At 36.6% G+C, this 72,089-nt stretch overlaps 1 protein-coding gene across 1 annotated transcript; it reads right to left on the bottom strand.

Annotated features, from left to right (window-relative positions):
* Nucleotides 1–40,593: 40,593 nt before the first annotated feature.
* Nucleotides 40,594–65,668, bottom strand: LOC132303301 (dihydroorotate dehydrogenase (quinone), mitochondrial). The gene is made up of 11 exons (XM_059800518.1): nucleotides 65,196–65,668; nucleotides 64,540–64,622; nucleotides 59,135–59,458; nucleotides 58,704–58,959; nucleotides 58,097–58,177; nucleotides 57,896–58,003; nucleotides 57,780–57,809; nucleotides 53,887–54,024; nucleotides 46,393–46,430; nucleotides 46,184–46,283; nucleotides 40,594–40,999 (listed from the first exon to the last, which is right to left on the bottom strand). Exons 1-11 carry the CDS (start codon nucleotides 65,343–65,345, stop codon nucleotides 40,925–40,927), a joined length of 1,383 nt encoding a protein of 460 aa, XP_059656501.1. The 5' UTR covers nucleotides 65,346–65,668; the 3' UTR covers nucleotides 40,594–40,924.
* Between the last annotated feature and the right edge of the window lie 6,421 nt (nucleotides 65,669–72,089).

The raw sequence follows: 72,089 nt of genomic DNA, 5'->3' as shown, positions 1-72,089 counted from the left end.
ATGGCCTTTGAAGGGGCATTTGTAATTACTCGGGCTGTTACCCCAAAGAAAGTACCTCAAAAGACCCTCCCAAAGGCAAGAAACAAACAACCAAAAAACTTCATTTCTTTCAGCCAACAGATGCTCCAACAAGGTAAATAAAGAGAGAAAAGCTAAGGCAAAGGCCACAGCCAGCCTTCTCAAAGGTATATTCCTCCTTTATTTTCATACATATATATTTAAAAGTTTTAAGCTAAATTCTCTTACCCTTTTGCAAACTCAGATGTTGAAACTTTGTCAGCCTCCCTTAATCTAGAGAACATTGAGCCTCAAGATGATAAAATTTCCTCCAGTCAACCTCCTCAGCCTGTAGCAACTGAATCAGCCATCATCCCTGGTGTGTCGCCGCACCACAAGCTTAGGAGTGTGTGCATTAAAGCGAGGGTAAAGTTTTACATTTATAGAAGCCACTACTACCTTCACTAAAAATATAATTAGGGTGAGTAGGGATCATCCTAAAGGATTGGAGTCGTACTATCTTATGGAATCACAATTAGGGTTAGTAGGTCGAGTGATTAAACAAATGGTTGGTTGGTTGATTAAACTAGAGAGCAAATTAAACTAATAATTGAATGCAATAAGGAGTAAGTAAGAGAGAGAGAGTTCTTGGGGTTTAGAGGTCACCACTAAACAATGTTTTTCTACACCCTTAACTAGTGACTAATGAGGGAAATGTGTGTTGCAATATTAATGTGTGTGTGTGTTTGGTTGATTCAATTAGCAAGGGTGACCAATTAAGCATACATTGTCTAATCAACGTGTGAAAAGCACAATATATCTAGCAATTAAGTATATATTGTCTAAATAGCATGTGAAAAGCACAATATATCTAGCAAGTCATTAATCCTTTCATTAAGCTCACAAGCCAAATACACCACGAGGTTAGAGGCATATGCTACTTGCATTCAAAAGTATGGAACATCAAATAACAAGCATGGATTGTCCTCCCATCTAACAACTATGCTACAACTACACTACAATTAAGCAAATGACATGAAATTAAACTAATTAAGCTAAGGAAGAGGCACAATCCATCAAGAAATGAGCATGAACCATCTAGAAAATTACAAGAGCATTCTTTTAAGCACTATGTTTTGACAATCTCTAGATCTATAACATTAATACACATAAACATGCATCAATAACACAAGAAATAGAGACAAACACATGAACATCTATTCTAGCATACATAGACATATGGATAGAATGAAATGATCAATTGGAAGCATTAAACCATATAAATCATTGAATAAACAAGATCTATATATATATATAAGTGTCAAAACATGTATTACAACACTAATCCCTCAATAATACACAAAATTAAGATGTAGAAAGCATGCTTGGGGCCAACTCTAGCCCCAAGAGGATATCTAGCCACTCGTGGTAGTGCTTCTCCAACCCTCAAGGGCTAACTCCATGGTAGAAATTTGCTATTTGGTTGATGAAGAGTCTCCAATGGTGTCTCTAGCCTCCTCCTCCTCTAAGCTTGCTCTCTAAGAGTTCTTACAAGGTATGAGATGATATGATATGATATGAGGTACTCTTATGTTAAAAGCAATCCTTATCCTTATATAGGTAGGTCAAAATGACACACAAAATGAGCTGGGGTCGTGCACAAAATATTCCCCAATGATTGGATAAAGGACAACTTTCAATGAGCTAGAAATTTAACTTTTTCGCACTGGAGGAAGTTCGATCGATCGAACCTTGGACTTGGATCGATCGAACATGGCTGAGATCTATGGAACTAAAGTTGGATCGATCCTCAATGGTGGCACTTTTTGGATAAAGACAAATCTGAGATATTTTGAAGATATTTTTTAGAAAAGGACAAAAGTGGTTGGTAGGGTGGTACAACTAGATAAGATCAATCATTTGGATACGGACAAAGCAGTTTGATCGATCGAAGAATGATGTTAGATCGATCGAACTTTGAGATCTCTGAAAATGTCATCATGGCTCTGATCCATCTTGAAGTGCTGAGATCGATCATGTTGGATCGATCGAACCTTGATCTAAGATCGATCGAAGATGTTGATTTCCACATTTTTCTTCCTTTTGCTTCCACTTGGCTCCTTTCTTTGATTTATCCCAGAATTGCTTCATTTCTGCTCTTATTTGGTTGCGTTAGCTTATTTTCGGGATAAGTGCCTGAAAATATAAATAATACGAAATCAATCTAAAACGGTAAAGTAAGATAGATAAAGATACTAGAATGCCTAAGTTTAAGGGGTTTAAATACGCACTTTTCAGTGCTCATCAATCCCTGATGTTCCTCCAGCTCCTCCAGTTGTAGGCAAGGTAAAATTTTATACTTATTAGAATACGAAGATAACCATATTGACCGTATTAGTAAAATACTTGGCCAATATTGATACCTAATTCTCGGCCACAACTATTATCGATAATTTTTAATAAAATTTCCTTCTTCAGGGAAAAAGAAAGAAATCAACTACTCATGGGACTCTAAAGAGGACAAAACTCAGTAAAAGTAAAAAACATGAGGTAGAGAAGGATCCAGAAAGCCCTCAGCCTACAGAAGACGTGTCTGATGATCCTGTGATTAAACTGGCTGATGACCCCATAATTAATGTGGTTGATGATCCTTCTGATCATTCCTCAGATGAAAAAGAGGTAATGATAACTTTTACCTAAGCTTTTAACCTCATTTTTTTTGGTAACATCATTGATTTCTCTTTTGCAGCAATCTCCACTTCTTGACTTGGTCTATAGCCCAGTTAAGAATTTCAGTCCTTTGAAGAATTTTCATGAACCTATTGAGGTACCCTTAAATGTTCAAGTCACTCCAGCCAAAGCTTCATCTCAAGGAGACAGCACAGCTCTTCAGCCAGAGTTTCTTCCACCAATAGTCAACCATCAGTCACATTTGGATGCAACTATGGCCGAATCATCCAAAGTATTGACTATCTCATACCTGTAATTTTATTCATACTTTAAAAAATTAAACTTCTAACCTTTTTCCATATTGACAGGTTATACCTGAAGAAACTCAAGCCATTGCATCTTTTCCTCCACCAAAAGCTCCTGCATTTTCCCTCCTAGCTTTGAGTAATTTCTTCAAAGATGTGGTGGCTTCAGTGACTGAGGAAAGAGAGAGTGAATCTTCAAGAGCGACTCTAGTTACCTCAACCAGTGTTCCAATACAAACCATGGAAGAAACCAAAAGGACTTTGGTTGAAATCTTGCAAAGAGATACTGCTGATCTTCCTAAGTTTGAAAGTGAGCTCACGACTGTCCTTACCACACTCAGCCAGTATCCAAACTTCCCAATCAACCTACAAGCCACCATTGCTACTTTTAAAGGTCAACTGCTGATAAGCGCCGAATATTGTATATTCAAGCGCCCTAAATTACATTAACAAAGTCCAGTTATTAATTATATTATGTAGATTAACTCCATTTGCATGTTTTTATGCATTTTCAGGTTGAAGTGCAAAAAGGAAGCAAAAATGAGGCCTTGTGGAATTTTGAACAAAAAGGATGCCATTTCTGATTTTCTGGCAGCGGTGATCCTAACTTTTGTCGCCATTTTCGACCTAGCAAACTCAAGAACTAGACTTCCATCATAACATGAAAGATTTAGATCTCTGAATCAGCTTTCCAAATCTTCAAGTGGTTCATCATTCGGAGTTCGGAGCAGAGAGTTATGATCTTCATAACAGAGATCATCATTCGGAGTTCGGGGCACAAAGTTATAGCAGTTTTCCCAAAATAGGTCAGCGCTGAGCAAGAGGAGCATGTTGCACATTGCACTAAGTTAGAGTGCTCGAGATCACCAAGCGTGTGCTCGAAAATCAGGCAGAATGCCCTTCGGAAATGGCTCATTTCAGCCCACTTGCACACTGGTTTCCTCAATGCCATCTTCCTTCTTTATGAAGTGGTTGGAGGTGTTCCTTGGAGGAGAGAGGGTGTTGTTGGAGCATAAAAAGCTACCCAAGGGCCACACATTATGGGGCTTGATCTTTAGCAAAATAGAGGAGAGAGAAGAGAGCAAGGAGAAGGGTGTTCTTGAGTGCTACAGTAGGAGCTCGAAAATGGAGATGAGGATGATGCTTCTTCCTTCTTCTAGCTCACCAATGGGCAACTAAACCTCATCTAGGGAGGTGATGAAACCCCTCCCTTGTAAGCATGTGTTAGTATAGTTTATTTTTGGGGATTACAATGTATTTTTGATAGTCTTTCCATGATCAAGAGCCTCATTTTTGTTGTAATGAATGTTGAATGTTTATAAATGATTATTGTGAGTTATTCATCTTGTCTTGGATGGTTGCTTTTCTTAATCATATTGCTTGCACTTCCATGGTGACAATGGAAGTTAGATCATGTAATGGTTTTAATGGCATGGAGTTGGAGAACCTAGATAGTTCATGGCTTAGGGTTTCCCTTTGATGGGCTATACTTGATTCTTAGCTTTATGTGCATTCACCATTTAAATTAGGGCTTGATAATCCTTGACTTAGTAAGCATGTTCTAAGCTACATTTTAGTTTAGGTAGTTGATCATGTGAACCTTTGATGGTTTATTCTTGCCTTTCTATTTAAATGAACTTCTTAAGGATATTATAGCAACCTAGTATTGTTATGTATCATGACTATCATATATGTTGTTTTTCCCTTAAATTAATCTTAACCTAGCATGTGTATAGGGATGGAGGTGGATTCATTTCCCTAGCCTTCTTTACTTGTACTTCACTCCCTTAAATTCTTGCAAGTTCTATTTTATGCATCTTAATTTCATAGCATTAGTAACAAACCAAGCAAACACCCTATTCCCCCTTATCATTCTAAAACGATTCTAGACGCTTAGGTTGCCTTAAACTAGCGCAGTCCCAGTGGTTCGACTTACCCGACCAATAGCCCTATTTTACAATGATTCGTGCTATTACGAAGGTTGATGTATGATTGACCAACCGATCAATTTTTGGCGCCGTTGCCGGGGACTGCAAACGGTTTAGCAACCAAAGTTTAGGGTTAATTTTAGTTTGATTGTGAATATTGTGTCTTGTGAATATTCCTTGTGTGTTTTGATCATCTTTGTGTTGTAAGATTCTAGGGACTCGGAGCTCGCCGTGGGATTGCTAGCAAATTGTAAGTCTAGAGGACCCCAGGTAAGTCTCTTGACTTCTAGTTTCGCATTGTGAATATTGTGTATGTGTTTAATTTAGTTGTGAAGCCCTTGTCGAGGCTCTTAACTTGTTTATATTTTATGTTCAAGCATCGGTCTTTGTCGTGGCCATTTACATTTTCTGTCTTGATAATTGAGGAGAAAGGGAACATCGTATGTGGAGTTGTGGTTGATGAATTGCTTTGTTGAGTATATGTTTTGTTGTTGATGTTCAGTCGTAGGTCACTTTCCTTACCCACAATCGATTCTCCCATTGATATTAACTCTCTTGAAAGAACTCTTAGACGGAACCTTAGGGAACCCACTCTTATAAGGGACCTTGGAACTGAATTCAATATAATGGGGGATAACGTAGGAAATCCGGGGAATGAAAGGGCTGAAATTCCTAATATCGAGCCAATGACTCTTAGAGATCATTTCATCCCTACCACCTATGCTTCTCCATCTTGCATAGTGATGCCAAACATCGATGCAGCTCAATATGAGATCAAGTCTAGTACCATTCAAATGCTTCCATCATTTCATGGCTTTGATAATGAAGATCCATATAAGCATCTTGATGAGTTCCTTGAAATCTGTTCGACCATCCGGTTGAGAGGTTTTCCGGACAATGCACTTCATCTCCATCTTTTCCCATTCTCCCTAAAGGATAGGGTAAAATATTGGTTGAACTCCCTCGCTCCCAACTCTATTACTTCTTGGGCTCAATTGCAACAAGAATTTCTTAAGAAGTATTATCCGGTGAGTAAAACCAACCAAATGAGGCGTTCCATTCTAAGCTTTTCTCAAGTTGATGGAGAACAACTCCACGAGACTTGGGAAAGGTTACAAGATCTTCTTCGGAAGTGTCCTCATCATTTAATCCCAAAATGGCAATTAGTGCAAGCTTTCTATGCTGGCTTGACCGAAACCCATAGATTCATGGTTGATTCTTCTTGTGGTGGGATGTTCATGTCCAAGAATGCGGATGAGGCTTGGACCTTACTTGAGAATTTGAGTGAAAATTCACTTCAACATAATTCTCGTAGGGCTCCGACCGCAACCACTCCAAACAACACCAACCCTTGTCAACCAAAGTCAATAAGGGAGGAATCATCTCAAGTGGATGCCATCGCTCATAAATTCTACCAATTGATGGCACCACATCTTCCTCCTTCATTGTCTCAAAATTCGGCAAGTTCAGTTTGTGCTTCATGTACTAGTTCATTCCATCTCTCGGAAGATTGCCCCACACCGGAGCAATTTCCTAGTCCCAACCAAGAGCAAGCTAATGCCATGTTCTCGCAGCCCGGGAACAATCCATATTCCAACACCTACAATCCGGGTTGGCGAGATCATCCGAATTTCTCGTGGCGGCAACAAGCCCCACAGAATTCCCAATTCCAAAACCAAGGGCGGCAAAATCAGCCCTCTTCTCAATATCAAGGTAGACCTTTCTAAGCCTCTTCAAGCTACCGTCCTCCTTACAATCCAAATGTCTCCAATCAACCTCCTATGTGTCCAACTGACGAGATAGTAGCTGCAAACAAGCAAATGATGGAATCATTAAATAAGCAAATAATGGATGCCAACAAGCAACTCTTGACATCCTTGCAGCCTACTCTCCAAATGGTTCACTCTCATACTCAATCCATAGCTAATCTCGAAAATCAAGTGGGCCAAATAGCTAACTCGGTGAATCAATTGCTTCAAAAGGACAAGGGCAAGCTTCCCTCTCAACCTTTTGAAAATCCTAGAGGAATGCATGTGATTGACGAAACCCCTCCTCCGAGTGGGCCGACTCATGAACAAGTTCAAGCTATCACCACCCTTCGGAGTGGTAGAGTGGTGGACAACAAGGTCGATGGAGACAAAAGTGAGGAAGTTTCTCCGTTGAAAAATCCAAATTCAAGCTCTTCTAATCCAAATTCTTGTCCCAATACCATTCACGGATATCCCACACATGTCTCCCCAAATGTGGAAACTACTTATGAGCCAAAAGCTCCGTTTCCTCAACGTCTTCAAGAGTCGACACATTTTGGGAACAAGAATTGTAAAATTCAAGACATGTGGGAAGTTTTCAAGCAAGTGAAGATTAACTTGCCCCTGTTGGATGCTATCAAGCAAATCCCTCCCTATGCAAAATTTCTCAAAGATTTGTGCACTCAAAAGCGCACTTCTAAAAATCATTTGCCAAAAAAAGTGAGGTTGACTGAAAATGTTAGTACTATCATTCAGCACAGCACTCCCCCGAAGTATAAGGATCCGGGTGCCCCCACAATCTCGTGCGTCATTGGTGACAGCAAAATCGAGAGGGCCCTCCTTGACTTAGGAGCTAGTGTGAATTTAATTCCATACTCGGTCTACCTACAACTTGGTTTGGGAGATCTTAAGCCGACTTCCGTGGTTTTGCAACTTACCGATAGATCGGTCAAGCATCCACGAGGTATTCTTGAGGACGTTATCATCAAAGTGGACAAATTCTACTTCCCGGTAGATTTTGTGGTTCTTGATACGGAACCAGTCCATGACCCAAAAAAGCACATTCCCGTGATCCTTGGTAGGCCATTTTTAGCTACGGCTAATGCATCAATTAATTGCTGAACCGGGGTGATGGACATTGCTTTTGGAAACATGCAAGTCAAACTCCACATCTTTCATGCAACTCAACATCCCTCCAATGAGGATGATTGTTTTCTTGTGGATGTCATTGATGAAGTGGTCGAAGAATCTCTCCCCTTCATCCTAAGCAAAGATCCCCTTGAAACTTGCATGTCTCATTTTGACTTCTCAAACTTTGATGTTGATCAAGCCATTCAAGAAGTCAATTCCTTGCTTGATATTAATGCTATCATGGATGTACCTCCTTGGAAAATTCCAAAAGAACCACTTCCCCAACTTTCCACCACTCCTCCGGTCCCATCATTGTTATCTCCGCCACAACTTGAGCTTAAGCCGCTCCCGGCCCATCTCAAGTATGTGTTCCTTGGTCCAAAGCAAACCCTTCCGGTCATTATTGCCTCGGACCTTCAAAAAGACCAAAAGACCAACCTTTTAGCGGTGCTCCAAGAGCATAAAGAAGCTATTGGTTGGACAGTGGCGGATTTGAAGGGAATTGACCCCTCCATTTGTATGCACCGTATTCATATGAAGGATGACGCAAAGCCTACTAGAGAGGTCCAGCGCCGGTTAAATCCAAACATGAAGGAAGTGGTCATGAAAGAGGTGATCAAATTGCTAGATGCGGGAATCATCTATCCTATCTCTGATAGCAAGTGGGTGAGCCCCACACAAGTTGTCCCTAAGAAATCCGGGCTCACCGTTGTTGAAAATTCAGCGGGCGAGCTCGTGCCACAAAGAACCACCAACGGGTGGCGTGTGTGCATTGACTATCGTAAACTCAACTCATCAACTAGGAAGGATCATTTCCCACTCCCATTTATTGATCAAATCCTAGAAAGGTTAGCCGGCCAAAGCTTCTATTATTTTCTTGATGGTTATTCCGGCTATAACCAAGTGGCCATCGCCCCCCAAGATCAAGAGAAAACAACATTCACATGTCCCTTTGGTACTTTTGCCTATCGACGCATGCCTTTTGGTCTATGCAATGCACCGGCAACGTTCCAAAGGTGCATGATGTCCATATTCTCCGATATGGTTGAAAGGTTCTTGGAAGTTTTCATGCATGACTTTTCCGTATTTGGCTCCTCCTTTGACTCGTGTCTCAAAAATTTATCTCTTGTGCTCCAAAGATGCAAAGAGACGAATCTCATTCTAAGTTGGGAGAAAAGCCACTTTATGGTCCAAGAAGGCATTGTTTTAGGACATGTCATTTCTAAGCGGGGAATCGAGGTAGACAAGGCAAAAGTTGAGTTAATCTATAATCTTCCTCCTCCGAATTCCGTCCGTCAAATCCGTTCTTTTCTTGGCCATGCCGGATTCTATCGTCGCTTCATCAAAGATTTTAGCCAAATCTCACGGCCCTTGTGTAATCTCTTAGCCAAGGATGTTCCGTTCAATTTTGATGACGCTTGCATGGAAGCTTTCATCTAACTTCGCATTCTCCTCTCCTCTGCCCCGATCATGAAACCCCCTAATTGGTCTCTTCCCTTTGAGATCATGTGTGATGCATCCGACTATGCATTAGGGGCGGTTTTGGGCCAACGTGTGGATAAACTTCCGCATGTCATTTATTATGCTAGCAAAACTCTCTGCGATGCCCAATTGAACTACACCACCACTGAAAAAGAATTGCTAGCTGTGGTGTACGCCTTGGATAAATTTCGCTCCTATCTTCTTGGCTCCAAGGTCATCGTCTTTTCAGATCATGCCGCTCTTAGGCATTTGTTAGCGAAAAAAGAGACAAAACCCCGCTTAATTCGATGGATCCTCTTACTTCAAGAGTTTGACATTGACATCCGGGACAAAAAAGGGACCGACAATGTTGTCGCCGATCATCTCTCTCGCTTACTTATTGAGAAATCTTCAGAATTTGCAGCCATCCGTGATTCCTTTCCGGATGAGCAACTTCTTCAAGTTTCACATTCTACTCTTCCATGGTTTGCGGATATTGTCAATTATCTTGCGGTTGGCAAAATTCCAGCTCATTGGTCCAAACAAGAGAGGGACCGGTTTTTCTCCCAAGTCAAGCATTTCTTTTGGGAAGATCCGGAATTATTCAAGTATTGCCGGGACCAAATCATCCGGCGATGTATTCCTGAAACCGAGGCCACAAGCATTTTAAATTTTTGCCATACTCTTGCTTTTGGAGGCCATTTCAGTGCCAAAAAGACCGCTAACAAAATCCTTCAAAGCGGATTCTTTTGGCCTACCTTGTTCCGGGATGCATACAATTTTTGCAAATCGTGTGAACGATGTCAAAAACTTGGATCCATGTCCCGAAGAGACATGATGCCCCTCACCAACATTTTAATTGTTGAAATTTTTGATGTGTGGGGGATTGACTTCATGGGACCATTTCCATCTTCTTATGGCTATGAGTACATCCTTGTAGCGGTGGATTATGTGTCTAAATGGGTTGAAGCCGCGGCTACCAAAACCGATGATCATAAAGTCGTGATCCATTTCATTCAATCTCACATCTTTAGTCGTTTTGGTACGCCCCGAGCAATCATTAGTGATGGCGGATCTCATTTCCGAAATCGTTATCTCAAATCCGTCCTTGCTAAGTATTCAGTCATTCATAAGGTTGCTACACCTTACCACCTTCAAACGAGTGGTCAAGTAGAGATTTCTAACCGGGAGATTAAGCACATTTTAGAAAAAAACGGTTAGACCGGACCGCAAAGATTGGTCATTAAAGCTAAACGATGCACTTTGGGCTTACCGGACAGCTTATAAGACACCCATTGGCATGTCACCATATCGACTTGTCTTTGGCAAAGCATGTCATCTCCCGGTAGAATTAGAGCACCGTGCTTATTGGGCCGTAAAAAGGTTCAATTTTGATCTCAAACAAGCCGGCTCTAATCGTGCGTTGCAATTAAATGAACTTGAGGAATTGCGTAATGACGCGTATGAAAACGCAAAAATTTACAAGGCAAAGACTAAAGCTTTTCATGACAAACACATCGTCAAAAAGTCTTTTGCCCCGGGACAAAAGGTCTGGCTTTTCAATTCCCGCTTGAAACTCTTTCCCGGTAAACTCCGGTCAAGATGGGATGGTCCATACATTGTCACTACCGTCTTTCCTCATGGAGCAATCGAACTTCATGATCCTGCAAGTGGATCACTCTTCAAGGTAAATGGCCAAAGGCTTAAGCCTTGCATTGATGGCACAATTCTAACCCGAAAAGTTGAGGAAGTCCCCTTGACGGATCCCATTTATGAGGATTAGTGCCTACTCTAGCTTGGTCTAGCTATCGACATTAAATTTAGCAAAGCAAGGGAATAAATTCTTTCGATGTTCCAAGCTTCCTTCTCTTTGAAATTGCTCGTGCCTTACAAAAAAAAATTTTCTGGGAAACGGTTTAGAAAAGCCCAAAATTTGATTTTTCTTAGACCTTCTCAACTCTAATTTTCATTCCCGGAATTCTCCATCGCTTTCTAGCAATTTCATTAGATTTTTCAAATGCGACTCATGTGCATATTTTCTCATTTTTACTAAAAAGTTTGAAATTTTTCTCAAAATTCTTCATGCATTTGAGATGTTTAAACAGTTGAAAAATTGCAAGGTTTCAAAACAAAACCTTCAAAATTTCCCATGCATTGGAATGGAATGAATTTGCAAGTTTAAAAAAATTTTTTTTTCTCCAGAAATTTCATTCATGCATTGTGTGATGTTGCCAAGGTTTGAAAATTTTCTTACATCCACCCATGCTTTGTGTGATGTTCTGAAAGTTGGCATTTTTTTTCCATGCATTAGATATTGCAAAGTTTGAAAAAAAAAAATATATATATATATATATATATATATATATATATATATAATAATAATAATAATAATAATATTACTAATAATAATAATATTACTTATTCTTTTCCGCCAACTTACTATGATTATTATTGTTGTTAATAATAATAATACTAACGCCATTTTTTTTTCTTGCATGCATTGCATTCATGCATCCTGTTGCCTGCATTTAGCTCTCAGTGCATGCATTGCCTTCATGCATGCATGCAAATTCCATGTAGAAATTCTTGCATGCCTTAACCCCTTGCATGCATCGGACTCAATGTTGCATGGCATGCCACTGTAGTCATTTGCTCACTGGCATGCTCACTATCCCTCTATGGTTCAATGGTTTCAAGAACCAGCTTCACCATCCCACCCCCAAGCTCTCAACCTCTTTTAAACCACACCATTCTGAGCCTACTGACCCACTTTCGAGCACTCCAACTCCAATTTGGAGTGCTCGAGCTTCCTTGCCTTTTTCCTCGACCTCTCTGGCTTCATTTCGAGCACTCTAAGAGCCCATTTAGAGTGCTCGACATTGCTTACACCAAACAACAACCTCACTGCTCTCAGTTCGAGCACTCGCCAAGCCTCTCTAGAGTGCTCGAACCCCAACTTTCTTCCTCTCTCACCTCATCACCCCTCAACCTCACAACCAACCTCAGCACTCAGCCACTCCCTAACCAACCTAAACCCTCCTGCATGCATGCATGCACGCCCATGCATGCATGCCAAACCGAACTCCCTCACCATCCCACCCCCAAGCTCACCACCCTCTCAGCCATTACAACCCACCACAACCATCCCAGCCACCCCCATGCACCACAACCTCCACCAACTAACCCACCCCTCCCCACCCAAGCATGCAAACCATGCATGTTCCCCACCACCTATCCTTCACCTCCCACGACATCCATGCATGCATGCAAGCTCCACCCATGCATGCAAAACCAAGCTCCCTCACCAACTCACCCTCACCCCATCCCCTCTCCAACTCACCTTCCTCCTTGCTCAAGTCAACCTCCAACCCAACAACCGACATGCACCCACAACCCACCAACACCATCACCACCCTGCATGCCTACCCACAACTTCATCCCCAAGCAACCTTCCCACTCTCAGTCACATTCAACCAACCCAAACTCACCTCAAACTCCTCACAGCAACCAACTCCACAACCTGCATCACTTTCTCTCTCAACCTCACTTCACCACCATACCTCACAAACCTCTCAACCCATGCACATCCATGCCACCCCAACCCTTCCTTCTCTCTCTCTCATCCCACACTCATGCCCACCTCTCTGTTTGTTTTTCGAGCACTCGAAGGCTTCGAGTGCTCGCCACTGCATTCCACCTTCAGCCCAAACTCCCCGAGCCTACTGCCTCCACTTCGAGTTCTTGAAGTGAAGCTTCGAGCACTCGACCAAACACCCTCTCCTCTCTCTTTTAAAACCCTCTCTCTCACTCGAAGCTCCCTCCCTCTCTTTCTTTTAAACCCACCAACCCATCTCCCACCTCACAACCAACTCCCTCTCTCTCGGCTCATCACCTTCCCCAAACCAACCAACCAACCTCCCCACTCCATCTCCCTCTCAACCCACAAATTCACCACACCCTTACACCATCACACCACCTTTCTCTCGGCACCCTCCAACCAACCCATCCATGAACCACATGCATGCAACCCACTTTCTCTCTCTACCCAAAACAACCAATCCAACTCTCATCCACCACCAGCCCACCCACATTGCCACCACCCCTGCATATCTGCAGTTCCCATTTCATATTCTGTCCCAAGGTATGTGAGCTTCCTATTATTCTCATTTCCTTGTCTTTATTTCATCATAAGGAGGATGGGATTGCATGTCGGTGATTTTGTTGATGCTTGTGTTGTTTGTTGTTGATGTTGCTCTATGCTAGAGCTTGTTTTCTTGCCAAAATTTTTGGGTTTGCTCTTCCATCCCACTCACTTTCATCTTCTCCTTTTTGTGGTGCACGCCAGGTGTTCGCTGAAATTCCTCAACCAAGTCCACCTCTCTAAATGTCTCGTGCCGGTCCTTCTCGCCCTCCTCGACCCTCTTCAGGTGCCCGTGCTGTCACTCGTGAGCGACCACGTGATCCTTGGGATCGCAAACAACTCAACTACGAACTCTCATTTCCGCTCACGGATGCCTTTGACATTCTACCCACAACTTCGTGGGCTGTAGCCGAATTGACTAACCGGTGTCTGCAACACATTTGCGCACCCCTTGCCAGGGTTGCCTACCCCCGTGTAGTGCGCCTCTTCTACCAGAATCTCCAATGCCCTGAAGAGCCACCCATTTCTCTCACTACATCCATTGATGGCACCGCCTATGCTTTCACTATGACCGATATCATTCAGGTTTCTGGTTGCCCCATTGAGTGCCCCGATGACATTGTCAATCGTGAGAATCTCCCTTTATATGAGGAGACGGATACATTAACTGTGGCGCAGATTGCCGCTGCCATTTGCACTATTGACGATCCTACTCGGCCCCGGTCTTTTATCCGCAAAACCAATCTTCCGGAACGCCTATGGTTCATTGACACTGTCTTCAAGCACAATGTCTGCCCTTTGGTGCATAGCACCGAGCGTCGGGGCCTCTTTCTGCAAGCCTTATATGCCATGGACCAAGGCTAATGGTTCTCCATCCCAGAGCTCATTTGGTCCACATTTATGAAGTTTTGGCATGATGCTCATAATACACGGGCTCCGCGAGTTGAAAATCGGAAATTGCCTTTGCCGTTTTTCATCACTCGGCTCCTTCAGCACAAGGGTTTCGTTGTTCCTCCCCATGAACCAAAAGGCGACAAAATTAAAATTTTTACCCAGCGCCGGTGGACCAATGTTCTGAGCCATTCTAGTACCCCTCCGCCTCCTGCCCCTCTGTTCATCCACGCTCCACCTCCTCCTCCTTCTGAGGCAGTTTCCACCGCCGCAGCCACTGCGAGGGTAGAGCCTTCGGTCGACTCTCACCAGGACCAGGCTTTCATCCGGGCTTCCATTGCCGGTATTCATGAGCGACTAGATCGTTTTGAGCATTCTTTGTCCGCGTGCACTCAGGCTCTATGTGAGTCTTCTTCACGTGCTGAAGAAGATCGTCGTCTTGCTGCTGAAGACCGCCGTGTCGCTGCTGAGGACCGTCGTTTGGCTTCCGCTGAACGGCGTAAGACTCAATCTCTCCTCCATTCCATCCTCGCCCGTTTACCTTCTGGACAGTAGCTTGTTGCGAGTGTGGACCTTCTCTTTTTTGTTTCATCTGTACCTATTTCTCTTGTATATTTTGTTTTCCTTTTAAACTGTAAGAATTTGCTATGTATAGGTTGCTCTGGTCGACATGATCCCTGTACAGCTCTTTTTGTCATCATGTAAACTCTTTTTGCAATGCAAATTCTTTATGTTCTGTTAACTTTCGCTACATTCTTTTTCTGTCTTTATGCTTGTGCTATTAATGCTGTTTGTGGTTATTTCTTTTGGTTCTTCATGTTGCTCTCCAGGTTGCGCAGTCCAGTTCAAGTTTGGGGGTTTTTGTCTCAAAATGCCGTTCCCTCCCCCTGGGTATTGTTGTTCCTTTTATACTCTTTGTCCTTTTTGTCTCTAACTTGCATCCATGTCCCACATTGAGGACACTGTGTCGTTTAAGTTTGGGGGTGCATCAAAGCATTCTTGGCATATTTTTGGTTCCATAATTTTTGCTAAGCAATGATAGTATAACTTGACACTTGTCGGAGATGAAACATATGTTTAATACCTTGTGTATAGAAGCAATTGAAATTTTTGAAAATAAAGAAAAATTTGAGTTGAAATGATCATGTAGATTCAAACTAGTCTGTATAAATGTTTCAATTAGATTCTTGCTGGATTTACACTCTTATAAGCTTCACAATGCACAGATGCACATTGGAAACTTAACTGTGAGGCATACAGCTGATTAACCTTGACCTTGGCCTAGTTAATCTGATTTGATGGACCTGATAGATGAATATCTTTGGCATGATTTATGTCATTAAAAAAAAAAAAAAAAAAAAAAAAAAAAAAAAAATTGAAAAATGACCAGTTGATGTTCGTAGCCTTTCCAACTCGAGCTATTAAGCCCTTTGGAGTGTCTCTACACTTAACACCCTAAAGCCGTCTGGTTTGGGAGTTGTTGGCCTAACGCTTGCTACAAGGGTTGGTTAGAAAGCTTAAAGGACTTAAACATTACACGGTCATTCAATAAAAAATTGTAATAAACATGGTTAGCTGAAGTTCGTAGCCTTTCCAACTTGAGCTATTAAGTCCTTTGGAGTGTTTCTACACTTAACACCCTAAAGCCGTCTGGTTTGGGAGTTGTTGGCCTAACGCTTGCTACATAGGTTGGTTAGAAAGCTTAAGGGACTTTAGCATTGCACAACCATTCTATGTTTCGCTTATGTGTTGAAATAAATTGTTAACAAGCAATAAAAGTTGTCTTGAAAATAAAATCATGCCTTAGGGACTTCATGTAAAAGGGAATTCATTGATTTGAAAACTTGTGCCTTGGAATTGGACAAGAAAGTAAAAGCCGCATGTGAGAATCCAATTCACTTTCACTGGAGTTTGAGTTATTTCCATTTAAGCGATGACAATTGAATTCTTTATATGGACTATGATGTTGATGCATGCATGTTGAAATGGTTTTTCCCATTTTTTGTATCAATGCTTCATATATGCAAGGTAGTTTTCCCAATGACCCCATCTCCAGTTTTTGTCTGTTTCAAGTTGTATTTGAGCTATGTATCTATCTCATTTTACCATGGATGATATTTTTGTAGTAGCATGCCCATGGTTGTCTTTTCATTATGTTTTTCATTGTAGTTTTGCTAAGGGACTAGCAAAATGTAAGTTTGGGGGTGTAATAAGCGCCGAATATTGTATATTCAAGCGCCCTAAATTATATTAACAAAGTCCAGTTATTAATTATATTATGTAGATTAACTCCATTTGCATGTTTTTATGCATTTTCAGGTTGAAGTGCAAAAAGGAAGCAAAAATGAGGCCTTGTGGAATTTTGAACAAAAAGGATGCCATTTCTGATTTTCTGGCAGCGGTGATCCTGACTTTTGTCGCCATTTTCGACCTAGCAAACTCAAGAACTAGACTTCCATCATAACATAAAAGAATTAGATCTCTGAATCAGCTTTCCAAATCTTCAAGTGGTTCATCATTCGGAGTTCAGAGCAGAGAGTTATGATCTTCATAACAGAGATCATCATTCGGAGTTCGGGGCACAAAGTTATAGCAGTTTTCCCAAAATAGGTCAGCGCTGAGCAAGAGGAGCATGTTGCACATTGCACTAAGTTAGAGTGCTCGAGATCACCAAGCGTGTGCTCGAAAATCAGGCAGAATGCCCTTCGGAAATGGCTCATTTCAGCCCACTTGCACATTGGTTTCCTCAATGCCATCTTCCTTCTTTATGAAGTGGTTAGAGGTGTTCCTTGGAGGAGAGAGGGTGTTGTTGGAGCATAAAAAGCTACCCAAGGGCCACACATTATGGGGCTTGATCTTTAGCAAAATAGAGGAGAGAGAAGAGAGCAAGGAGAAGGGTGTTCTTGAGTGCTACAGTAGGAGCTCGAAAATGGAGATGAGGATGATGCTTCTTCCTTCTTCTAGCTCACCAATGGGCAACTAAACCTCATCTAGGGAGGTGATGAAACCCCTCCCTTGTAAGCATGTGTTAGTATAGTTTATTTTTGGGGATTACAATGTATTTTTGATAGTCTTTCCATGATCAAGAGCCTCATTTTTGTTGTAATGAATGTTGAATGTTTATAAATGATTATTGTGAGTTATTCATCTTGTCTTGGATGGTTGCTTTTCTTAATCATATTGCTTGCACTTCCATGGTGATAATGGAAGTTAGATCATGGAATGGTTTTAATGGCATGGAGTTGGAGAACCTAGATAGTTCATGGCTTAGGGTTTCCCTTTGATGGGCTATACTTGATTCTTAGCTTTATGTGCATTCACCATTTAAATTAGGGCTTGATAATCCTTGACTTAGTAAGCATGTTCTAAGCTACATTTTAGTTTAGGTAGTTGATCATGTGAACCTTTGATGGTTTATTCTTGCCTTTCTATTTAAATGAACTTCTTAAGGATATTATAGCAACCTAGTATTGTTATGTATCATGACTATCATATATGTTGTTTTTCCCTTAAATTAATCTTAACCTAGCATGTGTATAGGGATGGAGGTGGATTCATTTCCCTAGCCTTCTTTACTTGTACTTCACTCCCTTAAATTCTTGCAAGTTCTATTTTATGCATCTTAATTTCATAGCTTTAGTGACAAACCAAGCAAACACCCTATTCCCCCTTATCATTCTAAAACGATTCTAGACGCTTAGGTTGCCTTAAACTAGCGCAGTCCCAGTGGTTCGACTTACCCGACCAATAGCCCTATTTTACAATGATTCGTGCTATTGCGAAGGTTGATGTATGATTGACCAACCGATCAACTGCCAGCTCTGGTTGATGAGATTTTTCAGGCCAATGAATCGATCAATCAATTCAACAAAAGCAAGAGCAGGAAGGAAACTCTTGGTAACCAGTTGTTAACTCAAGCTTCCACCTTTAACCGTGTGAACACAGAATTCATCAACCTTGAAGAAAGAGAGAAAGTCCTTCAAAAAGAGATCGACCAGATTCATGCTCGTAAGGCCATCTTGTTTGCCGAGGCTGCCACATTATAGTTTGAAGCTCAAGACCTTGCTCACGAGCATGCAAGTCTTCGTGAAGAATTACCTAGATTAGAAGAATCAAAGAGGCAGGCCATGGTTGCTTTTAATCGGTCCTTAGTGATTTGGGCCGATTTCAAGGAAAAATTGGCAAACATTTGATCTTTTTTCAATAGGGCCCCTCTGTTTTGATAGCCATTACAGTGTATGAACTTTAAATGATGTAATCTTTACACTTTAATCAATAAATGGGTTATTTTTACTTCAAATACCAAGACTTCAATAAGAATTTTTATTATTGAAATAAAACAACTAAATCAGCCTATAAATAGGCCAAATTTATTGCATAAAAGTACTCATGGTCAGCCAAAGGTACTGGCTGACTCTAATTTTCCCTTTCAAAGATTGTTGGCAGATACCTCTTAAGGCATTTACCATTTTTGGGGTAATCATACAATCGGCTACTAAGATACTTCAGCCTGTATGCTCCTCCACTTAAGACTTGATAGACTAAGTATGGCCCTTCCCATTTATGAGACCACTTCCCATATTTTCTATCAACCTTACCTCATGGCAGAATGACTTTTCAAACTAAATCTTCCTCAGTAAAAGACTTAGGTTTTACCCTTTTATTATAGATCCTCATTACCTTCTTTTATGAGCTATGATGTGATCCAAAGAATCCAACCTGACTTCATCCAAGTCTTCCAACTCTGTTAACATTGCTTGAGTGTAATCAGCCAGAGTTAGATTATTTTGGACTGCAACTCTGGCCGATTTAACCTTCATTTCCATAGGTAAAACAGCATCATGTCCATAAGTTAACATATATGGTGTGATTCCTGTGCCTATTATTTTTGAATTTCAATAAGCCCATAGAGCCTCAGATAAAGTCTCATGCCATCTTCTTGGTTTATCTTTGATCATTTTCTCAATGATCTCTATTAAAATTTTGTTTGAGGACTCAGCCTGACCATTTGCTTGGGTATAGTATGGTGTAGAGGCTGACATATGGATGTTCATATTGTGGCCGAATTGTAACACATCAGCTGCCCTAAATACTGTTGCATTGTCTGAAAGAAATGTTTCTGGGATTCCAAATCTGTGGACAATATGTTGTTCCATGAAGTTAATCATTGTTTGTTGATCAACCATTTTACAAGCTTTGGCCTCAACCGATTTAGTAAAATAATCCGTGGCAACAATTACCTAGTGATGGCTTTCGCTTGATGGTGGATTCACTTTACCAATGTGGTCAAGGCCCCAACCTTCTGAACTGCCATAATTTGATTATTGGCTGTAATTCTTTTGCTGGTACATTTTGAATCGGCCCATGTTTTTGACAGGCTTGACATCCTTTTGCATAATCTATGCAATCTTTTCTCATTCTTAGCCAATAGTATCCATACCTTCAAATCAGCCATCTCATTTTAATTCCTACTTGGTGGGCTCCACAACTACCTTCATGTACCTCGGCCATAACTTGAAGTGACTCTTCTTTACTTATGCATTGTAGTAGGAGTCCATCTTCAAAGCATTTTCTGTATAGATCCCCATCAAGAAGTATAAAGTTGATTACTCTTCTTTTGATACTTCTATCAGCCTTGATGTTTGGATTTCGAAGAAACACTATGAATGGTATCCTCCAATCATCATCAGCCAGATCTTCTACATCAATTACCCAGGAATCGGCCAATATAGTATTTCTTAATTCAGCCGAAGGCAATGATCTTCGTGTGATTTTTATCAAATGATCTTCCATTCTAATTGGTACTCTAATTCCAGAGGCTGCTTGGGCCATGTTATTGGCCTTCTTTTTCTGCCCCCTCGGCCAGAACTTAAGTTGAACAGTATTAAATTGATTCAACAATGATGTGGCCAAAGATTGAAACGGCCTTAATTACCAACTTAAACATTTGAAATCTTCAATGCTTTGACTAAGTACCAAGTTTGAATCTCCTAAAATCTTTACATCTCTAACAACCATTTCAATTAAAATTTCTAGGCCGATTATAAGTGCTTCATATTCGGCCTGATTATTTGAACATTTAAAATCTAAGAAAAATGAAAATAAAGTCTTTCTTGCAGCTGGTGAAATGATAACAATACATGCCCCCGCTTCATCAGCCGTGCTTGATCCATCGAACATCAATATCCAAGGGGTTAGGAATATGGCTGAGGACTCCAATTCATCATAAACCTGTGGATCAATATCAGTTGGAGGATGATCGGCCAAGAAATCAGCCAGAACCCTTCCTTTAATTGATTTTTGTGGGACAAAAGTAAAATTGAATTCCATCAAGGCCAATGCTCACTTACCTATTCGGCCAGTGATCAATGGCCTTGATAGCATATATTTAATCACATTAGTTTAACAAAGAATATAAACGTCAACCGGTAGCATATATACTCTCAATTTCATGGCTGAGTAATACAAAGATAAACAAAGTTTCTCAATTGAAGAATATCTGCATTCAACATCAGTTAGTACTCTACTTAAATAGTAAATAGTCTGCTCCTTTCCAAGTTCATTATTCTGAGCAAGCATGCTGCCAATTGATTCCTCTGCGGCTGATAAATAAAGTTTCAACGGCCATTTATTTCTTAGAGGCATCACTACCGGGGGGTTTGCCAAATACTCTTTTATTTTGTCAAAGGCCTTCTGATGGGATTCATCCCAATGGAATTTCTCATGTGACTTCAATTTTAATAAAGGAGAAAAAGCATATACTCGGCCAACATAATTAGAAATAAACCTTCTAAGAAAATCTACCTAGCCGAGAAACCTTTGCACCTGTTTTTTGTTGGTTGGAGCTATAGCATTCATAATAGCTTTGGCTTTATTCTGATTAACTTCTATGCCTTGTTTGTGCACCAAAAATCCCAAAAAATTCCCGAATGATACCCCAAAAGCACACTTTAATGGGTTCATTTTCAACTTATGGACCCTCAAAGGCCTCCTTTTTCAAGTGTTCCAAATGTTATTTTTTGGCCAATGATTTCACAACCACATCATTTATGTAAACTTCCATAAATCGGCCAATCATATCATGGAAGATTGAATTCATTGCCCTTTGATAAGTGGCCTCTGCATTTTTTAGGCTGAATGGCATCACAACCCACTCAAACGTACCAATTGACCCAGGACATCTAAAAGTCGTTTTGGCAATATCCTCTTCGGCAATATAAATTTGATTATAACCTGAATGGCCGTCCATAAAAGACAATATTTCATGCTTAGCAGCCGAATCAATAAGCTAATCGGCCATTGGCATTGGACATTCATCTTTTGGAGTGGCAATATTTAAATTGCGAAAATCCACACAAATCCTAAGTTTGCCATTCTTCTTTATTACAGGAACAACATTAGATAACCATTCAACATACCTAACTGTTCGGATAAATCCTGCCTTAAGAAGTCTTTCAATTTCTTCCTTAATTTTGAGCATCACTTCCAAGGACATCCTCCTTGGTGGTTGTTTATAAGGCTGAAAATCTTTTTTGATAGGCAATCTGAGTTCTATCAACTCCCGTGATAAGCCAGGCATCTCTTCATAACTCCAAGCAAAATAATCCTTATATTCCTTTAATAATTTGATCAAATCGGCCTGGAAATTAGGCTCAAGCAAAGCACTAACAAATGATGGCCGATGATCTTTTTCAGTACCGACATTAATTTCAAAGAAAGGATCTTGAACCTCGGCTTTATTATCTTCCATCCTGGAAGGGGCTAACTCCAGATCCTCAATTTGGATTGCATCCAACTTTTCAAAACCTTTTTCAACTATATCGGCCGTGCTGGCCGCTACCTTTTCATATAACTGTTCTTCTCTGGCCAATCTCTTTTCAGCTAGATATGTTTTCTGTCTTATGCAAGCGGCCCTGAAAGCTTGCCGCTTCTTTTCTTCGTTATTTGTGTGATCCATCAGAAACGTCTTCAATTTCTTTGATGGTCGACCTGAAAATATCAATTTTCGAGCGAACTACTTCTGTCAATAGTTCTTCACTATCAGTATTAACCAGGTTTTTCTTCATTGTTGTTGCTGTTGGTTGACCCATCCTGTTAGTACCAACAAATTTGATAGGTACAACGGTTTCATCATAAAGTGCAGCTTCGGCCGAATACACCCTGGCTATAAAGGGTTTATTATCGGCCTCAACAATTTTTACCTCATTTCCATCCTAAAAAATCAACATTTGGTACAATGTTGATGGGATACACATATTAGGGTGAATCTAATCTCGGCCTAAAAGGATATTATAGGCCGCGGTTGTGTTAATGATAAAAAAGGCTGTGAAGGATGTTTTGCCACCAATTGTAATTTCCAAAGGCAAAATTCCTTTGGTATTACTAGATCCTCCATTAAAACCACTGATGGCAATGTCGGTTGGCACCACATCATCCATGGTTTTGCCTAACTTCTTCAAAGTAGTTACTGGAATGACATTTACCTCTGAACCATTGTCAACCAACACCCTATTAATTCGCTGACCTTCAACCCATATTTTAACATACAACGGCCTCAACTGTTGTATCATGGCCGGAGGTGGTTTCTCAAAGATGATTTTATCGGCCTCAGTTGGTTGGCCTTGAGAGACCAATCCTACCCCGACCGATGAACTCTTCGAGTCATTCTTAATTTCTGATGATTCAGCCTCTTCCTCAAGTTTGGCTGATTTGACATCCCTGTTCACCATTGGCTCTGTCCTTGCTTCAAAAATAAAAGGTAAAACAAATACCATGTTACAATTTATCTCATCCGGAAGGGAACCAAAACGAATTCTGTACTTGGCCGTATGCTTTGGATCTTGATCTTCATGATTGTCTTTCTCCTTGAAAGAGGATGCCTTATTCCCAAAAGATATAGCAACCTCCATGTCTTCAGCCACCCCTGGTTCATTTTGCTTGGCTGGTTGAACCTGATCAACCTTAACCTTTTTTCTTTTAAGTTCTGCATTCTTCCTTTGCATCCTCCTTTTTTAAGGACGTGTAGGAAGCTGCTTAGGAAACTTTGGATGATTTACTCGAGTCCATCTGCCATAGTCAACTAAAGGAGGCCTGACCGTTCTTACACGGCTAGATTACTTTCCTTTTTGAACCCATATTTCTGACTGGATTGTTGGTTTCCTTTTGAAACTAGGATAAGAATGTTGCTTTGACAGAACTCTATCGACCATAGATCTTTCTAACCGAATGATTCTTACTGCCCTTAGATAATTCTCTCTGAATATTAGCCGATTGACTTCTTCATGATTCTATCTAAGCTGAAAACCCAACCTCTCGTGGACATTGACCTTCCTGGTTTATTGAAAATAGCTCCTCTTATCTTGATTATTCCCACGGCCTTTACAATTTGGGCAACAGCCGTGGTTGATAAGGGCAATTTGAGCCTCTCTCAACTGATTTTCCAAATCGTTTACCTTCTGCTCATCGCTGCTAGCCGATGACGAACTACCAAGAACTTTTAGTGATCTTTCTTGCTTATCGTTATCAGCGGCTTTTTCAAATGCTAGGCTGATTACATTGCTATTCACAATATTAAGGAATGGATCACCATCAACCCCTATCACGTCTGGCATCTTTTCAGGAAATTTCAATACACCTTCATCAATTGCTTTCTACAATACATTTCTAAATACATAACAATTGTTAGTAGTATGATTCCATGAATTATGAAATTTGCAGAACTCTTTTCCTTTGGATTTATTGGTTGATGGTATATTGTGTCCTTTTGGTAGAACAATTTGTTTGTTGGCCAACAAATGATCAAAATTTTGTTCTGTCTTGGCCAAGTCAAACATATAAACCTTACCAATATCGGTCGTACCCTTCCTGGCCGATGAAGTCGATGGCTGAGTACCACTGGTAGATGCCTTCGGTTTTGTCAAAGCCTCACATACATAAGGCTTTTTAATAATAATTTCAGCAAGATTAGCATCAAGATCTTCTTCTTCAACCACATCGGTTGAAAAAACTTTATAATTGGGATCCCTATAGTACGTACCTTCCAAGGAATTCTTTCGTTCATTTTCCTCCTTGAGGACTAACTCATACCTGGTAGCTTTCTCGGCCAGGTCATACATGTCACGAAATGGGACTCCTTCAAACCTCTTCCGGAGTTCAAAATCAAGGCCGTTCAAAGCTAAACGAATGTACTCCTGTTCTGGAAGAGGTACACGACGTCTTAATCTTGCCAACCTAAACCTTGCAATGAATGTCTCGACCGATTCACTAGGCAATTGGCTCAGCCTGGATAAATCAACCAGAGTTGGTTCTGTCTCCATGCGGTAGAACTGATTGTGAAATAACTCCTCCATCTATGGCCAATTAAAAACAAAGTCAGGAGGTAAACGAATATACCATGAAAAAGCTGCCCCTGTCAATGAGTTAGGAAAAAGTCTTAATTTTAACCAAGGGCTCACACTGGCCTTTCCACATTGAACTATGAAGCGGCTAATGTGTTCCACAGTCGATTGACTCCCTTCGCCACTAAAGGTTACAAAGTTAGGAACTTTATATCCTCTAGGGAACTCAACTTGGTCTACCACTTCTGGATATGGAGTTCTATAAATTGGTTGGCCGGCACCTCTAAGTCCTAGGCCGTACTCTTGGGTAAGTAAATCAACTAATTGTCTTCTATCTAACATGACTTGAGATGGCTGATTTACTACTGGTGGTACCTGATTAAAAACTGGCGGCTGATTAGCCGCTGGTTAATAATAATTTGGCCAATCATATGGTTGATTAGCCATATTCTGCCCCCCGAGCCCTGGCTGTGGCTGCACATGATTATACAGTGGATTTGGGGGTCTTCACCTAATCTAATTGCCCTCCAAGTTCAAAGGTACTCGAGGAGGGTTTGGTGGAATTACCTGTGGCCGCGGAGCTACTACTAGCGGCTGATTAAAACCTGACACGGTGGGTTGCGGGTGGTTCTTTGCCTAGGTTGGTGGTGTATGAGCCGGCTAACTTGATGTTGCACCTGGTTGGAAAATCATTACTCGTGGCCATTGCTGTGATAATTCAACAGCCCTCTCCGGCCGAGTAGGTTGTGACGGATTTGGCTGAAGAGCCGATTCCTAATTATTGGAGTTACTAGCTTGAGTTGGCTTGTTCAAAATAACAGTTGAAAGTTGGGACATAGTTTCATGCATGTCATTATAACGTGCACGCATCCTTCCCATTGCATCTACCAATGAGCTCACTTGTGTTTGCATCACCGCTAACTCATCAGTAGGACTAGATGTAGAGTTCTTAGCTTGAGTTGGCTGATGTCCTTCCTCCAAATCTTCATCAGTAACCACGGCCTTGGAATTTTTCGTAAGCCGTGGTGGCATTTTTGCCTCTTCTAAACACCCACTAGTGGTCCCACCGGGCGTGCCAAAATATGTTCGCATGGTTTACGCCGATCGATGGACTCTTTGCGGGTGTACTAGAGTATTTGTACAAAAACACTCAAAAATTATAGATTCGAACACCAACCTATCCCTTTTCCCGATGGCTGACTACCAAGCGATTATGTGTGAAACAGACTAGTAAGAACTCCCAGCAAGGTTCTTTTTCTGCCTTGTTTATAGTAAGGACTTTTTATCTAAGGTGTTTAAAGAAGTAAAATGCAATGAAAAATAAAGTAATTTAAATGAACTGGCTGAATTTAAATTGACTTTAAAATAAAGATGGCTGAAATGAAATGGACTGAAAAGTAATGGTGCAATGGAATATAATAGGCCGAATTAAATTGACATGAATCTAATCAAAGATTTGTCATTTGAATTCGTTGCATAAAACAAAGATTAAATTTGTAAATAGCATAATTAAGCATTGCAAAAGAAGAATAAGTTACTGGAACTTAGTTTCTTCAAATGAAACTTGCCATTTGGACAAATGAATTGAAGATAAAGATGACGCTGAGTCATTTGATGAATTTTTGATTCATGCTGATTTGTAGTTGGTGCTGGACGATTTGGAATAGGATTACAATACTTCTATTTATAGAAGTTTTAATGAACCAATCTATCTTTATTTCTTGCTAAAATATCTCTCTACCCTTGATTCCTTCCTTTCGTAATTCAAACTGAGTCAAACCCTGTGTACTTTGCCTTCAATATCGATGCTTTCAGTTTCCTCAGCCGAATACCCTTCTCTGTTATCTACGAATTCCTTCAATTTGGTCAGTTCTTGTTGCTATAAAGTTTGCTAATTTTTAGCAATTTCCATATTCTGATAGCGGTAGTATTCCCTTTTAAACCCATTATTAAATACTCGTAAATACCACTTGCCTTGTTTAGCTTTGTCCACATCACGACTGCCATCTTCTACTACCTTCCGTCTTTAACTAATAGTCCTGCTTCATAGGGATTTAGTTATTTATTGTAACTAAATCTCTAAGCCTTCCTTTTTAAATCAATGACCATCTTTGAATTGATTCCCTAGATTTTCTCATCTTGTCTCTGTATTGGCAGACTCTTCTTTGAATAATATTGCACACTTGTCAACTCTTCACGGTCCACATCACAGCTGAGGTGACTGCCAAGTTTTGGTGCCAACAGTTTCCATAGGATTCGTTCCCCTTTTTAGCGCTTTTTTATAAAATTCTTACTTATCAAAAAAAAAAAAAAAGCCTTGATTAGATGTGATGAAATCTTATTGTTAGAAATGCATGTTATCATCCAATCAAATGAATTCAATTATGTATATGTATAAATATCACGATTCGGTTGGAATAATTTGATTTTTTTTTCTCTAAACCATGACCTAAACCAATCCTAATGGTCTCATTATTTTTTGGAGATCAATGGTTACGTATCCATGAAAAAGTCCATGTTGAAGGGTGTGCCTCGAGTATTATTTAATACAGTGGCCTTGATTATATTGGTAGATCGAAAATATTCATGCTTGTTGGTCGTTGATGTGAATAAATATTGATTTGTTGGTGTCTTATTTATATATTGATTGAAGAATGTTGATTTGTATTGATTATCCTCCATTTTTTTAGGCACATCCCAATTCTTTTCTTTGTTTACTGACTGTTTATCTAAGTCACACAATTTTGGATGCTGCTCTCACGGTCTGAGCACACTTCGCTCTCACTTGTATGCCTGTTTTATGTGACTTATCTTGCAACAAGGAAAGGAGGAGAAAGTGATGCAAACGATTTGGATTCGATTTGTTTTGGAATAATTGAAACTGATCTGGTTCTCAAGATTCCAACAAAATTAGAACTGAATTGAACCAATCAACCCGCTTAAACCGTATCGAAGGAGAACAGTTTTGATCGATTTGGTTTGGGTATTTGTGACTAAAACCCAACAAGAAATGGGCCAATTCCGTAATTCGATATATTTCTCAGAATTTTGCTCATCGTTGATTGTTCTCTTTATTTTGCTTATTACGTTTGTGCACTTTTTTCTATGTTTTGTCTAACCTCCACCATGCATGCTATATATATATATCTATAGAAAAAATTTCTTGATTAATATCATCCATATCTAATGTTTATATATATATATACACACACACACACACATACATTTTTTATTTCAAAACATTAAATTATGTATCAAGACAGTAATTCGAGATAGAGAGAGTTTCTGATTTTATCATATCTGGGTGTCACAAACTTTTTCAGTTTTCTGTTTTCACATTAGAGGATTTGTCATGCCCCAAAATCCCATGACTCGGATAGCAAAGAAAAGAAAGTAAAATAAATAAAAATAAATAGGTTCATTTGAGTAAATAAATAATAAGTAAATAAGAATAAAAATAATATTATTAATAATTAATTAATTAATTAAGTGAATATCATTTAGTCAATTAGGTAGCCTAAAATAGACACATATGGTTGCAGGTGGACTAATTTGGTTGTCATCACAGTAGTGGATTAAGCTTTTAAACCACAACATACATAGTGGAGTTGCGTAAACAATGGCCTGATACTTGCCAAAAATGAAATCCATCACATATACATATCACATAGGGACCACATGGCATTAACTGATAATACTAAAATGAATCTAAATATATATATATATATGACAATAATCCAATGTGTGGCAATAAATGGTTTCATAGTCTGACATGTATAACAACAATAAGTGGCCTCACTGAGAAAGTCAATTATTAAACTTATCTTGAATATACATGGACACGTAAATATACTGATCATGATTTCATCAAAAATAGTAATAATAATAATAACCATAATAATTATTATTATAATAATAGTGATGATAATATTAGTAATAATTTGTAATGAAACATTTAAATAAAATTATATTACTAAATGAGTTTCAACACATGCATTCACTATAGTTTCATGAGCATGGCTTCTAAACAATATATATGATCCAAATAAAAGTTTTAGCCTCCGTAACCTCATTACTATCCATAAAGTAAGAAATAATATTATGGGATTACAAGAAAAAAGATAAAGGAGGAAATTCCATAAGAACTTCAAATGGTAGATGAGTGAGTTCCTAAATCATTTCCCTCCTCCAAAAGAATATTACAAACATATCATCAATTATAATATCCAAAGTACACCATGTGTCAAAATACAAGTCCAAAAGTAAGCCACACAATGGATGTCATAATTATCACACATAGCTCAAAAATGTTGCCAAGATCTTAATCAAGTTAGGGACGAGGAACCTCCTCCTGGGCAATGCCCTTTCCTAAAAAATATAAGAATCAATGGGGGTGAACAACGAATTGCTCCGTAGGAATGTTTCATGAATATAAACTAGGTTTCTCAAAATTTTACAAACATTGCATGGCCATACAATACAAGGAACATACTCCCTAACATTTAGTCTCAAGGGGAACCTAAATAGGATCATCCTAGTCTAGCATAAATAATATTAATTCATTCATCAAGATAAACATAAATAATACTACCTCCGTCTCAAAAATAGTGTCATGTTTCGGGAATCGTGTCAGTTCAATTTGTGAGAGTCACGGTTCCCTGAAAGTGACACTTTTTATAGGACGAAGGGAGTATAGTGTAATGTACATAAATTCACAAGTTGCAATAACACATAAATGTCAACTTGAAAATAAAAGTCGAAATCAATTAATGGGATAACTCGGAATACACCCACACTTCCAGTCACATAGTCATACTATGCGCCTAAATAAAAATAGTCATTTTCGGATTATTAGTCCACCGCAAACTAACCGATTGGCCAATATAAAGTGGGGAAACTCATGTTTCACCCGTGAGCGCCAAGCTCTCGCATTCTTAAAGTAACAACCCCCGAGTATCTTCCAAAATCAACAAACAAGTCCACAAAATAATCCATATACCATGATATGTCCAAATTACACTTCACATGCACACATAAATTATACTAATCACACAATCCATGTCCTATAGTCCAAATCACTATAATGACATACTCTTTGATGCAATGTTAACAAATTGGGTATTTTAAAGTCATGTGATTTCATATTGTTATTATATCAAATTTCAAATATGTAAAAGTTTAATGTCATTGTAGAAATGTACATCTTTAAAATTAACCATTACAAGATAACAAATATATAAAAATCCATGAACAACCACAATATATAAGACACTTTAATTACAAGTAATTGTATACACTAAAATCTAATACTTTAATAAACAACAACAATATCAAAAATGAAACAAATAATATGTTACACATAAAAATTAACATAAGAACTCAATAAAACATTATGGACATGTAATTACATCATTATATAAGCTCTCTAATCCAACACACACACACACAAGTGTATGCATAACTCACACAATGATCATAAAATTCCAAGGATTCCTAGGTTATAAGTACAATAAACCCCTACCTCATGCTAAGAGCAAACCCTAGCTACTCCAAAGGAAAAATGTGCTCCAAATTCGAAATTGATTGAGGGGTTTTGTACCTCTTGTAGTCCCCGTCAACTTCCCTTCTATGGCAAACTCAAAATCTCAAAGATTGGAGATGAAATGGTGGAGAAATGGTTAAAGTAAAATGAAAAAGAAAAGAATGGGGGAGAGAAGAAAGAGTACCGGTGGAATGGGAGAAATGAGAGGATTTGGTTTGTTTTCCACTTTCTCTCTCTAAACAAACACACATATACATATCACACACATTCTCATCCACACATATCTCACTCACTAGTCAACCTAGGCCCCACAATATAACAAAATGTAATTAAAAAAAATAAATATAAAAGGGAAGGAAATATATATATATATATATATATATATATATATATATATATATATATATATATACACTTGGTCCTCACAGGATTGTTGACAATTTTATTTTTTTATTTGTTTTTAAATTAGGTTCTCACGCCGGGGCTGAATCTCTCTCTTTCTTTTATGAAAGAATTGTAAAAAAAATAAAATACAGTAATAAATAGATGAAAAGGATTATTTTTCCTTATTTTATTTGATCGGATCAAAAGTAACCTCACGCAATTCTAGAATTATCTTGTTGATATTGTTGGGAAACGTGCAAGTTTTAAAAACTTTTCGAGGGATTTTGATTCATAGATCTTGATTCATCACATAAAGACAAGTTTTACGCAAAAATAAAAATATGATGTGTCATTCAATTAACAGATTGAATACTTACATCAAAGGTCTGAGTAAACCTTTAAAACTTTCCTCTAAAGTGAATGTTCTCACTTATTGTAGATCCCTTAGCAAGATGCCTTCTTCTTGGATCCCATCTTTTTGGTAATTGTTTTGCCTTTAGGAATCACTCATAAGCCTCCATGAATGACCTTGGAAAACTAGGTTTGTGGGAGCCTCCATTAGATGAGAACATAAACCCTAATTTTCTAGAGAGAGAAAATAAATTCCTTTTTCCTTCTCATTAAAAATCACTCCCTAAAATATACATAGACCATGTATATTCATAGGCAACATAAAAATAAAGAAAAGGAAACAACAAATCCTTCTCCATCTCTAATTCATATATCTCAAATCTAATATGATTCCAATATCAAGTTGGGCTATGAGTGAGAATCCATTGGGCCTATTATTTTATTGGCTACAATGAATTAATAATTGGCCCGGTCCATGGACCCAATTCAATTAATTCATAAATTAATTTCTACTCCACTAAAAGAAATTAATTGAACTCCAATTAAATAATAAATAACCTCTAAGTCAATATTGCACTTTGACCCCTCTATGCATAATTAGTTATCGGATAAATAAAGCCATCAATCCGACTACTTAATTAATATATCTATTTTGGTACCTCTGATTATTTCTGGCTCGATCACAATAAAACATTTGTTTGACAAAAATAATAATTTAAATAAATAAATATATAATAAATCATTTTGTCTAAAAACACACGAAGGCCTTCGAATTTACTTTGTGATCAGCCATAATCAATACAAAATAAATACAAGTAGCAATGATGCAAATATTGAAAATATAACCCTCTAACTATTAATTACATAACTACCCAAAGTGTCGGTCTAAGGATCCCGAAGAATCCGCCGAACAAATCAAAGTAATTATTAATTAATAAAAGAGTCTATACTTTTCTCATGCTTAAGAGTCTAATGCCATGACGGTGATAGGGAGTAATTGCATACGACAGCTCTCGCAATATATCTCAACCTAACGCGGATCCAGTTCAAGTCTTAATTAATTATGAGTCCATCCATAATTACCGACTATGAACAATTTATAATTACTATTTATATATCATGCATTGATTGCCATCACATACATATATATAAATATTTCTTGTAATTACATGGGCACTATCAATCTCATAGTGAATCGAAACATAATATATTGAATTCACCAATTATATAAATCATAAATATTTCAGATATGTCAGGAACATATGTCACTATAATCCAGATAGGAATTGGCTATGCCAGGGCATATAAATCCCAACAGCTCCCACTTGCCCTCATAGCCAATTCAAATTGCACATAACTCCAATGTTATCCAGATGATGATCAAAATTATTGATCAATGACACCTTTGATAATGGATCAATAAAGTTGTGTTCCAATGCAATATTCTAACTACAAGTACATTTTCTTGCCGGACAATATCATGTAGAACATGATACTTCCTCTCAGTGTATCTTGTTCCTCTATGGAACCTTGGGTCATTGGTTTGGACTACTTCTGCACTATTGTCACAACATAGCTCAATAGGCAGGCTAGTATACTCCACAACCTCTAAATCAGTGAGATCAAACTAATAGGCTTCCTTTGCCGCCTTTAAGGCTGCAATATATTCCACCTACAGGTTTGAGTCAGCAGTTGAAATCTGCTTAACAATCTACCAACTGATCTCCCTTCCATTAAATGAACATACACTAAGTCATGAACCTCATAGTATCTACTTCTGATTGAAAATCAGAACTAGCATACCTGACTAGGACCATATCATCACATCCATAAATGAATATGATATCATTGGTTCTCCTTAGGTACTTAATGATATTTTTCACAATAAACCAGTTGTCAAGTCCAGTATTGGACTGATCTCTACTGACTATCCCTACTATGTAGCGGATGTCCTGTTTGGTATAGACCATGGCATATATGAGACTCTCATATGCCGAAACATATTGTTCCAGTCTCATTTGCTCAATCTCCTTTGATAGTCTTGAAAAACTACTTACTAGAGAGAGGCATCCATATCAATAAAGCAAGAACTCATTCTTTGAGTTATGCATACCAAACCTGGTCAAAACTTTATCAATGTAGGATTATTAAGATAAGCCTATTTTCCTTTTACCCTGATCTTGCAAAAGCTTGATCCTAGGAATCTAGCTTACATCCTGAAAATCCTTCATTTAAAAGTAATTGAACAACTACCTCTTTATTGATGACAAAACTTCCACATCATTCTAAATGAGTAGGATGTCATCAATATATATAGAATTAGAAAAATAATGACATTCCCTTGTACACTTATGATTTATTCACTAAGAAATCTTCTGGTATCTTTTTGTAGATTAACTTGCCTTCCATAGGAATCACCCTACTAGAAAGTTCTACAAGATCCCAGAATTTATTAGAATACATAGATTCCAACTCTGATTTCATAGTAACTCACCAAAACGATCTGTATCCACATCGGTTCACGCTTCCGTATAGCTTCCGTGTAGCTTACTGGGTCCATAATGGTCTCACCTAAAAACATGATTCTGTCGAATTGGATGATAATCCTCCCACTACATCAATGTACCGATGCAAGAATCTGTGTAGTAGATGATGCTAACGCATCAATAAGGAATTCATATATTATTCTCAATCTCTATAATAAGTGTGTTCACATGTGGTACATCTGGTACTCATACCAAATTCTCTAACATTATGCTACTAGGTATGTGATTCATAATATGATTCTCCTATAGATAAACAGTGAGTGAAAACAATCAACTTTTATCTTTGAGATCATAAAATAATCCATCCTAGTGACATTTAGAGTAGCTATCAAATCTAGCATGCCTATGATCAGCTTCCAACTTACTTGTCCATATCAAGCGCACATATACAAGACTACCCCATATGTGCATATGATTCAAACTAATATTTAGTAAAAAACACAGCTCAACGGTATCCTTGAGACAGACTAAGATGGAATGCAGTTCATAATGCGCATCGATGTCATTAACGCTAAACTCTTAAATGAAATAGATAATGTAGCATAGCTGATCATAGATCTAACCATGTTAAGTGGAATTCTGTTATTCCTATTTGACACCTAAATACATTTAGCGTCAATTGCGGAAAACTGGTACATAATACCCTCATTGACCATATAGTCTTTGCACTATCCCAAGAAATACTCATATCCTCGATCAGATCGAAGTGTCTTGATAAGTTTACCTAATATGTGTTCCACATCAGTCTTAACCTTCTCAGAAAATACCAAGAGTTTAAGACTTGTGTTGCATCAGATAAACTTATCCAAAACGTGAGTAATCTTGCTTGGATGTTCATAAGACCACACGTGTCAATGTGTACCAACTCCAATTGTCCTTTATGTCTATTTCATCTGGCTGATTAAGCCCTAAGAGTTATCTATCCTTCAAAACAGGGTTCACAAGTTTGGTTTAGGCTCCCCTGCCTCACTAGGTAATTAACCTTCTTTGACCAATCTTTGAATCTTATTTTGATTGATAACAACCCAAAAATAGACATTAAAAATACAATGAGTCAGGAATAACAATTTTTCTCTTAACATTCAATCTAGAAGATGTAACATTAGTTTCTACATCCTGCAAATCTTAAGAGTTTGTGATTATAGTATATTAACCATCTTTTAATGCACCAGAAGCAATCGCATATCTATTCAATTTTATAAAACCAGTTTTACAAAATAACAACACAGTTTTTATAAACCAAAAGTGAAATAAGAATGAGATTGCGTTTCACTTCTGTGCATAAAGATAGTTCTCTAATCCTAATATCCTCATACTCTCTAATTTCAGATGTAATACTCCCACTGACTTAACTACAACATTGGCATCAGGTCAAAAGATAAATATATATCCATATCATCAAGGCTTCTGGATTCCTGAAATCCTTACAATAAATTGCAAACATATTTAGTGGCTCCAGAATCTATCCATCAGGAATTAATAGACGCAACCACATAACATGGCTCAATGATTAAATATATATTTTCCTATGCCATGTCATTGCTTAAACAGTTCGTTCTTTAGTGTTTTAGTTAGCGACAAAAGAAACAGTTTTCTTCGCCCTCAACATACACTACCTTATTCCCTTTAACCTTTTTGAATACCCATGTTTTGTGCTAGCCTAGTCCTATTATCATCCTTCTTCTTTGCTTTGCCCGTCCACTTGGGCCTAGAAGAAGATGGTATAGACTAGGTTAGATTGATAGGAACACCCATACTCTTGATTATCCCTTCCTCTGTTACCAATTCTATAAGAATATCAGCGAGTGTAAACTCAAACTGATTCCTTATTTAGTTCACTCTAACAGAGTCGAACGAGTTTGGTAATAAGGCAATAATCATGTCAACTTGAAACTTACCACCCAAGTCAACCTTATTGATCTCCAGCTAATTTTTAAATAATAAACAATCATTTTTCAAAATTCAATTTCATACTGGAGTTCCTTAGGCTATCTTGATGCTATTCAAGTCTGACATAGTACTTTGGCATACTCTCTATCTAATCTCACCAAAACATCTTATTAAATTTTAACATGATGCTTGAAGAAAATAAAATAATGTAAATGTTAGCTTTGGAGCGTATTCGAGATAAACTCTAGAATATTGCACCAAGTCATCTCATTTGCCTTATTTCACTTATTCAAAGCATTAATGTTCTCTTGGGTATCTTAAAGTAAAAGGATTAGGTTTAGAAGTAGTAAATACATTTGTACCCTTACATTGTGAATAAAATATCTAAGTTCCTTTCTCAGTCAATATTAATGAGATCCAGTTACATTGAATATGTAAGCAAGCAGATAAACTGGATTAGACATAATTAATCTGAATATAAATGCATTCATACAATATGCAAGGTGAATTATTAATACTGTCATGCATATTTAAAATTAAAATGAATTTGTTTACCACATAATATAATAAATCTCAATCGAACAAGAGATCATTATCATTATTGGTGAACAATCCCTTTTAATTAATGTGGGTCCCTCAACTCTGTAGCATAATAAATCAACCAATCAATATGTCAATAACTTATCATGTTGGAGGAGTTCATTATTACTATTGTAGAGATTCATTTGCTATTAGGTGAGAACTTCCATTAAAATAATATGTGGGTCCCTTAACCACTGCATGAAAAATCGGATAACCAATACACCAATAACTTATTCGGTTGGCGAAGTTCATTATTGTTATTGGCGGGCAAATCCCATCATCTCCATATTTCTTAAGACAATGTCTTGTCTATCTATATGAAATAATTCCCGATTATGTTTAGCCTTTCTAAAATCACCTAGTGTAGACCACTTCGTTGGGGAGCTAACACTATTGATTTTAGATTGAGTGTATAACGTTATTAAAGCTCTAATAAAAAATAAAACATTAAATATCTTGTCATTATAATCTAGATTCTTTAAATCATGCGTAGGGCCTTATTTTTAAAGATCTAATTACAATGAACATTTAATATTATTATTTTTATGAGATAACCATTCTTGTAATATTAAGACTCTTCAAATCATGCGTGGGGCCTTATTTTTGAAGATATAATTACAATGGTGTTAATAACGAAGGCCATGGGGCAATGTATAAAAATTCCCCCTCCCACTCAATTTTTAATCATTCATAATTAGGGTTTTCATTTTATTCATTTACATGATATAATGCATGCAAAATGTCTTGATTTTAATCCAATTAAATTTAGAAAATAATTGGACTTTTAAATGATTCACTAATATTTAATTGGAGGCACACTTTAAAAATAATTTTCAAAAATAATTTTTCGTTTCCCAATAAGTGCCATCAAATTAATTAGTAATCTAATCCAATTAATTTTCATAATTTAATTAATGTAAATCAAGCCATTTAAATAAATATCATGGATCCAATGCATGAATAATAATTAATTAACAATTATATATTCCATGCATTTCATACATTGCATAAATAAATAAATAACAGATAAAACAAATAAAACGGCCAATGGAATCAGCTTTTAACATTTAATTACTCTAACTATCGCGGGAAGATCATCCATCGGCTTGCAAATACCCACATAAGGCTGGTACGCACCAGGAGAAGCAAAACACCGCTTAGAACGCGCCTGGAGGGCCCCACACGCGCCTGGGGTATGCTGCAGGTGAAGGCACACGCCCCCACGCGCTGGCACGCTCCTGGGGCGCCTGGGACGCGCCTCCACGCGCCTGCACGCGCGTGGAAGCCATACAACCTTGGCTGGCGCGTGCAATGCACGCGCCAGCATATGTCACCTCCTGGCGTGTGTTCCTCACGCGCCAGGCTCACCCCACATGCACTACATCTGATTTCAGCCTCCTCCGACGCCTCTTCTCGCCGCCAACGATGCTCCGGCCACCGGAAAAACGCCGAAAAATTCCAGAAAAATCAGAAAAATTCCCAGAAAATTAAATTAAGTCTCAAAAAATTCCAGAAAAATTCCAAAAAATTCGGAAAAATTCCAGAAAATTACTGAAGCATAATTTAACCCTTTTGGACCTTCTTGAAGCTTCATAGCATCCTTTGATGAATATTACATGGCTTTAAAAATATTTACAACTTGAAATACAATGGGAAAAATAAATTACATCATTGAACCTTCAAACGGCTAAATCAAAGCCTTAATTACATTCATCCAAAGATAAAATTACATTCAATATTCCTATAAGCTTCATCCATGGCCCAACCATACATAACATTCATTCACAATTATTCATACATCATCATGTATCAATATATATCAACATATTAAATCATACATCAACATACATCAATAAAAATATATATGAATATAATTTTGGATCCATGAATGATGATTTTCATAAAATCATGATCTCTAGTAATGAATCAAACCATGCTCTGATACCACTGTTGGGAAACGTGCAAGTTTTAAAAACTTTTCGAGGGATTTTGATTCATAGATCTTGATTCATCACATAAAGACAAGTTTTACGCAAAAATAAAAATATGATGTGTTATTCAATTAACAGATTGAATACTTACATCAAAGGTCTGAGTAAACCTTTAAAACTTTCCTCTAAAGTGAATGTTCTCACTTATTGTAGATCCCTTAGCAAGATGCCTTCTTCTTAGATCTCCATCTTTTTGGTAATTGTTTTGCCTTTAGGAATCACTCATAAGCCTCCATGAATGACCTTGGAAAACTAGGCTTGTGGGAGCCTCCATTAGATGAGAACATAAACCCTAATTTTCTAGAGAGAGAAAATAAATTCCTTTTTCCTTCTCATTAAAAATCACCCCCTAAAATATACATAGACCATGTATATTTATAGGCAACATAAAAATAAAGAAAAGGAAACAACAAATCCTTCTCCATCTCTAATTCATATGTCTCAAATCTAATATGATTCCAATATCAAGTTGGGCTATGAGTGAGAATCCATTGGGCCTATTATTTTATTAGTTACAATGAATTAATAATTGGCCCGGTCCATGGACCCAATTCAATTAATTCATAAATTAATTTCTACTCCACTAAAAGAAATTAATTGAACTCCAATTAAATAATAAATAACCTCTAAGTCAATATTGCACTTTGACCCCTCTATACATAATTAGTTATCGGATAAATAAAGCCATCAATCCGACTACTTAATTAATATATCTATTTTGGTACCTCTGATTATTTCTGACTCGATCACAATAAAACATTTGTTTGACAAAAATAATAATTTAAATAAATAAATATATAATAAATCATTTTGTCTAAAAGCACACGAAGGCCTTCGAATTTACTTTGTGATCAACCATAATCAATACAAAATAAATACAAGTAGCAATGATGCAAATATTGAAAATATAACCCTCTAACTATTAATTACATAACTACCCAAAGTGTCGGTCTAAGGATCCCGAAGAATCCGCCGAACAAATCAAAGTAATTATTAATTAATAAAAGAGTCTATACTTTTCTCATGCTTAAGAGTCTAATGCCATGACGGTGATAGGGAGTAATTGCATACGACGGCTCTCGCAATATATCTCAACCTAACGCGGATCCAGTTCAAGTCTTAATTAATTATGAGTCCATCCATAATTACCGACTATGAACAATTTATAATTACTATTTATATATCATGCATTGATTGCGATCACATACATTTATATAAATATTTCTTGTAATTACATGGACACTATCAATCTCATAGTGAATCGAAACATAATACATTGAATTCACCAATTATATAAATCATAAATATTTCAGATATGTCAGGAACATATGTCACTATAATCCAGATAGGAATTGGCTATGCCAGGGCATATAAATCCTAACAGATATGATGATAATAGAACAATGCTTCCAATTTATTTTGTTATTGAGCGAATCCGTTGGTTATAAAATTTTTGTCTAGCTTTCTATTTTGAATGTTCCAAAATATATTTATTTAGACATTAACTTGATTAAAAGAGTTAACTAATTACATAATACTTTTTTATCTTTCGATAAGAATAAATTTAGAATCAATGAGACGTCAAGGTTCAAGTCTCGGTGGAAAAACGTGTGTGTGAGTACCAACTAAGAAGAAAAAAAAGAATAAAATTCACTTTTCTCAATACAATGGTCCAATTACAAATGCAAAATAAAACCCATTACCATAGTTGGATTTTCCAAACGTCTCAAGAATTTTGGACCTCGAAAGAATATGCATACCACTTCTATAATAATGAGAAAATAAAGCTGAAGAACTACTTAGGGTAAAAAATAGCCATATTTATCCACCCTTACAATTGATAACTTCTATATAACTCTAGAGCAATTGAGCCATTAGGCTGAATCATTAGAAAGTCTTGATAAGCAGAATCAAGACAAAATTTGGATAAAGTTCAATTTCTGTTTAGTCTCCGTTTGTTTGGACGTTAAATATTTAATTTTTTTATTTTTTTATTATTATTCTCTTATGGTGTTTGGTTATTATAAAATATTTACAAAGAAAAAAAAATATTAAAATTTAACAAAAATAATTTATCAATAAATTTTCAACAAGTTATTTTATATGCCCCGTCCGATGACCTCGACCTCAATTTCGACATAAATATTTACCAAATACTGACAAGGTATATATATATATATATATATATATATATATATTACCTGAAAAAAAAAAAATTTATTTTTTAAAAAAAATATTTTACGTCGAAACAAACAAAATCTTAACGCAAACAAACAAAATCTTAACGCAAATAATTCTTTGGAGCCATGCTCGCAAATGAAAGCCCAAATTTTACGGACACCTGTTGAATGAACACTTTACAGTGTCCTGGGGATTAGGGACAAAGCTCTGGATAGTCCGGCTCCAAAAAAAATAAAAAAAATCCTCTCCTTGAGAATCTCACTACTGGATTATGCAGGGCTACAAGTACAATTTCAACTGGTTCGATTTCAACAGTCAGATTTGGTTCCCATTTTCATGCCAGTTTGGGTTTGAAGTACAGCCTAAACCGAACCAAACAAAACCTAGTGCATTCCCAGACCTCATCACAAAAAGCAAAACAATTCGTCAACAATTTCATGGCTCTTAGAACAACAAATCCCCAACATCCGATCAGACATACGCATGCCGAATTCGTAATTCTCAGAAACCCAATCCAAACAACTAATCAAATTATCTTTCCATATATAAGAAAATATATATCTATATGTTTGCTTAATCTATAGTCTCTATATTACATCATATATTAATTTAATGAGCAAAAAAGAAATCCGGCCATAGTGAAAAACTTCAAAATTCTCTCCCTACATTACACCCCCAAGAAAAAATCCCCGTGCCAGCCAGAAAAATGGGAAGGTGCATACAAAAAATAAAATCTAAATATAAATTGATAATGCACAGTAGAATAATTTGTAAAACAAATGGAACAGGTACAGCTCCACAATCTCCTATGTTTGTACTTCTTGGGGGTCACCCAAAACAGATCAAAACTATCTGAAATCTGCACCGACTGCTTCGTAGATAGACTTGAAGCCATCGTTCTCTAAGCATTTAGCCAGTTCAGCCTATAAGAGAAGCATAATAATAAATACATGTCATTACATTAGACCGAATATAGGAACTTCAAATAGCCCTTGCGAACTAACATCAAAAAGGTAAAAAGGAAAAATGCAGTAATCCATCCAGCAAGAACAATATACACGAGATAATGAGGCTTAAAGTGCAATTTTTTCATTTTAGTCAAACATAGAACTCAGCAATCAAAATTCTACAGAGATTTCCTTTATTGGAATGGACAAAGTTCAATTTAAAGTATATGCATGTGGCCAGGGCATGTTTCAAACTTCTTCCTCATCCAAACTTCTTAGTCAGAGGTTTTAAAGCCATAAAAGGCCAGACAATCAACAACTGCTATTCCTTTATAGGACACGGATATTTTCCTCACCAAGAAGGATATCCCAAGGACCAAAGGTTAACGAGGTACATTGAGCCTGAGTGGTATATGAATCAGGGGGCAGGCAGCAGATATTCATTTTATTGCATATACTCCCTCCTTTGTTGGTCCCATATAGAAAAAGCCAACTATTTGAGGAGTCACTACTTAATGTAACATAATTAACTAAAAAAAGTATCAGTTGACCTAATCCATGCATAAGATTTGGTGTCACATCTTGCCCATGAATGTGGTCACTGGTCCGCATTCTCCTTTGTCACCCTTGGATACCTATGTTTTCAAGCATTGGAGAATATTGATCATGCTAAAACTGCAAAACCCTCAGAAAACTGAAAACCAAAATATAGGTCTCGATAAGAAAAACATCCACATCCCGACTCAAAAAGAATTTGAGAGAAGAAATTAATTCATTTTGGTATTGTGTATGTCACCCTTGGATACCTATGTTTTCAAGCATTGGAGAATATTGATCATGCTAAAACTGCAAAACCCTCAGAAAACTGAAAACCAAAATATAGGTCTCGATAAGAAAAACATCCACATCCCTACTCAAAAAGAATTTGAGAGAAGAAATTAATTCATTTTGGTATAGTGTATGTTAGCTCTGGAAGCCGAGGAAGTTTTTCATGTTCCAGCTGACAAGTTAATAGACCCAGTCACCCACCACCTAAAGTTACTCAGCTGTTAAAAGAATACAAAGATGTGACACCCGAAAAAACTACTACATGAATTACCACATATGTTTAGCATGCCTTTAGCATAGTCCAGAGCAAGCCTTGGCTCTAACGCTCTGGTCGCCGCATGATCACAGATACCTTTTTTTGATAAGTAAGATATCATAAAAGGCGCTCAAGAAGGGGAGTGAACCCGAAAGAATACAAAGGACGCCCAAGGCGACACTAAAAATTCAAGCTAACCACAAACTCCAAAAGATCCCCCATACATTTACAATTACGCCCAAAAAACCAAAAGAGTAAAGAAGAGAGTATGTTGTATTTGATAGACCAAATTGGAGATTCCTCTCCATCAAAAGATCTTCTATTTCTCCTGCGCCACAATCCCCACCATAAACAAAGGGGAGTGGCCCTCCAAGCATCTCTGACTCGGCTCTCCACTATACACCCTCTCCAAGTCTCTAGCATATCCACCCTGGGTTCGGAAAAAACCCAATCCATGCCAAACGCAACCAAGAACATAGACCAAATATTCACAGATTATCTGATCTTCCAAATATCAAATAATCCTAGGGGATGTGCTAAAATAAAATGGCAAGTGAACGAATTCTTACAAGAAGCTTCATTGGTTAGTCTTAATACATGGACTATATCCCCTACTCTTTTTAACTCCAAAGAAAGAAACCTCCTAGAGAATGTGTTGATAGCTGTCATTAACAAAATTACAGTGAAATGGAGGTTCCCGAGAACTTGTCTTGGAGACATGTTGGACCTAATGGATGATACTCAATGGTTCTACGAAACTAAATCAGAACACCACTTGGTGATGAATGGAAGATAGCCTTAAAGACCCAAGATGAGCTGTATGACTGATTGGTCATGGCCTTTGGTTTCTCATATGCACCTAGTACATTTATTAGAGTAATGATTCAGCTTCTATGTCCTCCTCCTCTAGAAAATTTTCCGTGGTATACCTTGTTGACATTCTGATACAGACTGATCTAGAGGAGAATACATAGGCCATCTTCAACAAGTTTTTAAGATTATTAAATCTAAAATGTTCTAGATCAATCTCAATAGATGCTCCTTTACGCAGATTGAAGTGATTTCCTTGGACTTATTTGAAGCACATACTATTGCTGCAAACCTCGAGAAGGTAAAATCTGTTAGTAAGTGGATAAATCCAAAAGCCCGCTAATGGGGTTCATGGTCTATATGGCTTGGCCACTTTCCACAGGCTTTTAATTAGGAAATTCAGTTCCATTGTGGCTCCAAAATGGATTACATGAAGAAACTGTAGTTGCAATGGACTACAGTTGCTGCAAGGCCCTTTGCTGAAATAAAATAGAAAATAGCTAAAGCGCCTGTTTTGCAACACACTTTGACTTTTCAAAAGTCTTTTAAGTTACTTGTGATACATCAATATGATGCATAGTAAGTCAGGAAGGCAACTCAGTCACTTCAGAAAAAAAAACTCAATGAAGCTTAAGCACCATGAAACAATCACAGAAACAAAGAAAAATTGACCAAGACGCCACCAACCACAGGAATAGACTACTCTCCCCCACCCCAAACCTAGTGCAGATTCGAGGAGGGTAGAAGTGGCCCCTAGCAGGTGCTGTCAAAGAAGCAACCGTCTTTAGCCCACGCCACTGCTTGATCATTTACTCTTTTCATTTCAACTGATTCCTAACCTATCCCATCCCATCCCACCTCTCCTCCCCACCCCTTCTATTCAAATAGTTATATTTTCTCCAACTTTTCTCCAATTTTGTATTTGTATTAAATTCGTTACATGTAAATACACAAAATCCATTAGAAAATTGCACTATGGGTAGAAATCCTATACATACTGCAAAAAATAAAAAATAAAAAATAAAAAATAAAAAACACTAAATTATATTGAACTAATACTATATATCCCACTGTTCTGAGCTAAATCTTAATTATCCAACCAGTAGATCCAGATCCACTAAAAGAATGATATAAGTTAGACTTAGAGAACTTTTCCAACTAACACATAACATTCTCTTGCAGCTACAGTTTTCTACACAACATTAAACCCAAAATATCATTCTGCCAAGTTTAGTATGCAAGCAAAAGTACAGACTAAGGCATGAAGCATATAGAAACAATTAACCATCAAAATTATAATAATTTTAACTTAATAGTCACCCCTATGGAGGTTAAGATTACCCCGTTTAAGATTTCCACAATTGTTGTCTCCTGGTGAGTGTTTTTGGAAGAGGGTTTATACAAAAAAAATCAGCAAATCAACGCAATAAAATCCGTCACCTTGAGCTCTTACGCAGGGTTACCAAGTATTAAAAAATATAAAAGAAAATTTCCCAACTTCACAATAGATAGCTTTCTTTTATCATTCTGTTATTTACATAATCAAATATTTAGTTGCATAAAGCTTACATCATGGACTCATTGGCAAATTCATAGAGCTGAAATCTGTCCACCTATTAATGAGAATGTGAACTACAGAATTTATTGAGGGTGCCTAATTGTATTCCATTAACTGTTAAAATGACTATAAAGTTCTAATAAACTATAACGTAAAGCTTAGTCAAAACTAACCATAGATAGGTTAAAATCTAGAAGCCAGAATTAGCCCTAAAAAATCTGACAAAGGGAAACTTGACTTCCATGCACAGAATTCCCAATTTCCCATCATTTGTGTTCTTCCCTCTTCTAGCTCATCCTTCTATTCCTATTTCAAGAAGAGCTTCACTTGCTTATAATCTCGACACCGATTCTACTGAAAGTTCAGTTGCAACTGAATTTTAATGAACTAATAATCCAACTGATTTGATTTGGGGATAATGAGTGATTGGGGTTTGTCAGGATTTGAACAAAAAATAGATTTTGGGGTCAAGGAATTGGGCCCAGCTTTGCCGGAAGCATGCTACCGAAGGAGACTTGCAATCAAGTTAATAGCTATGGCCTATGCAAATGAATGGATCAGATCATTGCAAGCTGAGAAGCACGGACACTTCTACAAAGGTGTCGAACACTAACAATTCATGGCCATGTCCATAATTTAAAAATATTTTTATTATTTCAGGCACTAAGCCGACACATCATGGACACTTGGTCAACACACTCCGGGCGCTCAACCAACACATCCCACACTCTTCCTTCTTATATAAAACTGACACGACAGTCCTGGAAACAATATTGTTGTTGATGCATCAAATTGTTGAACCTCTTTTTCTTTACAACATTGACATTAATAAACAAAAAAAAAAAACATATGTAATACAATATATTCTTTTTGATATATTGTATGGAAATACATATGTAAACATATGTAATGAACAAAAAAAAAAAAAACTAGCGACACGAGAGGAGAATAATAACATATGTAATACAATATATTCTTTTTGATATTCAAATAGCTTCATCTTCTAACTTATGAAGCTTTAGTATGGAAATTATAAATTAATTAAAGTTATCTAGTTGTCTTACATACTCAATAGATATACACATGAAAAATTATATTTTTATTAACCATGCCCACGCCGTGTCCGTGTCCGTGTCCTACTGTTTTAGAATTCGACGTGTCGACGTATCCATATCGTATCATGCCCATGCTTTGGGGATTGCAAGTTATATGTTTCATAACCACTTTGTGGAAAATTGTTAGCTATGAATGTGATAGAAAATCATGCATGGCAACCAGAATATGTCAAAAGCTCAAAGTGGAGCTTCTTTTCTTGTTTCAATAATTTCATATTCTATATTGGACAGAACATAGTTACATAATTCCTTTTCCATCAAAAGGCCACATCAAGTATAAATTCAGGCAAGCCTTTTAAACAAATTTATATATGTGCATGTTAAAAGGCATAAATGCCAGGGTTCTGAAATAGATTGACTTGGAAAACTTAAACTGCGGCTTTATCAGTCTAAAATGGCTATTCTCCCACTCAAAACTGCAAGCTTTTACTATTGCATGCACTCATGTGTGCACACAGACACACAGCATATCTACAAGAAATTCAAAGTGTTTTTTCAAGCTTAAAAATGCAGGTGTTCATCAGAACAGTATCATCATCTGACTGTTTCTTCAAGATTCAAAATGCATAAGGATATGCCAATATACACATTACCTTCATCTGAGGTATCAAAGCAGGTCCCCCATAGGCAAATGCTGTATAAAGCTGAATAAGACTTGCTCCAGCTCGTATCTTCTTGTATGCATCCTCACCACTAAACAGAATTCATATTCGTTCACAAGAATTTAAAAAAAAAAATGCTAGTCTTATTAACATTTAAGAATATATGATGATGACAATGACAATGCAAAGCTTAAGTTTACCTGCTAACACCGCCGCAGCCAATCAAAGGAATCTTTCCCTATTACAACATAAAAATAAAAATAAAAACAAATAAGGCTCTGGTTGCATTAAAAAAATAAAAAGTGAAGTTTCGAGAAGACATTGAATGTCTAGACACTAAACAAGAAACAGGACCATTTCCAGGATAACATGACATCCCACATGGAACATAATTAGGAGTTCAATTTTAGTGGATATACAGACCATGTAGCACGTAAAAGGGAAGCTAGACTAACATAACAATGTTCAGAAGTTTTCCCAGGTGGTTTTTACCAAAACAGACCCAGTTGGAGAGTTTCTATCTTGTGTTAGTTATACTTCTTTATAAGCAAGCTTCATGGCAATAATTTAAGAAGAAATATATTATCAGAAACTCTGCATATATTTTTGCACGTGGTGAGAAAACATTTTGTTCTACCACTATCGTGCATAATTAAAAGCCATAATTATCCCATCAGTCAGTTGACTTTTGTCCCCAATACCCTAAAATTTGATCCTAAAACCATGACCTAATCACCCACCATTTTAACCTTTTTTTTTTTTTTTGAAAAGTACACCCACCATTTTAACCTCTAAAACTCTGCCCCTTGTTTTCAGAAGTTCAGGTAATTTTTCCTTTGATTTCAAACTAAAATGGCCAAAAACATAACAAGTCAAACATTTATTCTATCCTTAAATAGTAATACTAACTTCTCAATCATAAACCCTAAAATACAAAGCCATGGCATACCATTATTTAGTTGTAGGACAGCCTTGATTATCCACATAAGGCTTCATGCGAGCGGCTGCTTAGAGAGCCATGAACAAGGATAGTGGTTCAACAAGAGAAACAAGTAAAGATTGCATCATCATAGCAAACCATTCTCCAGATATAATTTTTATGTGTAACTCTCACTGCTAAAAACCCCTAGCAAATTCACCCCACATTGCAATCCTAAGTACATGATCATTAGGACCACAACCAATAACAACCATATATACTGGCTATCAATTAACAATTCTTTTAAATTTATTTTGGTAAGCATATCAGCTTCCTACTGATATGGAACATACAACAAATTTTTCCCCCTAAGCCCAGAACATAGAACATTACATTTCACAATTATCATTATTTTAGTATATTAACCTCCACATAAGTTTGGCTTAATTTTAGGGACCTCCCACACCTTTCAAAAACTACCTGCCTTCCCACTGCAATAAATCATATAATTGTATTTTTAAAACATATTATATATGACATATAGATACATATGGAAAGACGTCATAAGGACAAGACACATATATGTCTGTGTTTTGCATATGCTATGAAGATATGTATATGAACGTAATATGTAAACATGATTTAATGGCCATCTCTCCTACTCCCAAGTCCACTCCTTTAGTTGAACCTTTCCATTTTATATAAACATTTTTTTTTTTTTTTTTTTGTTCTGTTCTAAAAGAATTCCTTATCCATACTTCAAAGATTCATTATACATATTTATCCAAGTATTGAAAGTGAACCAAAACTTCTTTTTTTTTTTCTTTCCAATTATGGAAATAATCAAGATGCGTCAAATGTCCAGGAGTGCCCAAGAAGTGTCAATGTCTGGCACATGTCCAACACAGTCACAGCTTCTTAACTTAGTGTCAAAGACTTCTTCATCTGGCTGAATTAAAAAAATGTTGCTCCACAGAAAGTAAATCATTACTGCTCTCTTTTTCTTTCAGCTCTGCCAAGAGCGCAATTCTTAACATTCATTTTAGCCCCACGTTTGAAGGATTTTGTTGGGGTGCTCATCAGTCAAATTTCCCAAGACTAAATTACCCATTTCTTCCTCCTAGGCCACTAGGACAACTCAGCATTAGGAAAATGCAAGGAGAGTCAAACTTAACTTGAAGAGCCAAACTTAACTTTAACATTAATGCTCTTAGTATCCCAGTTTGCCTTGGAGTTGAAAACATTTTAAGAGATCATCATGTTAAGAATGTTTTTTTTTTCTATTCTAAAGCCAATGGGAACATGCTTCACCGTTAAGTTTGAATTCTCTCTTTCCAAGGCCTTAAGTCTCCCTTTTTTTTTTCTTTTTTTTTTTTTTCTCTAGGAAAGCGTGATAAAGGGTAACACTAAGGCAACAGTTGAATGGATTAGAGACCGATCTATAAGACTAGCAATATGTTTTCCAAATGGAGGATACTATAGATTCATTGGCATCCTTAAGACTAGCAATATGTTTTCCAAATGGAGGATACTATAGATTCATTGGCGTCCTTAAATTACATCCCTTGTCCAAAGAATGAGATGGGTGATCTAGCAAAAGAGGGGGGCACTATCATAGAAATATTTCAAGGTCATTTCCATCCTTTTGAGGGGATTAAGAACAGATTGCTGGGACGGCTCGAATATTCCCTTCACATGAGACCTTGACAAAAGGAAGATCAGATGGTCACGGGCTTGAAAATTCTCTTCACAGGAGATTGTTAGTTCATCATTAGTTCAAGCATGATGAATAGAACCGTTTATATGCTTTCTTGTTAATTAGTTTTGAATTTCTGTTATAGGCTTATAGCTGCATTTTTTTTCTTTTTTCTTTTTTTTTGATAAGTATCATTGAAAAGTGCTCAAATGGGGATGGGGAAAGCAAACCAAAACTACACAAGGGCCAAATGGGGCCCCTAATCTCTCATCATTTCCATAAACTCCCTAAGAGATTTACAATTCCTTCCATAACCCTCAAAAATAAACTAACAATAAGAATTTAAGCACCCCCAATAGGAGTCTCCACGCCATTGAAAGACCTCCTATTTCCCTCTCTCCAGAAGCCACACCAAAGGCAAAGAGGAACCGCCCTCCAAGCATTACGAACTACACCCCCACCCCCCCCAACACTGTACAACCACAACAAGCCTTGAGCACAAACAACGTGGAAAAAGGCACAACCCACTGGACACCAAACACGCCCAAAAGCAAGCCGCAAGATTAAATTTAAAAAGTTGTTAAAGTTCGTTAATCAAGCAATTAAGACTAATTAATCCCTCCTATAGGTCTAAATCACGGCCTTGCACTAACTTTGCATCAGAAACTGCGGTTCAGTCCATAAATTTCTCAAACACGCTGATTCTATGGCCTGACAATGCCTCATGATTTATGTAACCAACAGAGTGATACTACTAATCTACAAAAACTTTTTAAAGACCATATAAATATAATTATCTTACATAAGATTACCACCAAGGTATCTCAAGCTAGGAGAGAGAAGCAAAATCATAAACCCGTATATCCATGATGATTATTGAAGATTTAATGGAGGAATCAGTGGAGAAAAATCTTTCAGTAATTGTTGTTGTTTCCTATTATTGAAGATTTGGTTTTACTAGAGGAATCAGTGGAGAAAAATCCTCCTTGTTTCCTATTTTCTAATTCTTTCCATTCTCATAAATTCTTCTCCTATATAAAGGAGCCTCCGCCATTGTATTGTGTATGAATTGAGAGAGTATTATAAAAGTGATGTAGCCCTTTGGGCTCTTTGTGCCGTGGATGTAGGCCTAGTGGTTGAACCACATAATATCTGTGTGTTCTACTTGTTTTATTTATCTCTTCACTTCCGTTTTATGCTTTACAACAATGGTTTAATCATTACAAACTTTTAAATTCAATATAAGAGAGTAATTGCATCCAAAACTTTCTAAATTATGAAGGAATTTCATGAAGTTCTTGAATCCAAAGTTCCAAATCCCCTAAAGCCTTGTACATACCAAGAGAGAATTTCATTATCATATAAGCAACAATTTCCCATACCCTATCCAACCTTCCCCCATCAACTTCTTGCATAGGATCGACAGTAGACAAAACATAAAATACGCTACTAATAATGTTATGAATTTAGCTTCCAACTCTGCTTCACTATTCCCTCCACCAATCAAGTCCCAACCAATAACACTAAAGCAATATCGGTATTCCTTTCACAACACCTCAAACAAGAGAACAAACTACAAAATAAAATTTAAATCCAACCAAATACCAAAACAAGCATCGCCATTTCCTTCAACTCATTGCCAGCAGCCATAAGCTCAACCTTAATTTAATGTTTCAGAAGTTAGTTGAGTGCATAAGGAATTAGGTACCAGGTAGAATAGGTGTTAGCTTGATTTTAGAATTGGTGAAGCTCATTGTAATATGACCAAACATAATGAAGGATGAATATACCACCAAAACCAACTTCAACTTCCCTTCCTTGCAAAGGAAAAGAACTCCCTCCACTAGACAACTCATTCTCAAAAAGGTTATTTCATTAGTAAAACCTCCATAGTGAAGAGGCATGCATGCTAAATGCCATGTATGATATCAACTGCCACCAAACAGTAGGGGAAGTTACAGAGAAAACCATCAGAAACCTTTTAAAAGAATGGGAAAAATATCAAACAAATTTGATATATCTAATAATTGACAAATTAAGATTGGAATTTGAGGGGCCATGAAAAATAGATTGGAGAACTCAATCTTGACATAATTTCTCTATGCAACCCTTTAGAGCAACTCAAGCTTGAGATGCTTTGGGAAGAGTTTGAGTTATAAAAAAACTTCTTTCTGTTGGGAGATGGGGAGATATTGTACATCTTTAGAGGAGATTGTAGATCTTTTGGGCTCCTGGGGTCCTTAGTCCCTCTTGTTTTCTTTTTTCGTTCTTCTAGGCTTTGGCCTTTGTGTATTCTTGGGATGCGTTCCCCTTTTGAATGCTTTCTAATACATTTGTACTTATCAAAATAAATAAATAAATAAATAAAAACTTATTTTATCACCTAAAATCCTCTCACGTCCCTCCAAGCTTTCTACAACCTCAATTGATCTAACTGAGACCACCACAAGAGAGCCAATTGGGAACACAGAATCCCAAGAGCAACAGAGATGAAACACACAAACGGGCCAATGGCCTAACGGTACTAGGCCCCAACTTCCCAAAGGGAGGTCAGGGGTTCGAGTCTCAGTAGAGGCAGGGTGTGTGAGTGAATTGCTTTAACTTCCAAAAAAAAAAAAAAAACAGAGATGAAACACAGTTTTTTGAGATTTTACAAAAATAAGGCTCAGCATTTAACAGTGGTCTGAAACAGATGTGGAAAATGGTATATGGGCAGATCAAATGCACTAAAAGCTCAGGCTCTTCTGATGGAAAAAGGAGGTAGAATTCTACCGATTCTACCACGTGTTCACATTGTTTGGCCTTAATTTTTTTGGGCTGATACATTATTTTGAGTGATTGGACTCTTTTAGTAATAAAGCCCAATAGTATTGTGCCCAAAACAGAAAACGCTAAATATAATGAAAAAAAAAAAAAAAAGAAAAAGGCAAAAAACATTCAAATGCCCTAATTCTCAGCTTCGCTTCTCTTTTCGACAAAAGACCTAATTCTCAGTCGCGACCATCAAGGCTTCAACCGACTCCAAATTCAGACAAACATTCTTTTGGATAGGAATAGAGACATCTTCGAGACAACACACGTCCACAGCTTCTGATTCTCGTCGTCGACAGCTTCTGGTTCTCAAACTCCAAACTCCTCAGTTCTCACGACAGAACAACAGCCTTCACTCCTTAGTTCTCACATCACTCAACTCAAAGGTGTGTTTTTTTTTCCTTTCCCTTTTTTGGGTATTTGATTAATTAAATTCTTAAAGAGTTTTGATATGCATCATGCATGGATAATTGAATAATTGATTTCTGTTCTACGTTTTAGAGTCTTCAATTTTGATTTTTGGCTCTGTTTTAATTTTTTGGATAACTTCAGTTGTTCAACTTGATCCTTATTGTTTGATTATGTTCTTGGTTTTAAATTTTTTATTTTCTTGGCTTGTTCACGGTTCCTTCTTGTTCTGATAGTTCTGTAGCTACAGAATCTGTTCTTGATTTGCTAATTTTGTTCTGTGAAATTACGAGGGTCAGGCCTTCAACTTGAGATATAAAGCTTTAGAGCAACAAACTACAAGCTTTTTATCCAAGAATTAGCTAAATAAAGCTTATTTCCACTATGCCTGTGAATTAGGTTAAAAAAAGTTATTATAGGTATTTTGGAGTCAGATATGTTTGAATAAAAGCAATAGGTCACTGGTCAGTGTCCTTGTTTTGTAATTTGAGAGAGAATTTATGTGTCCTTATTTTATTAAGGTTGTGTAATTCTGATTACCAATTTAAGTGTAAATTTAGCTTTCTTTCCACAAACTCTTTTTTTGCCTTCTTTATTTCGCATGAATTAGCTTGAGCACTTGCATAGTTGTCATGAGAGCTCTACCTTTTGAGCTACATTCTCTTTTATATTACTACGTATATATTTGGACTTTGGAGTGGTACTTCTATGTTTTTTTTTTTGTGTTTTGGACTTATTCTTGCTAAATTTTAGAGATATTATTGTTTAAGAAATTGTTTTTTTACTAGTTTGGTAGAATCTTACAATTCTCGATCTGATTCTACGATTCGGATTCTACGGAACCCAAAACGCTCCTACATAGAATCACGATTTTAAAAAACCTTGGTTGCAGAATTGTTTATGAGAAGTTTTTTGGGCTAAGTTGTGTTGGAATAAAGGACGACCAAGATGTTCTACTATTTCAAAAAAAAAAAAAAATAAAGTGCTTGTCATGTTGGATAAGCTTCCTACAAATGTGAATCTTCAGAAAAAGGGATTTTGTTTGGCTCCCAGGTGTTCTAATTGTTTGAATGGCCTGGATTCTAGACATCTCTTTTTAGAATGTCCATATGCTAAGGAGGTTTGGCATTGGTTAAGTGAGCTGTTACGCTGGGATGCCTTTTTGCTCATGAAGAGGGTGATGAGTTTCTTTTATTCACTCACTGGTTCTCAGATAGATTTCATTCTGCCAAGGGTAATAAGATGACTTTTTCTACAACCTTGTGGACTATTTGGCAAGAAAGGAATGCTAGAATTCACAGTGGGATTGTCAGACCTGCACCTTTGCTTGCTAAATCCATTCTCTTGATGTTACTGTCGCAGCAGCTGTTTCTCTTAAAGATATTTTGGTGTAAGTTTTATTTTTGCTGGTTTTGGAAGTGGGCTTATTCAGAAATTGTTTTCTGTTTAGTTTGAGCCCCAGTGGGTCAAGGAGGGCAATGTCCTATTGATCTTTGTATTTTATTGCCCCGTCTTTTAATGAAATAGCACCATCATTTATGAAAGGGAAAAAAATAAAAAATAAAAAACACACTTTAACAGTGCCCTCCATTGTGATGCTAAAAACCTTAACTTTTGGCTCAAATGTTCAAATTCAACCATTTAATTAATCATTCACTAAATATTTTTTTTTTTTAGTTTTTTACATATATGTATCTAAAGATGACAAAAATCATCAATGCTTTGCAAAAGAAAAAGAGGGAAAATAAATGCAAACTAACTACTACCATGCTTCTTTTGCAGCTCCTAATGAAGAAACAGTATATGCATACATGACACAACTATATGACAATTTTATAAAAGGCACTATAAACAACACACCTTTGTTAGAAGATACATCTCCTTTAAGATAGCAGTAGACAAATCAAAGAGAGGCTTCCCACTTAAGCCACCAGATTCTTCAGCAACCAGATTTTTACTTACTGGATCTGGTCTTGAAATGGTTGTATTTGAAATGATCTACAAGAACCAAGAAATCAAAATCAAGATTAAAATCTATGAAAATGCAATTTGTTTTCCACAAAAAGTTAGAAGCAAGACTAAGGTAACAAAAGAACATTCCAAAGTCCAAACCAAGTCCATCAACATTATAAATAATATTTTCATCAGTGAGATTCTTGCCTATTGAGGCGTGCTCTGGTTTGCAATCATCATCGCACATGCAATACATTGTATAATGAAATCATAATCTCAGCAAGAAAGAAAACAGGCCTATGATTTTGTTTTTGGGCTCTAATAGAGGAATAACTTATTTCAATTTTAGAGTAGTTGGATATTGCATTTTTCAACAGGTAGGAATAACAAGTTTCTATTATATTTCTAAACTGTGGATGAGAAAATAAAGACATCCCTGTAAATATAAGACAAACTTTTATCAAATCTAGATTCGAGACTAAGTATGAATTTAATTTTCAAGTTGATTATATCACTAAAGATCTTTTACCAAAGCTAATAATATTTTAAATTAAGACCTTTGAGAGTGCAAAATATATATATATATATATATATATATTCCAAGGAAACTTAAACTTTTGGAAGTGATTTTAACCAATAAGAGTTTCAAAATTTCAGCTTCCCTTATTTTATAAAGCATCACCATTGATCATAATGATTAGTCAATTGAGAGTCTGAACTGAGGTAGACAATGGCTGTATGCCAGAGTAAGCAACAAATAATCTCTATGACTCTACATTAATTCAATCGTAATAATAAGATTTTGTAATAAATTTTTGAATCATAGTCAAAACTGTACCTCAGGATATCATTAGAACCCTTCTCTTGTGTTCTCTCACTTCAAGATCTTATACTTAATCCACATACATGATCGCCTTTTACATTTAACTAGGGAGGTATCCTTCGTATACAAAGAGAGCCCTTGCATTCAAACCATAGGCAATATAGCCTATCTTCATCAAGATCATCATCAATTTTCAATCATTACCTTGTTTATTACGTCTATCTTCTTCAACTACGTTTATGTCCTTATGAGGTAAAGAAATTCATAGAATGCCTAAGCAACCTACATTTAGAACAAGCTCCATACTTCTATTAGAGAATGGAGAATAATTTCTTTCCGTGTGGGGCCTGGCTGGGCTTGGAGTTTGGAAGTTCATTTGGAAGGGCTGGGATCAGTTTTTATAACACATTCGTTTCAGAGTTCGAGATGGAAGGAACAGTCAGTTTTGGGAGGATATTTGGTGCGGGGATCGCTCTCTCGGCCACATCTACCCCGAGGCTTCACAGGATTGTGACGGCACTGACGGGTAGGCATGCCATGGTCGCCGCCTGCTATAGCCTTGATAGTGGAAAGATGACATGGGAGATGTGCAGTTCGTGAGACATTTCCAGGACTAGGAGTTAGAGGACATCTTTGATTTTTTGACAGTGCTTTATCGCCAGAGGGTGCAGGGCACAAGGATGGATGAGTGGATTTGGGATCCTTCTTCTCAGGGGAGATTCGGAGTTCGCTCCTTTTATTCGAGCCTAGTGAGCACATAGACTCTTTCTTTTCCTTGGAAGGTTGTGTGATGCACAAAGCCCCTCTAAAGGTGGCTTTTTTCACTTGGACATCGGTGTTGGACCGGATTCTTACGACGGACAACTTGAAGAGGAGGCAGACCCCTGTGAACCGGTGCTTCACGTGCAAAGTGGAGGAGGAGACGATTGACCATCTTCTCATTCACTGTCCGATGGATAGAAATTGTTGGGATATGCTTCTGGGCATCTTCGGAGTTCAGTGGGTAATGCACCTTTCTTCAAGGAGTGCTCTTGAGGTATGGAGGGGCAGTTTTGTGGAAACCCAGGTTCGTGTCAGCTAGAGGATTGCGCCTCTGTGCTTGTTGTGGTCTTTGTGGATAGAGAGATATAGGATGTCCTTTGAGGGAGATGAAACCCCTATTAGTGTGCTTAAGTTTTCTATTTTTCACACTCCATGTTTTTGGAGGCGGGGGAGAATTTGTAAATCTATAGGGGAGATATTGGACTTTGTGGATACTTTTGAGTGTCTAGAGGCCCTATTTGGCCCTTGTGTAGTTCTTGGGATGCGCTCCCCTTTTGAGCGCTATCTATAATACTTTACTTATCAAAAAAACAAAAACTCAGTAAAACTCCAACAAGACAATCTGATAATGAATATTCATCATCCTCTTGCCCAATTCATCTTGGCCATCAATATGAATAAGACCAAGATACGAAAACAGCTATCATAGTGAATAGTTATTTTCTAAATAGACCATCACTTGAAGTTCTGTGTGGTAAACATGTTCCAATTGCCATGTAATTTTCTGTTAACCAAAGGAAAATTATAAGATTTTGAATAGGATAGTCACCCATAACATGGATACACAAGCCCATTCAGATGAGATGCCTTTGCAAAGACTGGAGTTCTTATACAACATTGGATCAAAGAAACCCCTTGATTTGTTTGAGACAATTGTTGGAATTATAACTTTGGCAGGTCAGAATTACAAGAAGACAGCTTATTTACCATATCACCATTAATTATTAGACTTGTATGGAGCTTCACTACAGGATCCTCGATAATGTGACTCTTCTTAACCTTATGGATCCTACAGATGCAATACGGAAACAAAATATTTTTTTGTCATATAACTCCACTGGGTATAATCCACCATTTAATGAGGATAATTCTGATGAGGCTGAGAAGTTAGAGGCAGATGAGCCTCCTGCTTCTTCTGCATTCCCTTCTCAATTTTTTGGTTCAGCTCCTAGTATAGTAGATAAAATTCAGAGGATGGAGTCTAGGTTGGCAGTAAAAAACAAACAAGTTTTACAACATCATTGTATTTATGCCCGTGTAACACAAGTATCATCCTTCAGCAATTTATCATGTCATGAACAGGCAGTATAACCTACACAACATCGCTTCATTACGAGTTAAAATGTGCTAAAAGTTCTTTTCGCTCTAGGCTTTGATGCCAATATTCTACAATATTATACTTTAAGTGCACTAGTCAACAGTCAGATTTGTAACTAAACTCAATTCTCTCAGCATCAGAACAAGCAAAAAGATACGATAAATAAATAAGCAGATCACAAAAACTTTTATTAGATTAAGCAAATTTCCAAATACAATAAACAAGTCCAGATATAATCAGTTTTATCAGCATGCCATCCTCAATGCTAACATTAGAAAAGATACAAAAGGCATTTCTTTTGTTTCAAGACAAAGATTAGTCAACAGCAGACAAAATCTCAACATTTGGAATCCACTACATGCTAAAACAAACTTGTTGTAGGATAGAAGCAGAATAATTAAGAATTACACAAGAAGATACATTTTTCCAAGTATAAGGACTGCTTAAGATTCAAAATTCATAAATCCAATGGAATTAAAATTTATTTTTTAGTAATTCAACTTTGAAATGCTTTTCTAGAATGCTCTATGTATGCTTTACATTTTGTAAAGCAAGAATGTTCCATTTTCATAAGCTGTCTTGATTGTTATCCAAAATGTAAAATAATGTTTATACAATGAACATTTTGAAGCAATCATGATCCTAAGACCTTTTTTTTAAACAATCTATGTGAAAATATTTAGATTCAGCGCATTCAAGTAATGATGCATAAGACGAGGGAACCAAATTTAATAAAACTAAGCATCTTAATATTTTTTTTTTTTTTTTTTTTTGATAAGTAAAAATAATATTAAAAGCTAAAGAAGCTAAATGAAATTTGCAATGGGAGAAATATACCAGTCCATCCAAGCGCAGAGCAAGAGCAACCTATAACAACAGTTAAGGAAACGTAAGACCACACCATGAGGAAAAGTGGCAGTAGAATATTACAGCAAAAGCATTTGCATACATACTGCTGCAATATCTTCAAGGTCCTGTTTGGACAAATCTGGTGCAATTTTCACAAGTAATGGAGGGGGGCCCTCCTCACCCCATTGCATTTCATCACGAGCAGCTTGGATCTTAATGGAAAGCAAAAGTTAGAATCCTATCCTATATGGTCATCGTGATCAAGTAAATTCAGAAACAGTAAGTTCATGTTTATATTTCCAAACCTTCTTAACAAGGTCTTTTAGCTGTTTTCTTCCCTGAAGTTGGCGCAGTCCAGGGGTATTCGGCGATGAAATATTGATGACCTGTGAAGGAGGAACACATGTTAATTTTGAGATTAAAGCAAACAGTATTTAACTTGAGGATCCTAAAGAACATATAATCTTGAAGAAATGCATAAACGAATTGCAATATTGATGACCTGTGAAGGAGGAACATGTTAATTTTGAGATTAAAGCAAACAGTATTTAACTTGAGGATCCTAAAGAACATATAATCTTGAAGAAATGCATAAACTAATTGCAAAGTTCTAATAAAGAAAACCCATTACCCAGTGTAGGTCCATAAAGAATTGGGGTAGCGGCGAACGAGCTACAAACCTAACCCTTAGGCATTCCTTAGGCATTATTTGCACAAAGTAGCTGCTCTCAATCTCAAACCCACCATTCTCATGTAGGCAACACAAATTTTTACCATTGCACCAAGCAATGGCACCAAAAATTTGTTCTTATATAATAAGAAAATGAAAGTACCTAACAAAAATGATGTATGGAAAAATATGAAACAATAATGCCCAAAAAAAGTAATTCCCCCAAATCAAACAATAATTACCAAATAATCAGCATACTGCGACAATGTATGAACCCCTTGTACATAATCTGCAGCAGCATCTTCACTGGTCTTGTTCTTCCCAAGGTTAACCCCAAGAATTCCAGGACCAGCTTTGCCTCCATGTTTGACTTCGTCGTTGGAAGAAGATGAAGTGCTTGAAGTTTCGTCCAACTTCCTCTTACCATGCTGCGCACCCAACCGCTTCGCAACAGCAACAATTCCTTCACTGTTGAAGCCACACCTATTAATTATAGCACTGCACACAAAAATAAGTAGTTGGCAGCTCAGAAACCTGAAACAGAACTTTCACTGGTCCAAACAGCTGTAAGTAGGAATCAAATTCAAAAAGGGAAAATAGCATCAGATCATCCCAAGCAATCTAAGAACTAGATGGTATTACCATGGAAAATAAGACATAATATCATTCTTACCCTTCCTGTCGCAATCTGAAGATCCGAGGCTTTGGATTACCCTCCTGTGGAACAGGAGTTACGGATCCAACCTCCACAAAGCCAAAACCTAATCCAAGTAAACCTTCAACAGCCTCGGCATTTTTGTCAAAACCAGCAGAAAGACCTATAGGATTGGAGAACCTCCTTCCCCAAACTTCAAGTCCTAATATTGATGGATCAGGCCTCTTCTCTCTAGGAACCCATCCACGAGCTGCGGCTGAAACAGCCAGACGGTGAGCAACCTCTGCATCCAGAAGGGCAAAAAATGGATTGACAAGTTTTGTCGCTGAGAACATCCAGCCGCTGCACAAAATTTTTAAATGCATTATAAGTTATTAGAGGCTAGCACTACATAATAATTAAGGTCTTAAACAGCAATGTCAAATGAAAACTCACTGATTTCTGCTTTAAGTGCAAATATTTGAGGTTGAGGAAATTCAACATAAATAATTCCATATCCCAACTATTTGAGATCAGTTACATAACCACTCCAAATGATATTCTACATTCCCTTACCATCTCGCCTCATATTAATTTGGTCTTCCCCTTGACCTAACAATACTCCCAATGAGGATACAATTATTAGTCCTTATACATGACCAAACCATCTTGGTCTTCACAACTTCCATCTTCTCACAAATGTTCCCTTTCTAGCTTTATCATTTCTTATTTTACCACACATTTATATTAATATCTACACTTCCACCAATATCAATTTGTAAACATGATTTTTAGCCGTCAAATATTCTCTCACATAAAATATGACTAGTCTAATAAAAAAAAAAATTCCCTGGGTAATTGGAAACTTTATAAATAAGGAAATAAAGTACAGATACAACAGCCGCATACAGAATGACTAGCTAAGAATGGTTTTAAAAAAATCAACTTTACAGGTAAAAACTGATCACCTCAATATGCCACAAACAGTCTTCCACTTAATCCATCCAATTGACTCCATGAGCAAGTGAGCAACATCAACTCTACTTTCTCAATATATGTGAATAAAGGAGCCTAAAAAACAAAATTCTTCATTCTTTTTTCTCTTACTCTCAATCTTCACCACCACATCCCCACTTGTATCTCTATCTTTGCAAAAGCTACATACCATATATTCAATTTGGCCCTACTTCCCAAAACTTCTCTGCAGATTTCTAATTTAGCATTTATCCCGACTTTGGTTTCACCAATTAAACATTGTTATCATCCCATACAACCCCATTATAAACGTTCCTGATCAGTTCATCCATATCAAAAACCATAAAGGTAAGACATAATGTTGATTCTTGACGTAAGCCTATAGTATTTGAAATTTTCATTTTTCCATATAGTAATCCATTACAATAGTTACAACTCCATCATGCAAATCGTATATCGTATCGATATATTTATTTGTAATTCCTTTCTTTTCTGCAATCCACCATATCATCTATGTCAAGACTTCATCACAGGCTTTCTTCAAATATATAACCACCATATGAAAGTCTTTCTTTTTCTCTCTAAGCCTTTCTAATAGTCTCCTTCAGTCCATCCATAACAAAAACCATAAAGGTAAGACATAATGTTAATTCTTGATGTAAGCCTACAGTAATTGAAATTTTCATTTTTTTCTATATACTAATCCATTTCAATAATTACAACTCCATCATGCACATTGTTTATCGTATCGCTATATTTATTTGCAATTCCTTTCTTTCCTGCAATCAACCATAGCATCTATGTACGGACTTTATCATAGACTTTCTTCAAATATATAACCACCATATGAAAATCTTTCTTTTTCTCTCTATGCCTTTCTAATAGTCCCCTCCCTCAATAATTAACTTTCATCTTTGACCTCCCCGGCAAAAATTCAAATGTTTCAGATGGTATTTTCAGTATGGGGCGGCCAATCATTATCACACTCTCCCAAAGTTCCATAACATGCTCATTAATTTAGTAAAATGACAATTTGTGAAAATTTCCCTTCTATACACACACGTATTAAAATACTTTATCAGCACTCATTAGCCATTTTTCTTCAACTTCTCAAAGTAATTTTAGTTTCAGCATTTTACCAAGACCCTTTTGACCTTAGTATTGTTCCACCTAATATGATTAGTGCAAACAGATATGACATTAAGCACTAATGGGTCTGTGGCAAGGGGATCACTCACCCTTGGTCTTTACTTACTATGATGGACGCTTTTAGCAAAAATGTTGGTCAAGCTCATTGCGAAGCTTTGAAGTGGTCTCCAAGAGAGTCGTTTCCATCTCCCATTTGTTTTTTTATAACTTGATTTTCCTATTTAGCAGAACTGCAGAAGTAGAGCAACTATGTTGTCTTAGGTTTGTCCTACGTGCTTTGAGACAATTTCTAGCCTTAAGGTAAATTTTGCAAAAGAGTTCGATGATTCTGGTGGAAGAGATGGGAGACAATGAGCAATTGGCCATGAATATTCGTCAGAAAGTAGATTACCTAGTGTTAATTATTTGGAACTGCTTTTGGGATCTTCACTTGAAAGCTAAGGTAGTTTGGAATGTGTTACGACAAACAACCACGAACCAAGAAACAATCACGAAACACAACAAAAACAAACACCACACAGGACACAAAGATTTAACATGGTTCAACACAAGTTGTGTCTACGTCCATGGTGAAGATCCTGCGAAAGGTTTCACCATGTGAAAAAACAAGAGATTACAAGTTCCAGCCCCCCAAACCCTAGCTCTATCTTTCTCTCTCTCTTTTCTGCGATTTTCAGAGTCTCGCAATATCAAAATTCAAAATCCTGGACCCTATTCTCTCTCTCTTTTCTCTCTTCACTTCTATTTTATGCTTAACAACATGGTATCAGAGCCTAATTTTCTTCCTAGGTTTGGACCCTATTTTTGATGTGCAGAAAGTTGCTCTTGGAAACATCTAAAATTCAAAATCCTACTCATAATAGGATAGGGCAGTTTGATTGATCAAGAGATCAATTGACGGTCACTTACCTCGTGTCATTGATGAACACTTGGCTTGATTAATCAAACTATGCGGATCTTCTGTTTTTTTTTTAATTGAATCTCTTAAAACCCTATTTATTAACTGACTCTAAACTCTATATAAAGTCCTCTTGCGTTCTGAAAAATTATGCAAGTTTTATTTTTTTATTTTATTTTAGCAACAAGGGATGAGCTAAAGCAAGAATAAGTTAAGTAAAATTCATATAAAAAAACAAGTGAGGAGCGCATCCCATGTACAATGCAAGTTTAATACCATCTCTCTTAGCATACCTAGGGCATATGGAGTGATTTGGGAATGCAATCTAGCAATTCACTGCTAGATTTTTGTTTATTTCATATTTAACCAATTTAATTGTACTTATCAAAAAATAAAAAAATAAAAAATTTGTTTATTTCATATTTATCATTGCATGATACTATTGAGCCTACAAAAATTTCAACACCACACTAGGAGTTCCACACCAAACACTTTGCCTAGATGACTAGCCAACCAGATGAAAGTACTGGTTAAAAAATCACATGAGGAGCAAATCTGTTGACAGAACGGATGGCCTGGAGACTCAGGGCATAACTAAGATTTTTTTAAGATTTGGGAAACTGGTAACCTAGTTGTATAATCTCTTGTTCTGTCTGGATTCTGTCCCGTGGATTCTCCCTTGGTATTTCCACGTAAAGATCTGCTATGATTGGTTATTTTTACTTTATATGCTTTATTGATTGTAATAGAGGGATAGATGGAATTACTTACCTACAGGTTAGTTAACTTTTGAATTGCAGTTGAGTTGCCCAAGAAAAAATTGAAATTTGCAATTAAATTAATTTATATTTAAAAATCTGTTAATTAGTTAAGCAAGACTTATTTACACCCACTCTAGGTCTAGAACACGGATCCTGCGCTACTCTCTACTATATTACAGTCCTAGATTCCCCAATTGCTATGGGATCCAGGTTGCTCGAAGTTAGTGCGTAGATCATGGATAGTCTTAAGGAATGTGGATTCATATCTAGAGATCAGTTTGTTTGGTGGAACAAACTGTGGTTATTGGAAGGCTAGGATCAAGAAAAGATCCAAAATGCAATAGACATTGGAAGGGAGCATCCAATCAAGACCATGGATGGCAAAAAGTACCTAAACTTAGCAAGGATTTGTCAAGACCATCTAATGTTGCAAGAAGACTGCAACCAATTTTTACTTCCTTTTCCTCTTCAAGCTTCATGTTATGGAATCTCAAAAAAAAAAAATTGTAGACATCATATTCCTCTGCTCTATACAATGTCCCACCAAGTGATGGTTCATATAAAACAAGAAAATATCCCATAACATCATCATGGGAAGGCCTGGGACATTTAACCCAACCAAATCATCATTCCTTCTTCCACGCCCTCTTAGGGAAGATAATTAACTGCCATCATTTGAAACCCATTTGACAATCGAAACAAACTAGATCATATAATTACAAGTGGGCCTTTGAGGTGAAGGGGTTACGAACAACTACTACTATGAGGAACAAGACCATCAATGAGAAAATCCTTCATGAATTAACAAAAATTATAAGGTTCACTAAAGTGAACGACATATATATAGGAAGAATGCCAATTATTTGCAGAGTACTATTTCAATATAAGCACCTCGTCATATTCAAAGTTCCCTTACCAGGTGGCAAGTACTGAAGGTGAAAATTTTAAAATATCGACTCTACCACAGAGGGAGAAAATTTGACGTGAGAGGTACATATACTGATTAGAATTTTTATGATGAGTACTTACAAGAAGGAAATTACTTAGCTACGTTGCCATATATATCAAACTGAAAGCACAAAACAGAAGCTAAGTTAGGTTCCGTTTGCAAAGTCTGCATTCTGTTTCCAGAAACAGGAAAGAATTAACACAAAAAAAATAATTTTGAAGTTTTCTTCTGAAATCCTTTCCCAAGAGTCTTGCCAAATTTCTGGGAGACATCTCATTCATCGCGACATTTTGTTAAAGGAAATTGAAAGAAGATAATGCTGCATGTTCTATTAAAATTTTACGTTTCATTTTTAATGTTTTAACCAGGAATGAATGTGCATTTTATAAGGAAACCAACATACAGTCAGAATAGTCTGCCAAAAAGAACAATTTAACCCTGATTCAACATAAGATCATGGGCAAAAGATTCAATTGAACAATTGGATTTTGCTGGCGAGAACACATCTGGTATTATACAGATCCATGCTAATATTATCACAAACATTCGGGGGTGTATGGGTGTGTATCTATGTGTCTGTTAAGTTCACATTATAATGACATAGACCACCAAATGAATAAAGGTTAACAGGAACTCTAATATATATATATATATATATATATATACACTCCGTATATTTATATATCATCTTTCATATATCCAAATGAAGTACCAGAAAGTTGCTTCATCCACAGTACTGGCATAAGCTCCTCCACCTATAATTAGGCCTATGGTGGCTCCAGTCAATAACCTGCCCTACAGTTCAAGATAACCAGAGACTTTAGAATCAGACAAGCATTTGTCTGAGTTGCAAAAAAAAAGCTGTAGAAGTATACATAAAAAGCATGTTTTATAATAAAAAAAAAAGAGACAAAAAAAAAAAAAAAAAACAGAGAGTCAATGTAACCAATGTTAAATCCGGTTTGATATATACGCACATCAACTGTGTACCTCTGCTTCTTAGGCATTGACTGTCAACAATTGAAAATCCCTAATTCCTTTTCCACATTTTCTCAACATCCAACCAGACGATTGGGTGATTGTAGAGCAAAGTTAAACATGGTCAATTCTAAACCTGTAGCAAAGTCATTGTTGGTGGACACTATATTGTCATTTGGGTTCGCTTGTTCATCTTTCTGCATCTAGTTCGCTTTCAAATTAAAGTTCACATTGAGATTGACAAACTAAAAATGGAGTTTTTCATATATACATGAAAAATATAATAGATTGTTTACTCAGCATAATATAAATGTGTGTGCGCGCATATAATCAAATACCATGATCATATAAAACGCAGATAGTAGAGATAGAGAGAGAGAGAGTGAGTACTTTCTTGGAGGAGTGAGGAAGCTTGGTGACAGGTTTAGCGGCTGAAGAAGAAAAAGAATGTCTGGAAGCTCCAACTCCAAAAGCACTTCCTGGTTTTAGCTTCCCAAACGAACACTCTTTCATGAATTTGAGTGCAAGTCTTGCCATCATTTTCTTTCACTTTGATGAGATATATACCCAGAAGAAAACCTCACAAATTGCACAACCAATTTCAAAATGTATCGTCAAAAGAAGAGATGCACATGCATATACATATATATGTATGTATCGCTAGAGAGAGAAACAATGGCCGTTTATGAGTTAAAAGGATTAAAAAACGAAAAAGAAAAATATGAAATTGATGAACGATGTAAGGGCTTTGTGTGTTCTTATATTGGAAGAGAGGACGAGAGGGGTTTTAGCGAGAGAGAGAGAAGTGGGGGCTGTGGTATGCCCTGTGCCTCCAACCCTCTTGGATTCTGGGTTCATGATCCGTTTCCAACCGGGTACCTTTTTTTTTTTTTTAGTAATATATATATATATGTATGACTCAATCTGATCTGATAATTCCATATAAAAAAAATTATTGATTAATATTATTTTTAAAAATTTATTGAATATTAAATTTGATAACTCGATTTTCTTACCGGACTGATTTTTAAAACAATTTAAAATATAAATTAGAAAAAAGTGAGTGAAAGGAGGAGGAAATATGGGGAAAAATGTATATTTGATTATAATAGGTAAAAGAATTTCTTAGTCGAATAAAAAAAATAGAGAAAAAAAAAATCAATAGAGTGAAGAAAAAAAATGAAATAATTTAATTATTTATAATCGCGATTCATTGAAGGTTAATCCATTGGAGAATTGATTGTTTAAGAATTTTCTTGTGATGTTGTATATAAATACATTCAGTTTTTATAATTTTTTTAATTGAAGGTTAATCCATTGGAGAATTGATTGTTTAAGAATTTTCTTGTGATGTTGTATATAAATACATTCAGTTTTTATAATTTTTTTATGCAAAAATAAAAAATCAAGATTAACCCAAATTTTCAAATTGATATTAGATTCAAGAGCTTGAGTTGAACATCGGGTTGGTTGAGCTTGGATCATAGGTTTTTCACCTTGGTTGGGCTTGGATTAACCTATCATAGTAGTCCAATATAGAAAAAGAGTAACGAATTTTTTCCTTATCAAGATGACTATGATATAAGTGTAAAAATTGATGATTACTAAAAATAAATAATTAAAAAAATCAAAACCATCATATTCATCAATTATCATGTCTGGTGTCCATAAATTTCTTGATCACAGATGAGCAATAGATTATTGCTGTATTTATTTACAATAGTGCCTTAAAAGCACTCTAACACATTATTATCATTGTCCTTGCCTTGGTCTTGTATAAATGTGTGGCACGTGAATTCTCTTCCTAATCTTTTCTATTACATGTTATTTCATTAGTATGTTTATTTCAATATCATTTTTAATAACCTCATTTTTTTTTTTTTTTTATCATCCTTTCTGTCTCTTACTTTCTATTATAACTAGTCTTCTTTTCTTTTCTTTTTTTATCGGGCATCTACGGTGTATGTGCTAAAATCATTTCAGTCTATTCACTTTAATTTTCTTACCAACAAGTGCTACATCTAATTATTCTTTCACACTTTCGGTAGTGATCTTATCTCTCTTATTATCTCTACACATCCATCTTAATATTATTATATTCGCCACATGAATACTTTTTTCTTGTTTCTTTTTTAATGCCCAACACTCTGCTCTATATAGCATAGTTGATTTAATAACGGTACTATAGAATCTCTTTTAATATCAATAAAATTTTCAACTCCCAACTTTCAAAATATGAGATAAGAGTCTTATCATTAAGTTGTTCCTTTGGAGTTTAATGCCTAGGTTAGTTATTGTTAGGGGTTAAAGTTATTTGCAAAATTGTGTTGGTCTCAAATAATTAATAATTTCCTCAAGGCTCGCCTAGAATTGAGCATCCAGAGTTCTTTTTGTTTTAATTAATTAATTAATTAATTAACAATAATGTTTCGAAATGAGAGGTTGGAAAACTGTACACTCATGGACCAACCAGTAGAACTCCAACTTTCAAGTAATGCTGCTACAGAGCGCTCTCGTGAGTTCTTTGCTTTGGATTAAACGCGTTTTGGAGATCTGGAATGAAGATTAATGCATTTAACTTAAAATACTTGGAAGTTATCTAACCTAATGTTTTGGAATAAGAAACAAGATACTTTGATCCGAAACATCAAAACCTTATCTTTGATCTCTACATAGCTTCTCTCTCTCACACTGTATATAGACTAATTTGATTTGGTATAAGAAGCTTGTGCTTTACGCAAAGCAAAATTGTTGTAGAATAAATATGGATAATCAACTTAGAGTAGAGAGGGTGAATAGGTTGCTAATGAACTAAGAAGGGGTGAATTGGTATTTGTATAAACCTTTTTTTCTTTGTTTAATCAATACACGATGTTGACAGATTCAACAAGCTTACACACACTTATAAGTACTCAATGCAATTATAAGGAAAACCCTCTCAATACAAAAAATCATTGGTTCTTGGCCTCATCCAATAAAATCTCCACTAGTTGTATGCAAGTAGTTACACATTCAACTATCTCACTCTCTACACACACCCTTGTACAAGATAAAACATTAACTTTCACAGCCTTTACATACACACTAGCACCACTAAGTGCACTCTACACTCCCTTCGTCCTAAGCAACCCTACTTGGACCCTGCAAGCTCTCACAGCTCACCAAATACATATAAAAAGATATATTACAACAATACTCAAGTTATTACACAAGATAAGAGTGAATAACCATCTCAAAGTATCAATACAAACACCATGCCTTCATTTTGCTGAAACTAGGGTTTGAGGGGTAAAATAGGAATTACGTGTCCCACAAACTCATAAATGAAATCCATAACCTTGTATCTTTATTACATACATGCTCAGATGATAGTCAGGATGAATACAACATGAATACGCAATTACAACTCATATATAGCCTTAGTTCTGCAGAACCTTCAAGAACTAGGGTTTCACAAGGTTAAATTTTGTATTAACCTTATTTTTGTGCAAACCTCAGCTTCAACAGTTTTGATTCAACTATAGAAACTTGCTTAGATGATAATAATGCAACTCATAGCAAGATATAGTGACATTAAGTTTAGATCAATAATAAGCGTTGAATATTGCACATTCGAGCCCTTAAACAAGCATGTGTTGAGACCTTAAGTGATACTTTTATTCAGTTTTATACTCATTTTAGTATATTTGCCTTTTGTAGGTAATTTCCCAAAAAATAGGACAAAATCGTAATTCTGGAGCTTAAAGATTGTTTTTGAAGCTTATGGAGTTGTTCCAAACCATCTAAAGCAAGTTTGGAGTCATTAAGGGGAGTTTAGAGAAGTTCAAGTGCCAGAGCTCGAGCACAAAGTGGATTGAAGCAAGAAAAGTGACTAAGGCAAAAAACTTTAAGCACAAAATAAAAAGCTTGAGCCTTTTCCAAAAAGCTCGAGCACAAATTCCCCTGGGAAGATGAAAAGACGCTTCAGAAATCCAAGATGAAAAAGCTCGAGCCTTTTTATGTCAGGCAAAATTCTTAAGTGCGGATTAAGTCCCAAAAGGGCCCAGATGACCTCAGAAGACCTAAAGCCCATCCAAGAAGGGATAGAAGCCAATTGTTTCTATAGAAGAAGGTGAAAAGCCACAGAAAAACACCTTTTACATTATTTCAGATCTAGCGGCAGCTTTTAGGGTTTTGGGAGTTCTCTCTAAAGATTTGAAGAAGAAGATTCATAGAAGAGGAGTTACAGTCCATAATGATGAGCTCCACACCAACAAAGATGATATCCTCCATCGTCATAAGTAGCTCAATCCTCTTTTATGGCATTGATGTAACCCGAACCCGATTACTATGGTTTGATTGTTCTAAACTTTGGAATTTTCATTATTAATGTATAATTGATTGCATGATTCTTGAGTAATTGACTTAGATCTTCTAAGCAATTGGGTTTTCAATTGAATAAAATTATTTTTTGATAAATTAATCTCTTGTCATAAAATTGATTTTTCTCTAATCAAAATCAGCCTATTCTTATAATTTGAGATTGGCGACTAAGGGCTTCTCATAATAATAAGAATAGAGATCATACAATGGTGCGTAAACTGTTTTTGTGAATGAATGCTTTCATATTTTATACTTAGGGAAGACAAATTATTCTGCAAAATTAGAATAGAAATAGGTAGGAAGATAATTAGTGCCAACCGAAGATAGGTTATTATTAACAAACATTAATGATTTATCTTTCTTAAAATTGAATTAAATTGAATGTTAATGATTTTAATTCTGAGTTATACATAAACATTGAAATCCCAAGGTTGAACAGTTTACCATAGTATGAGGTTCGCGGTGAAATCAATCCCAAAGATCTTCTCTCTCTGATCTTAATCTTTACTTTGTTTAATTTTTGTTCATGCTATTGAATTGCAACATAACAAACACAACTTTCTTCTAAATTAAAATAGAAATTAATTTTAGACTCGATAAAACTACCATAGTCCCTGAGGTTCGACACCCTTTAAGTAGCCCTATCCTGCAAAGGATTCGTACTATTACGAGTGGTAAAATAATACACATCAATCAACAAGCTAAATCAGTAAAACAAGCTAATACGCTGGTCTGAGACATCAAAATCAAATGCAGCTAAAAGATGATAACAAACATACTTTTTGCAGATGTAAAATAATAAGTTACATTTGCCTCAACCTTGTTAGAGCACCATATCAAGCTCAAACCAAACTCAGGCCTTCAAACCAGCTTCTGCACCAGCAAAAATCACAGCAACATGTCTCAATTTGATCATCTACTCTTGTGAATTCTCTAAGTGTATTCTTGAGCTCAAATCAAGCTTTGATCATTACAAATAATCTCAAAAATGTATATTCATATTCAGCTCACTTTTCTCACTCATTGTAGCTTGCATTAGGATTTTCTTGAAGGCTTAAACCCTAGAATAATGCTATAACAACATATATATAGTACACCATGAATACAAATCCTATCTCAGAGAGGAAATGTGTGTGTCACCGTTATCCAATCATTGGCCACGGAATAATATGTAATTCCCTCTATGAATGTACCATAATACCCCTGCTACCTTTATAGAAAATATCTTCTAACATGCAAGCTCATTGACAGCCTTGTGTATGCATATGTATATGAATGTATAACAAACTTAATTGTTGCCCAAGTATTGAATCTAGAGGAGGGATGAATAGAGTTAATGGCAAACTGTGATGGCCCAAGTTTTACAAACCCGGTGCGTTAGTGATGACCCAAAAAATGACCCGATAACTGATCCTGAATGCGAAAGCAAGAAAAGAGAAAGGGTCTCTAGATCATCTCTAAGACACCAAAGTGACTTCCCGAGAAGCCACGAGACCCAAAGGAAATAATTGCAGAAGCTAAGTCTTTAAAATGGGAAGCCTACTTGGCTAGGGGTAAAATGGTCTTTTTACATAGAATTGGGTGCCACTGTGCACACTATTGGAAAGACAACAAAAAATCAACGAAGTTAGACTTAAGAATCGCCTGATTTGGAATCCGAATGAAGAAGTTATGGCCAAATGAAAATAGGGCGTCGAGGTTGCCAAGGTGGGGCACCATGGGCACCCATGGTGCATGCCTCGTGCGCACGCACACAACAACCCCCTGACAAGCCAATGGGGCTTGCACCAGATTTTGAGTTTTAAATTGGGTTTTGAGAGCTTAAATGACATTTTTTGGAAAAAAAAGTTGTGAAGTGACCCCCCCCAAAAAATCATATTTTCGATGCAACCATGTCAAAAGAAGTTTTTATTTTTCAATTAAAATACCCAAAATGCCCCTTAGATTAGACTTTTTCCTTTTAAAAAAAAAAGATGCACTAGAAAATCAGATTTTGGCGCGGGGTTTTGGAGACTGAGACGACATTTTTTGAAAAAATATTGTGAAGAGACCCCCCCTAAAATCACATTTTTTAAGTGACCATGCCAAAGCCGAAGCTTATTTTTCAAAGGAAATACCCTAAATACCTCTTAAACCAAATTTGGCAAAAAAAAAAAAAAAAAAGGTGAAAATGAGTGCTACCAAGTGTTCATTTCATCAAGAATGATGTTGTGTGCAATTGTGAACATGCACACAAACGTAATATGCATATTTAAGCGTGTTCCAATAGCTTACGACCTTAATACATGTCATATGCAAAATATCATATACTAAACCTCCGAATTACATCATTTTCATAATTAAACATGAAATTCAAATGACATAAAAGTAAACTTAAAGGTAAATGGCCCCCTCATTACGTACATGTCAAATATGTCCCAAAAGATGCACTCAAGTGCACAATACATATTTAGAACAAAATATACAAGTTTTGGCATATAAAACTAAAATGAAACAAAACATGCTAACAAGTGCATGAATACAATGCTCCAAAATACTCCAAGCTATCGTAGCAACCTAGGAATGTTGTGTATCCCAAAATAACATTTCTTTACCTAAAAAATAATCCAAACCACTAGGGTGAGTAAACAAGTTACTTGTAGGAAATGAACATGCTTATAATGTAAAGTTTTACAAGTTTTGCAAGTTGATATAAATCAATCTATGTGGTTCATGCCACCAAAGGTGAACTAAGGGATCATCTCAAGATACATAAGCGGTTGAAATGAAATACACAATATGCAAGCATACAAGGTACAAGTATGCTAAATGAAATTTAAATATACCTGGAACAAGTATACAAGGTACAAGTATACTAAATGGGGTAGAAAAACACACGAAGTGAGTATACAAGGTACAAGTATACTAAATGGAGTAGAAAAA

This window comes from Cornus florida, unplaced genomic scaffold (assembly GCF_030987335.1).
Source record: "Cornus florida cultivar Cherokee Brave unplaced genomic scaffold, ASM3098733v1 CherokeeBrave_3.0.0_Hap2_Chr04, whole genome shotgun sequence".
Taxonomy (NCBI): Eukaryota; Viridiplantae; Streptophyta; class Magnoliopsida; order Cornales; family Cornaceae; genus Cornus; species Cornus florida.
The sequence above is the reverse complement of the archived record's forward strand: the minus strand, read 5'-3'. Positions and strand labels throughout refer to the sequence as shown.

Bases quoted from the DNA above. Each gene is read 5' to 3' on its own strand.
- LOC132303301 (XM_059800518.1), bottom strand. From the start codon at position 65,345: ATGATGGCAAGACTTGCACTCAAATTCATGAAAGAGTGTTCGTTTGGG. The intron at 64,623-65,195 runs GTACTCACTCTC...CTTGAACTGTAG, and splicing joins TTCCTCACTCCTCCAAGAAA to GGCAGGTTATTGACTGGAGC. The intron at 54,025-57,779 runs GTATATTTCTCC...TGGTTCTTGTAG, and splicing joins CTCTGCGCTTGGATGGACTG to ATCATTTCAAATACAACCAT.